The following is a 72,089-nucleotide window of genomic DNA, read 5'->3' on the forward strand; positions in this document are numbered from 1 at the left end:
GGAGGAGAGCTCGTCTCACACGTCCTCACACTCCCGCCGCCGTGACCACGCCCCCCCAAAACATCTGGAGGGCCTAGACCATGGGTTTTCAAACTGCGGCCCTCCAGATGTTGTGAAACTACAAATCCCAGCATGCCTTGCCACAGTTTTAACACTCCCTTATAGCAAAACTGTGGCAAGGCATGCTGGGATTTGTAGTTTCACAGCATCTGGAGGGCCGCAGTTTGAAGACCCATGGCCTAGACGAACATGATTGCATGACAAGATTGAATCAGGCCTCTGCAGCATATCCCTAAAGGGTGGTAACAACCCATTGGAAGAGGTAGAGATATATTTTTTCTCTTTTCATTGATGGCAGCTGCCACAGAGACACCGAGATGGGAAAATTGTGCACTGGCTCTACCGTGATAGATGGAGAAGGTATAGTAGAGGCTGGGCCCCTTGGACCATCTCACTCAGCAACAGTAGCCTGATTAGTGGCACTGACCAAGGTGTGTGAGCTGGCTGACGGAAAAGCAGTCAATATTTATACTGACTCTAAGTACATTTGTTGGGGTAATGCAAAAGATTTGGGGCCCTATGGTGCCTCAGAGATTTTGTGACAGTAGTTGGCACTCCAGTAATGCAAGCGTTGTATGTTCAAGGACTCCTGTTATCAAGTGTAAAGCCCACACCTTTGATAAGGATCCAGTGTCACTTGGTAATAGCCGTACTGGCGGGGCAGCTGGGTGACCCACTCGCTCTGCGAATAATGTTTTTGTTCCCCTGTAAATGTCTGTGTGTGTTCAAATAGAGGTGCAAGGTTTCTGTCCCCTGCAGGAGAAAGCAGTCTGAAAGCTGAAGGGATGTGGACAGAAATGTAAAGATGGACAAGGAAAACCAGTGACTCCCAGAGCATGCCACACTGTCATGGCAGAGAGAGCCTATGGCCTGACTCACCTTGGCAGGGAAGGTATGTGTAAACTGGTCAAAACTTACTGGCATGCCCCAGAGTTCACTCCACAGGCAGGTAAGACGGCAATGTCATGCCTTACTTGGCTGAGGAAAGGCCGTTCCCACAGAGCCATATCCACATCCCTCCTCCAGCGGGATCCTTTGCAGGTAATACAAGTTGACTTTGTACAGTTCACTCTAGAAGAAGGCCTGAGGCATTGCCTATAGTGCTGTATAGTATCAGAACCACTCTCAGAACTCCACTTAACCTGTCTCCATTCGAAATATTGCTCGGAAGACATCCACATTATGATGGCTAAAGTGAAATAAGGAAGTGACTGTTCAATATCTTATAAAAAGGAATCAACAATTGAGAATGCAGCAGAGGAAGTTGACAGTGTTCAAATCTGAATTGCCTGTAAAGGACTGACATTGTCTTGAGACAGGGGACGTTTGTGATGCTCTGAAATTTGTTATGCCCAAGTTGTTTGATAGATCGGTGAGAAGGACCAAACCAAGTACTATTGATCAGCACCATGTCAGTAAACGTTGCAGAGAAGGAAGCTTGGATTCATTTGTCACATTGTAAAAATAAAAAGTATAATAATCCAGAAGCTGTTGATGCTAGAAGCGACGAAAAAGAAGTATCGCTAGAAGCACTGTTCCGGGAAGACTGAGAGACAACTAAAACCGAGATATCTAATGAAGGAAAAGACAAAGGAAAGGCTACCCTGACTATCCCCTGGCCAGACGAAGAAAGAAGCAACAGGCAGAAGATGGAAACCTTACTTCGTTCTTGTTTTCCCCATCTCTTTTCTCCCCAAGGTGTTGCGTGGTTACCAAAGGGTGGATAAGGAAAGGCGGAGTTCTGATAGTAGGTTGGCGGATCATAATCAAGCCATGTTAGGATCCCTGAGTAGTCCTGATACTTTGCTCGACTCTAGAGTTTGTAAGGAGTCTTAAGAAATTTAGGGCGAAGGTAAGGTGATGGGTTGTCATCTGATGAATATTGTATTTGCAGGAGGTGTAGCCCTGATATGGAGGAAACTTGTATCCACACATGTCAACATAACTTGACAGCTGATGTAGAGCAACATCCTTTGGGCGAGTATCACTCGCTCGTAGGAAGAGTTTTAAATCAGAATGTTGGGTATGTTCACAAGTACGCCAGAAATGTAGTAGTAGGGTTCTAATCCCATACCCTCTATCTCTGGCGGAGATACATAATCTAAGCAAAGGAAGATCCTTGCATAAGGAATATGTATGCACCAGGTCTCCTGCACTTAGATTGCAACCATATCAGGTAGAAAAATCCCTTATATGTTGGAACTTTTTAATTCAAAGGTACAAGGGATATGGGAAGTGACATGGTATAATCAGACGATAACCTACTCGCAGCATCCAGATGGAGAGCCAATAGACCAAGAAAATATTGTTAGAGACCCGCACAAGCGAAAGGCAGTATAAACTTATCTTTACTGTAAAACAAAAGAAGGTTATGGCTGGTAGAGTACCTACGGAATACTGTGCCAAAGTTCTGCAGCCAGACACATGTACTAGTCAGGTTGGGAAGGAGGGAATGGGAATGTTCATGTGGATATTGTATAACAAGGTTATGAAATTCTCTGTACCTCACTTCCTTACAGATGATGTTTATATTATTTGTAACAGGCGAGCATCTAAAGGTACTCTGTAACTCATATTGGATGGTGTTATTTAGGTGTGATGACACTTACACATGACTCCATGGTAAAGATCTTCAAATGTACACTTCATACAATTGCATAGAAGAGATCTGAGTATCAGAAAGAAACCTCTGGCCTCAGATCTAGTCCATGAGACCTTCAGGTGTCAAATTCCCCTCGCATTAGATATCACTCATACTGCCAGGAGAATAATTAACTTCAAATACTAACAAGTATTGACAGACTTAATGGATAACATAATGGAGACATATGATGACACATTCCGATACACCGGAAAAGAGCTGCAAGCCTATAAAAGAATTTATTCTGCACAGGAGGTTATGAACAGATTAGAAAAGAGATCTCCTGGTAGAGCCCAATGCGTTGGTTTAATAATGGTCCCAGGAGATCATAGACAACTTAGAGAAACTGTTGCTCTGTATCAGTGGTGTCATCATATTATTCAGCGTGTTATTTAAATGTATACGGTGGGTAACCCGGGATAGAAAGAAACACATTGAAATGATGAGTATAGGGACAAGTGGTCCCACGGAAGACTCAGGTTACAATAGAGACCATTATTCAATAGTGGATACCATACCTAGGAATGTATGTCTGCTTTGTTCTCTTACTCTAATTATTATATATCTCCTTCCTTTAATTTTTTTCCTATTTCTTTTCATTTTTATCTTAGTAGTGTAATAGTGTCTCTATGACTCCTCCTTTCTTTCTTCTTAGATACACCCTCTCTGGAAAATGTAAATAAATGTAAACACCCCTGTTTTTATTTTGGTCCCAAAATTTGTACATTATTCCCCTTGTCACCCTGAGTAAATTGTTAGGTAAATGTGCTCCCCATTTATCCATAATCTCGGATTGGACATAGCGCACTATGGTTTATTCCCCTTTAATGTTTAATTATGTAACTCAACTAGAGTTATGAATTATTTGTATGTGTCTCCAGATATCGGGAAATGTGACCGGTTTATTTGACTGTCAAAGGGTGGACTGTGGAAGTCGAAATTGCAGCTCTACGCCATTAAGGTATTACGACCGCCCTCTGCGCAATTTCATTACTCCATTTGCGTCTTATTAGCTTAAACATAACTACCAGGATCGGACGTGAAACATTAATGGTTAATTCTTAAAGATATGTTCCTTTTTGTCTTTCTCTGTTTGCGTGAAACTCTCTGAATAAACTACAAAGTTGTTTTGATTTAACCTGTTACAATTACCGTCAACAGTCGCAAAGGTCAGTATAGTGAAACAATCACTATATATGACCTTACAGATACCTAGTCTGTGTTATATGATGAATCATTGTGCTTGTAAGAAACAAAGGCTATAATTCCAATTGAGACCGGTTCTCAGTTGCACCTAAACCTCAAGGACAAAGAATCAAGCATGGTCTGACGAGATTCCCATGGGCAGGAAGACGTCCCTGTGAAGCTGAGAGCCAATGAAGAGTTGCCCAAGCCCCTTTCTTGTACCCAATGATCATCCAATCTGACCCCACACCCCTTTGCTTTAAAAGCCTAAGCACGGGATCCAAGAGTCACATGTGATCTAGCCAGAACACATATCCCAAGTGCTTGGGGGATTCTTATCCGGTCGTGGTCACTGCTTCCCCTTTGACGGTAATTGCTGTTCCTTATATGTGCCCGTTATTGTGTGTATTAGTGGTACCTGCATTTATATTTATTGTAGTAATGTCTCTATTCCATGTTTAAGCTGTACTGTACTATTCTATAGTTTATATATATATGTATTGTGTGTTACTCTGTACCCCCCCTTGCGTCTACTACGGACATCAATAATAATACTACACAGGGTCAGATCCGTGATCTCTTCTTAATCGAATGTGTATGGGTATTATTTCTTTATAATCAAACGAGCGTCTTGAATGCATTATCAGCTATAATCTTAATCAATGTGCAATACGCTTAATTGAATTGGTGAGCTGATCGTGTACTTAAGGTTATAAAGTGATAATCAATGCATAAACTTTCATTGAGAGACTAAGTCGCAGATGCGTCTGTATAGCACGATTAATAAGCTGTGCGGCTGCATTGATCAGGCACTGACGAAGCTCGCCCATAGCGAAACAGCTGTCTGCTCAGTTTTCTGCAAGATTGCACTCGGCGCCGGCTGTCTCTGACGCCGTTACACTGCGCCATCTGGTTTCACATCCAGAGAGCTCACGGAGGACACAGAGCTCTCCGACAACAGGTAAGCAGTGATAGCCACGCTTATCATTTAAACACACTGAGGTTTATTACTATTTAGTGGGAATTTATCCTACTTAACTGACTTGTCTATTACTATTTCCTATCAAGCTGTTTAGAGCAAAATTAAGTCTGAGTTTTTCTATAAAGGGGTATACTCAGTTAGATTGTCTTGGGAGTCACTAAAATCCCCTTTCTCCACTTAAGCTTGCAGTAATAGAAGGAGGTATTTGCTGTACTCTCAAATACAAAATACAGCATTATTATAACCTGTAATTATTATTATTATCTACATCTTCTCTGCACTAACTCTATTTTAGAGATACTCTCATCACCTCGTGCAAGAATTGGTAAGACCCTGCTCTGACAACTATTCAACAGGGCACCATATGCTTGCACAAAACTGACAGCAGATATCCCTTTTGTTACATAACGCAATCTTTTGGTGAGTACCGCTCACTCCGCTCCAATGTATGGACAATGGGGAGCAGCAGCGTACTAACCCACTAGATTTAAACCGTCTCTGTGATACACCCTACTCTAGCACTCTCTAAATCTATTTCTATCTAACAGCACTCTCATCTCTACCTAAAGGATTTCGGCTAGACCCTGCACTGATTTAATCATCAACAGGGCACCTTATCCCGGGGAAAGAGACAGCAGATGCTATACTTTTTGTAAATTCCCCACTCCATGTATACAGGCTATCAACACAACCCACTCACTGTCTCGATTTGTGACTAGGACTAGTTGGTCGACACAGTAGCAGTGTTTGTGTTGTCACTGCCTGAGGAGTCTTTATCTTTCCCTTATCTTCAACAAGGCATATCCACACTACATTTAGTGGCTACCACTGCGTTTCCTGTATGTTTGCACATGTCAGAAATTTATATTCATCAAATATCTGACGTCAATTTAATATTTTGTCTTTCAAATTGTATATGGCAGTACATACTATACAATTTATTGGATGTGACCAGATTTAATTATACATTTATCCATTTCGCTATCAGTGTCTAATAAATAAGTGCACCTAACTTTTTATTTGTGGATTTACACCACAATTTGTACCAGCCACATATTGCTGGAAGAACTCCATTGAGTTTATTTAGTGGTTGTTATCACTTTTTTATGTTCTATGTAGTCTGTCAATGTCTATGTCAATTAATAGCCTTTTAAATCTCAATCATTAAAAGTTATTTTTTAAAATTTACAACCATTACAAATCAAAGTTTTTTCTAATTTTGACAAGCGTGCCCCCAAACAAAGGAGAGTACTTTTTCTCTTGCATTGATCAGGGGATCAGGTAATATGTACAGGGCATAAGGATCATGTACCCTTTCTCCAGCTCATACTTGCCTACATTTGAAAACTAGTTTCAGGGAGATTATAGTTGGTAGTAGAATGTTGCAGTGCTCCATTGAGGGGGTATGCCATGCTTCACCCAAAGGGAGTGTCCAGTTCCATATATGGAGAGATTGTGAAAAGAGATTGTGAAAGTAGCACCTAAAAGCATTTGGGTGTATTGCTACATCTGAGAGGAATCTTTTAAAATGACTTATATCCAAATGTAGATGATCCCCAAAGCAGTTAGTTAGAGCTACTGTACTTGCTAAAGTGCTGGGAAATTGTGCTGATGATTCAATGTAAATGTATCTGTCTCTCATTCCTTTTTACCCCAAAAATGTAACAGTGTAATGTGGGCTAGATAAAATGAGGGAGATTGCTAGACTAATGAGGGAGAGAGGGAGATTGCTGATATTTCAGGGACTCTCCTGCAGGATGCAGGAGGGTAGGCATCTATGCTCCAGCTACAGTGAACAGAAGCTAACCAAATGAGGACAGGACATACCATACCACAAAAATATGTTACAACCTTGAATAGAAGTAAAATTAAGGAAGAAATAATCCCCACAGAAATAAAGTGTAAACAGAGAAAGACAGACTGGTAAATAAACTAATCTGCTAAGAATGTGGTTTTACAGATAGGAGGAAACCCAGTACAGTTTTTGTTTGTTATGTTTGTACAAGCTGCTTATGGAAACTGTGTGAGCTTTGGCGTCAAATAAGGCAAGTTGTAATAATTACCAGTTATTTATCACCACTTATTTATATAATACACATCCTTGTATGCCTCCTGGTCCTTGTTAAAACTCCTGATATAATTGGACGTTTCCATCATGTCCCCCCTTTCCCTTCTCATCTCCAAAGCATACATGTTAAGATCTTTTAGCCTTTCTGAGTAAGTTTTATGATGTATGACAAGCACCAGTGGTCGTGCAGTGTCGTAACTAGAAATTTTGCTCTCCCCACCAAAACCATTTCATCTGCCCCCCTGCCCCCCTTTTGATTGTAAAATAAATCATTTGCACGTACCTCTATGGCGCATATTTCAAAAAGAGTGTTTGAGCTCACTGCAAGGGCTTGGCCTCGCAACACCCTGTAATGCTCATTCGACAATATGCCACACACCGTAATGCCCCTTACACATTATACCCCACCATGTAATGCTCATTACACATTATGCCACACACCAAGAGAGTCTAGTTTAAGAATCCCCCTAGTATAGAAGAAAAAAACTCAGACCCGGGACTTCAGCAAATTTCAAATGTATTAAAGTAAGTACAACTTTGGGGGTCAGATATGCCCCGTTATCAGGATAGCACTTTGCTATAAAGATGTTGAGGTATGTCTGACCCTGAAACATTTTTGCCAAGGCGCACAGCTTTTTACTTCATCAAAGGGAGTGACAATCTATACACACACACACACAGTACTCGAAGTGGAAATTTTGAAGTGAAGTGTGCCTAGGGGGCGTGGTCACTCACAAGGGGGTGTAGTGTACTGCACCATATGACCTTTATACACATTATGCACAATAGTATGACCCCTTATACTATCAATTACTAGTGCCCCTTACACATGCCACACAGAATGAGCCAAAAATCACAATATGTTACATGGAGTGAGCCAAAATTTCCACGGAACAAAACAAAATTCGCATTATGCCGCACAGTATGAGCCAAAATGACATTATGCCACACAGTGTGAGCCAAAAATCTCACTATGCCACACGGTATGAGTCATAAATCACATTATATACCACATGGCATGAGCCAAAATTCACATAATGCCACACGGAATGAGACAAAATTCCCACTTAATGAGACAAAAATCGAGTCAGAGTGGGACAGAGAGAGGGATGGCAGGGACATAGGGACAAAGAGAGTGATAACGGGGACAAAGAGAGTGAAAGCAGGGACATAGGAACAGCAGGGAGAGTGTGACAGCAGGGGCAGATGCGGTGTGAAGTAGTCTCTGGGTGTCAGCGGCTCTGGTCAGCGGCAACAGCGGTGACTCTGTACAGCGGCAGCAGTGGTGAGGAGGAGGCTCTGGCTGTAAGGCCCTCTGCGTACAGTCCATCTATGGCCGCTGTCATTTCAAATATCCCTGCGGACCGGCAGCCAATCAGGAGCCGCTGCATTGTTACTCCCACTTCGAGCATTGATTGTAATTTAATCTTCACAATTAAAGAAGTCTGGATCTGATTATGGACATTTAAACAATTGCATATGTAAAAGCAGCAGGGTGCCAGACTGGTAGGGGAGGGGTGATTAGGACAGCTGCAGGGTGTGGGTGTCTGAAGGGGGGGAAATGCATCAGCTGACAGATGCTTGATGAGGCAGGGAGGGGCACAGCACCAGCCTGACTAGTCGGGTGGGGAGAGTAATACTGGTCTGGGTGCCTAAGTGGGTATGGGGAGGGTGCCTGAGCGGGTATGGGAAGGGGGGGACACAGTCACTGGGTCAGGGTGCCAGAAGGGAGGGGGGGAGGTGCGGAGCGCAGAGCAGGTAACTTGCCTTTTCTGTGCCTGAGCATTGAAGACGCCGGGTGCCTGCGCGGGGCGAGGGGGATCATGCCTCGAAGGTAGGAGAGCTGGGGAGGAGGAGGCCTGCTGCTGGGTGCCTAAGCAAGGGGGCTAGTTCCCATCTGGTCAGTGTGCCTGATGGTGGGAACTAGCTGCTACTACCTGGCTGGTGCCTGACTGCAGTGCACAGCGGTCGGGTGCCTCAGCATGGAAGACTAATACAGCCGCCGGGTCCGGGTGTCTGAAGGGCGGGCGGGGGTGTGCGGAGAGAACTTGCCTGCTGTGTGGCTGAGCAGGGCAGCTGCAGGGGGGGAGAGCACATTAGCACTCGGGAGGGAGAAGGGACATGTTGCACTCACGGTGTCCCCCTGGCCCCTTCTTCCACATGCCTCTGTGTAACCCTATGGCCCCTTCCTCCACATGCCTCTCTGTGTAACTCCCTGGCCTGTTCCTCCACATGCCTCTCTGTGTAACTCCCTGGCCCCTTCCTCCACATGCCTCACTGTGTCCCCCTGGCCAGTTACTCCACATGCCTCTGTGTAACCCCCTGGCCCCCTTCCTCCAGTAGCTGCTACTACCTGGCTGGTGCCTGACTGCAGGGCACAGCGGTCGGGTGCCTCAGCATGGAAGGGGAGGACTAATACAGCCGCTGGGTCCAGGTGTCTAAAGGGCGGGCGGGGCTGTGCGGAGAGAACTTGCCTGCTGTGTGGCTGAGCAGAGAAGCTGCAGGGGGAGAGCACATTAGCAGGGGCGGATTTAGGGAGGAGGGCGCCCCTAGGCACAACAATAATGTTTACTAAGTAGGACAGTTTATAGGGGCAGTATCTGCATGTCCTATCCATTTACACCCTATTTAAGATGGAATATAGTACAGTACAGTGGATATTTTGCAGTTATTGGTACATTTTGGGCTGACAGTACTATCACAGGCATCCAAGTGCCGCCCCCAAACATGTGCCGCCCCTAGGCCGGTGCCTCACGTGCCTAATGGGAAATTCGGCTCTGCACATTAGCACTCCTCTCCAGCGTCCGGTCTTACACGCTGCACTCGGGAGGGAGAAGGGACATGCTGCACTCACTGTGTCCCCCTGGCCCCTTCCTCCACATGTCTCTCTGTGTCCCCCTGGTCCCTTCCTCCACATGCCTCTGTGTGTCCCCCTGGCCCCTTCCTCCACATGTCTCTCTGTGTCCCCCTGGCCCCTTCCTCCACATGTCTTTCTGTGTCCCCCTGGTCCCTTCCTCCACATGCCTCTGTGTAACCCCCTGGCCCCTTCCTCCACATGCCTCACAATGTCCCCCTGGCCCCTTCCTCCACATGCCTCTGTGTAACCCCCTGGCCCCTTCCTCCACATGCCTCTCTGTGTAACCCCCTGGCCCCTTCCTCCACATGCCTCTCTGTGTAACCCCCTGGCCCCTTCCTCCACATGCCTCACAATGTCCCCCTGGCCCCTTCCTCCACATGCCTCTGTGTAACCCCCTGGCCCCTTCCTCCACATGCCTCTCTGTGTAACCCCCTGGCCCCTTCCTCCACATGCCTCTCTGTGTAACCCCCTGGCCCCTTCCTCCACATGCCTCTCTGTGTCCCCCTGGCCCCTTCCTCCACATGCCTCTTTGTGACCCCCTGGCCCCTTCCTCCACATGCCTCTCTGTGTAACCCCCTGGCCCCTTCCTCCACATGCCTCTCTGTGTCCCCCTGGCCCCTTCCTCCACATGCCTCTTTGTGTCCCCCTGGCCCCTTCCTCCACATGCCTCTGTGTAACCCCCTGGCTCCTTCCTCCACATGCCTCTCTGTGTCTCCCTGGCCCCTTCCTACACATGCCTCTGAGTAACCCCCTGGCCACTTCCTCCACATGCCTCTCTGTGTCCCCCTGGCCACTTCCTCCGCATGCCTCTCTGTGTAACCCCCTGGCCCCTTCCTCCACATGCCTCTCTGTGTAACCCCCTGGCCCCTTCCTCCACATGCCTCACTGTGTCTCCCTGACCCCTTCCTCTACATGCCTCTGTGTAACCCCCTGGCCCCTTCCTCCACATGCCTCTCTGTGTAACCCCCTGGCCCCTTCCTCCACATGCCTCTCTGTGTAACCCCCTGGCCCCTTCCTCCACATGCCTCTCTGTGTGTCCCCCTGGCCCCTTCCTCCACATGCCTCTCTGTGTAACCCCCTGGCCCCTTCCTCCGAATGCCTCTGTGTAACCCCCTGGCCCCTTCCTCCACATGCCTCTCTGTGTCCCCCTGACCCCTTCCTCCACATGCCTCTCTGTGTCCCCCTTGCCCCTTCCTCCACATGCCTCTCTGTATAACCCCCTGGCCCCGTCCTCCACATGCCTCACTGTGTCCCCCTGGCCCCTTCCTCCACATGCCTCCATCACACAGGAAATGTACAGAGCAGCAGCCAAATCCCCAACAGGGGGCAATGATCAAACAAGACAGGTATAGGGCAGTATATCAGTTTACCTGATCTCCTGAGATTTCCTGCATGCACTGCCATTGTATGACCCTGGAGAGCAGCATGGTGCTGCTTGGTGAGTACTAGCTCCTCAGCCAAACTTCACACGCTCCTCTGCTCCCACACATGATGGCATGCAGCATGGATGTGGGATGTACCACTGGGTAGTCAGCACGGAGGGGTGGCCCGGATAGTTTGCATATGTGCTGTACGATGCCCCTGGTGCCAGGTGCCTGCTGCAGATAATGATGTCATGTCTGTAATACCCTGCACGGAGAGGCACGGCTGTGTGCTCCGAGTGACTCACATGGAATAAAAGCGGCTCCCCCTCTCTGAATGGTACAGTCTGAGTGCTGAGTCTCTGGCATCATGGTGGCGCTGCGCCCCCCTGCAGGGGTTTCTGCGCCAGGCCAGTTGCTCAGGACATCGGGGCTCAGGTACCGCTGTGTGAGAACTCCCCGCAGACTCTGCAGGCTTTGTGACTGCCCTGGCCGCAGGTCTATTCGATGGACCTGGGGAAAGGCTTGGACATTGGGCCCCTAGGTTATGGGGCCCTTGGGCAACTGCCCATCCAGCCCATGCGTTAAGACGGCCATGGCTAACCCTCCTCTGATTCTCCCCATTCTGTCCTTCCTAAATAAATTGTATCCTGGTATAGCTACAGTATGTCCCAGTCATGATTCACATTGCACCTTATCACTTGAACAGCCACCGTATCAGTAACATCCCTTGTCAGTATAACAATTAGCTCTGGAATTTTGTCTGCTAAGCTCCTAGCATTTGCACATATAGCTGTAAGAATTGTGTTTGTACAGCTATTATTTTTAGACAAGTTCAGACAGTACCAAAAAAAAACAAAATGTCAAGTCTACAGTTGAAGTTACCTGTTTGGTCATGTTGTTTTGTTTTTTTCAGTTCAGAAATGACTTTGGGATCGATCCTATTAACCCCAAAAAGTGACAGTTGGCATTCGGGTGCCGGTTTCATGCTGAAAATGGCACCCGAATTAACCCTAACTCGCACCCTTCGCAGGACCAACTTCACTGAAATTTGCTCGCACTCCTATAAAGGTGCGAGCCCACCGTAAAGCGTGCAGGGTGTCGTGATGATTCACACTTGGCGAATCATCCACACCCTTTGGGTTTGATAGGATTCACCCCTTTGTCCTTTTACAACATGGCTTCACCTCACTAAATCTAAATATATATTAGGTGTGTTTAAGACAGGCCAGTGCCTTAACAAGACATTTTGGTGCAGTATGTAAGAAAAGGAATTGCTGTCCCCCCATACTAAAAACATGGACAGTGTGAGCAGAAGGAGCGTGCCTGAAATTTAGGGGCATGGCTTCCTGGTGTCATGTGTGGCCACCTATACTGTAAGTACTAATACAAATTACACCACACAGTAGTATCTGTTATTCACATTACTCCATACTTACCTACCCTCCCGCATTCAGCAGGAGGCTCCCGATTTCTGCATGTGCCTCCCGCTGCCCCGCAATCCCCCTCCTTCCTCCTGGTTTTTGGTAATCCTCCAGTGAATTTTGGACTGCGCATGTGCACGTCCGTAACTGGCGGGGGGCTGGGCCTGTACCAGGGAGTGTAAGTACCATGAGTACTGCGGGTACTGAGGGAATGGGGTCTGTGTATAATGTGTGTAATTGATATAGTGTGTGTGTGTACTCACTGGTTGTAATATGGGGGGGGTCTCTGTATAATGTACTTTTGTGTTGTGTGCAATGTGCTGTGTGTATTGAGTATAATATGGGAGGGGGTCTGTGTATAATGTACTAATGTGCTGTGTGTAATATGGGGCTGTGTATAATGTACTATGTTGTGTGTGTGAGTGTGTGTGTGTGTGTGTGTGTGTGTGAATGTACTGGGTGCAATATGGGGGGTTGTATATTGTATCGTTGTGTGCTGTGTGTGTACTGGGTATTATAATGTACTATGGCAGTGGTTCCCAAACTTTTTCAGTCCAAGGCACCCTTTGGATCTCCATGACTTTTTCAAGGCACCCTTAAGCTAAAATAATTACCAAATTGTCCCTTTTTTAAAATAGTTAGGTCAAAATAATGCTATGTATGCAGTGCATACCTGGTCACCTGGACCCATTTAAAAACAAAAAACAACAACAAAAAAACAGCCCAGACATTCTATCAAGTTCATGCACCAAGAGCCCGATTCAGACCTGCTTGCTAAGCTGCAAGTGTTAAGAGCCCAGCAAGCAGGTTAACGCCGCCCCGCTGAGCTCAAACCCCCCACCCCTGTGCACAGCTGCGAAAGTGTTTGCAGACATGCGCACGGGGGAAAATCACTCACCATCGAATGATTTTCCACATGCTCACAAGCACAGAGTAAGTCTAGATTTACTCAGAGCTGCTAAAGCAGTGGGAAGAAGGAAGCTGGTGATGGCAGAGGCCCTCCCTCCCAACGGCTGGGGATCACCTGCATTTTCTGGGGAAATCCCAGGGTGTCAATCAATTCGCTGGCTGTCTTCGTACAGACAGCTCAGGCATTCACACAGCGTCTTGTGCGCATGTGCGGTTGTCTGATAATCGCTCATGCTGCAAATTTTCAGCACACTGAACAGGTCTGAATTTGGCCCCAAGATCACCCAGTTACAAGCTGCAAATGCCAGATCGCTCCTGGAATGGACCTGTGTCCTAATCCCGGGAGCGACCCCGGCATTTGTGGTATGAATGAGATATTATACCTCTTTCACACCACACAAATAACCCGGGACCTGGGTCACTGTGCTGTGTGAAAGGGCCTTTTGAAAAACACCAGGCAATCCGTCATGGGTAAAAAAAAGGGTTATACCCGGGTCGGACCCGGGTGGCTGTGCAGTGTGAATGCGTAACTCAGATCGAGCTACCCTGTTTACTTCTATGGAGGAAGCAGCAGCGTCTCCTTAGTGCTGCCTCCTCCCCCGCCTGACACGCTGCTGCGCCCCCTGGACGACATCAGCGACACGGCAATAACCTGGGTCGCTGTGAGTCCCATTCGTACTCCAGGGAGCTGCGGCGCACAGTTTGGGAACCACTGGCCTAGGGGCATTCAAAGCCTTGGGCCTGTCTAACTTAATAGCATTTTTATGTGGGGTAACTGGGAGACATGGGACCAAGACACACTGGTGGGAATTACAAATCCTCAGACTCAGGTGGTGGAAGCCTACACCCAGTAATCTCTGATAGCCTGTTCATGTAGCTTGAACCAGGGAAGGAGGAGAGCAGTGTGAACACTGGAGAAGGGAGTGTGGGCATTTGGTGCTTTGTCTCCTCTTCCCCTGCACACTCCAGCAGCAGAGGTAGCACCGATGCCTACACTTTCCTAATGGACAGAGACTGGGGTCACTAACAGCATGTCTGTTTGCCCAGTACCGTCATCCAGGTAACAAGTAGTGGCAGAAGGGGGCAGCTCACCTGCAGTTCTGATGACATGCAGAACTGCAGACTTCAGAAATATGTGTGTGCTCGCACCCCAGCCCCCTCCATCTGCGCACCCGCCTGACAAGTCCCGCCTGACAAGTCACAAGTGATGTCTAATCTGGTACACATTCCCATCATGCGGATGATGGAACTTGTCACCAGTAATTAAGAATTTGCATGTAGTGCAGGAACACTTGTAACAACCCCATCGTTTCTGTAAGAAGTTTTTGGAAGGTGGTACACCTTTCCCGGCAATGTCAGATTGAACTAACATGTCCCTCAGGTTTTTTGGCCTGGAGAAACATGGCATCAATTTAGTTTGCTCCAGACCTAGGGAAGGGTCAGATTGAATGATCCGCCAGTTTGCTTTTGCTGATCTATTAATTTTATCTGTATGTACATTATATTGACAGACCCAAGGTATATTTTGCATTTTGGTGTCGTCCTTCTTATTGCTCATCAATAATTGTTCCCATGTCTTAGACAGGGCTTTGGCTTCGGTATTCAGAAGGTCACGCCAGTAATAGCCACGCTCGATGAAACGGGCAATCAAATCATCGATTTGTTGAGTTGCTTTTATTATATTACTGTTAATACGAAGTATCCTCAGCATCTGGGAATATGGCAGACTTAATTTAAATTTTGTTGGGTGGAAGCTGCGGTTATGCAGGAAGGTATTCCGGTCAGTGTCCTTAGAGAACACAGTTGTCTCAATGCCTCCTATGCCAATCGATATTCTTACATCCAAGAAATCTATAAATTGTTGGTGCATCTGAAAAGTAAACTTAACCGGACTAGTGCTGTTATTATGAGTCTCCATGAGGCTTTCAAATTGCTCTCTTGTGCCACTCCAGAAAATCAGTAAATCGTCAATATAACGTGTGAAAAATTTGATATTATCTGAAATATTACTGTCTGAAAAAAAGAGATCCTCCTCTACCCCAAACATGAAGATGTTTGCATATGTGGGTGCTACTGATGACACCATAGCACACCTCGAGATTGGAGGAAGAATTCATCATCAAAAAGAAAAAAAAATTGTCAAAATTAATTCTAATAAATGTAAAATTATATTGATGGATTCTGTGTCAAAGCCACTAGATGAGATCAGTAATCTGCGCACTGCTGATAAGCCCTCTACATGAGGGATTATTGTGTAGAGGCTTGATACATCGGCGGTAATTAGCCATAAATCACTTGGTAGATTGGTGAGATTTTGTAATTTCAAAAGCAGTGATGTGGTGTCCAATAAAAAGTTCGGATGGGTTTGGATTAGCGGCTGAAGTATGGAATCCAGAAAAACAGAGGATGGTTGGAAGAGGGATCCACGGGCTGATATTATTGGCCTACCTGGAGGTGGTAGGCCCTTGTGGACCTTTGGTAAAAGGTATATATCAATGGTACCAGAGGGAACTGTGGGATTAACACATCAAAGATTTCATCACTAATAACAGATGCATCTCTAGCCAGAATCAGGGTTTCTCTGAGTTCTTTAGTGAAACTAGGTGTTGGATCACCCTTTAGCTTCACATACACCCCAGGTTCGGCGAGTTGCCTTTGAAATTCTTTTCTGTAATCAGGGAGGTATTCTTACAGAGAGCAGTCAGAGCTTTACGTTCTGCTAGCGATAAATTATGATGGTATTCCACATTTGTTTCTTTAATCTCCTTGGTTTCGTTGTCAATCAACCTCATGTATGTTTTGATACTGGCGTTGTTTGATAAGGGATCGAAATACGATGGAGATTTAAATTGTTTTAACTTCTCTGGTGTCTGTGGTTTTGGTAAATTGGTCTCAACTTTATTATTGAAATATTCGGTACTCTTTACTTATCACGGCGCCCACGATTCTGATAGGGAACAATGTTAAAAGTCTCAATTGACCCGTTTTTACTGTTCAATGCCTCAATGGTCCCGATTTTTCCATAGGAAACAATGTTAAATGGGCCACAGAGCCCAAATAGGCACCCTGAAGTGTGAAATGGCCCCCACAATTGTTAACGCCACCCCACGATCAACGTGAACCCGAAGCGTGGCAAGCGCAGCGATTCTGCGAGGGGCGGCGGTACGCGTCCTCCGACCTTTTCATACCCCCACTATCCACGTTGGCGTGGAGTTGAGAATAGAATAGTGTGGCGAGCGCAGCGAGCCACCGAGCCCGAAGCGTGGCGAGCGGACGAGGATACCTGTGAAGCCCGCGAAGGGACGCGTTTACCTGTGAAGGTATCCGCGTCCTCTCGCGGGGCTCGCTGCGCTCTCCACGCTTCGGGCTCGCTGCGCTCGCCACACTATTCTATTCTCAACTCCGCGCCGACGTGGATAGTGGGGGTATGAAAAGGTCGGAGGACGCGTACCGCCACCCCTCGCGGGCTCGCTGCGCTCGCCACGCTTCGGGTTCACGTTGATCGTGGGGTGGCGTTAACAATTGTGGGGGCCATTTCACACTTCAGGGTGCCTATTTGGCCTCTGTGGCCCATTTAACATTGTTTCCTATGGAAAAATCGGGTCCATTGAGGCATTGAACAGGAAAATCGGGTCAATTGAGACATTTAACATTGTTCCCTATGGGAAATCGCGGGCATCGCGTCGGTCGCATCGCACCCGTTTGGGCGCCGTGATAAGTAAAGAGTACCAAATATTCTTTTAATTTTAGCTTCCGCTGTAACTGATTTTTCTCCACCTGCCAGCGTAAGTCATAAAATGCATGTGTCGGTATAAACGACAGACGTTTAAACAACAAAGACTTTCTCTTTCAATGGTCCTGGTGACACAGCTCAACATTGGGATGTAGGAGGGTCCGTAGGAGCCAGGCACCTATCCTAAAGCTTTTGGAGGTTAGGCTCCTCCCTTCTGCATCCCAGACTCCTCAGTTTGTGTTAGGTGCCCACTGGAGTGGGTGCTATTCTAAAGGGCTGCCGGAGCAGGCGAAGGATTAGAGTTAGTTAGGAGTTTTTTATTTTATTAAATTTTACACTAGCTAGGTAGGCACAGTGTGAGGATTCTCACTGAATCCTCACACTGACAGCGCAGCAGGAGCTGACAGAAGCGCGTCCTGTCAGCTCGCTGTGCACAGGGGAGACGCTGTCTGGTCTCCCTGTGCAGCGCTTACAGCTTCTATTAAGAAGCTGCCTGGGCTCCAGAGTGCTCTGAAACCGGCTTCACGCTAGGTGGGGATCATGGGGGACAGCAGTGTGTTACAGGCATGTTCCAAATGGTCCCCAGCAGAGGGGGAGACAATGGAACTTGGAGATCCTGCAGTGGGAGCGGCTGTCTGGGGGTGGTTGGCGCCAAAAGCCACGGACCCCGCAGCAGCAGGGACTTGGTCTCTTCCCTCACTCTGTTTTGGCGCCATTCCGAGTGTTTGGATTTCCTGGGCATCGTTTTCGCCACTGTGAAAGCTTCAGACAGATAAGTGACTGTAGTACATTGGCTCTGTATAAAACGCCTGTACATTGTGCGCTGTGACTGTGTTACTTTTACATCATGTCTGAGCAACAGTCTGTGGCTTTGGGGGAGGGAGCCCTTAATGCATTGAGCGCTTGCAGTGTTTGTACACGGAATTTTGTCCCTGAGCAGATGGCCAGGGGGGGCTTGTGTATTGCTTGCGCTGCTGTGAGACCCATGGGGAGTGAACCCCAGAGGGTAGAGCAATCAGAACCTGCGTGGGCCAGTGCCCTGGGCAGGTCGGTTAATGCCTTAGTGCAATTGCTGGACAGACAGAGTGATGTGTTGGTAGCTTCCCTGAGACCTATGTCATCATCTCAGCAGTCCTCTGGCTCCTTGCCTCTGACCCAGGCAGATACTGGCTTCATACAGGTCATGCAGGATACTGCTAAGGGGATCAGCAGGTTTAATGATTTGTTAGACAGATTTGATGGTGATACTGTGGGGACCCCTTAAAGGACTTATTCAGTGCCATTGCTTGTTACTGATGAGGAGGGAGAGTACACAGACATCCCCTAGGATCAGGGTGATGATTCTGAAGAGTCCTCAGCCTCAGGGGTGGAGGACTTGATTACTGCTGTTAAGCAGGCTTTGAATTTGTCTGTGGAGGATAAAACTCCTGCAATGGGTGTTTTTAAACGGCAGCGTAAGGAGACTGTTACTTTCCCTGCGGATGAAGGTTTACAGGATCTATTGGAAGGGGCTTGGAAAATGCCCGATAAAAGGCTGCAGATGCCTAAGAGATTCTTAAGTCTATACCCCATGCCTGAGGCTCATGCAGACCTCTGGGAAAAAGTTTCGGTGGTGGATGCTTCTGTGGCTCGGCTTTCTAAAGCCACGGTGCTACCTGTCCAGGGGGGGGGCAGCATTTAAGGACCCCGTAGAAAAAAAGCTGGAAGGTAACCTCAAGGCAATATTAAGATTATTAAGCAGGCCACGGGAGGCAAAAGTACCTTCCTGCCGGCTCCTGCAGCAAAACAGGCCTCAAGGTTTTCTGCTTTTAGGCCGTCCTTTCGGCCCTCCCCTAGAGGGGGTGCGTCCTTTTGTGGACGGTGCTACCTGTCCAGGGGGGGGGCTGCATTTAAGGACCCCGTAGAAAAAATGCTGGAAGGTGACCTCAAGGCAATATTTGAGGGGGTAGGCTTCACTGTACGCCCGCTTATAGCATCAGCCTGGGTCTCTAAGGCCATGACCTGTGTACAATTTTCATGCTGATCCATGTGTGTTGCTGCTTGCTGAGAAGCTTAAAGCAGCTGTGGAGTATGTGCTTGAGGCTGAGGAGGAAGCTCTCAAAATGGCTTCCAGGGTTTCCACAGTGTCCGTCAATGCCAGGAGAGTGCTGTGGCTTAAAGCCTGGGAAGCGGATAATGAATCTAAAAAGGACTTAGAGGCTTTAGCTTTTAAAGGAAAGCTGTTGTTTGGTTCAGAGCTGGAAGAGATTATTAAGCAGGCCACGGGAGGCAAAAGTACCTTCCTGCCAGCTCCTACAGCAAAACAGGCCTCAAGGTTTTCTGCTTTTAGGCCGTCCTTTCGGCCCTCCCCTAGAGGGGGTGCGTCCTTTTGTGGACAGTCCTTTAGGGGAAAATTTCAGTCCTCCAGGGGCAAGGCCCCTAAGTCAAAGTTTGGTTCCTTTAATAAGAAACCAAGCACCAAAGGTGAGGACAAGCCCTCAGCATGACTACCCGGGAATTATCCCGACGGTGGTCAGAGTGGGGGGGCGTCTGAGATGGTTCAGGGACACTTGGGCATTGTTGGGCCGGGATCCTTGGGTGTTGGATATTATATCCCAGGGTTACAGAATTCCCTTCAAAGGTCTTCCTCCGAGAAAATTCATTCCTACACCACTACTAAAGTCTCGGCTCCTGGCTGCTCTTTTGGGGGAGGCTCAATCTCTCTTAGAGAAGGGTTTGGTGATCCCGGTCCCTCGAGCGGAGTGGAAAAAAAAAGTCTTTCAGACCAATCTTAAATCTAAAGTCTTTGAATCTCCATCTGTGGGTAGACCATTTCAAGATGGAATCTCTACGGTCTGTGCTGCTAAGCTTGGACCAGGGAGAATTTTTGGCATCCATGGATGTTCAGGACGCATATCTCCACGTCCCTATTCATCCGGAGCATCAGGCTCTCTTGAGGTTTGCGATAGGAGACCTGCATTTGCAATTTCAGGCGTTGCCCTTCGGTCTGGCCACAGCGCCAAGGGTATTCACCAAAATTATGTCTGTAATGGCGGCTGCTCTCCGCCTGAAAGGGATCACGGTGATTCCGCATTTAGACGACCTGCTGTTCAAAGCAGAGTCGGCGGAGAAGTTGCAGAGTCACTTGGCAGAGGCCATCAGTTTTTTGCAGACTAACGGATGGCTTTTAGACTTACAAAAGTCTCAGCTTGTGCCATCACAGAGAATCCAGTTAATGGGGGTTGTCCTGGATACCCATCTACATCGGGTATTTCTGCCAGAAACAAAGGCCAGGGACATAGCCACCTTGGTGCGGGAGATCCTGGGTCCATCGGTTTGGAGGTGTCTCAAACTGTTGGGGAAAATGGTGGCGGCTTTCGAGACGCTACAGTTTGCCAGGTTCCACTCTCGAGTGTTTTAGTGGGACATTCTGATGTCTTGGTCAGGAAATACTCACACCATGAAGTCAGAGCACATAGTGTTGTCTCCAGAGACACGGTCTTCTCTGCAATGGTGGATGCAGGTGGATTCCCTTCAGTGGGGTCGGTCTCTGCAGTCCTGGGACTGGCTGGTAGTGACTACCGACGCCAGTCTCAGGGGCTGGGGGGCGGTGGATTTGGACCTACGCCTTCAGGGCTTATGGACCTTGGAGGAGTCTGCCTTTCCGATCAACATCCTGGAACTGCGGGCTGTGTGGAAAGAGATCTCTGGCAGGAGAAAGATTACAGGGCCTTCATTTGAGGATTCAGACCGACAACGCCACGGCTGTGGCATACCTGAATCACCAGGGAGGCACACGCAGCAAGCTGGCCATGTGGTAGGTTGCCCGGATTTTCTTGTGGGTGGAGCTGAATGTTCCAGCGTTGTCAGCGATATTCATCCCATGGGTGGAGAATATCGAGGCCGATTTCCTAAGCAGGGAGGAGCTGCTGGAAGGGGAATGGAGCCTGAACCCACAGGTATTTCTTCAGCTTACATTGAAGTGGGGAACTCCGGATGTGGACCTGATGGCATCAAGGTTCAATCATCAGGTGCCCAGGTTCTATGCCAGGACGAGAGATCCACGAGCCAAAGCAGTGGATGCAATGACTATCCCCTGGGAGGGGAATCTGCTTTATGTCTTCCCGCCGTTTCCAATGCTGGCGAGGGTATTGAAAAGAGTCCAGTCCCAAGGAATTCCGGTAATTCTAGTGGCCACGGATTGTCCAAGGAAGTCCTGGTACTCGAGGCTTCAGAGATTGTCTGTGGACTCGTGGCGTCTACCACTGAGGTCAGACCTGTTAAGCCAAGGGCCGTTCTTACACCTGGATTCAGCTCGGCTAAATTTGACAGCTTGGCTATTGAGACCACCATCTTGAAGAATAAGGGGTTCTCGGAGGCTGTGATTAACACCATGGTTAAAGCTAGGAAGTCAGTGTCTTCGGCTAACTATTATAGGGTCTGGAAGAAAGGCAGAAGTCGCACACATCGCGATTTCAACTTTCTAAATTGCTGGAGTTTTTGCAGGATGGCTTCTCGTCTGGGTTAAGCCTTCAGTCACTCAAGGTACAGATATCGGCCTTGTCGATTTATTTCCAGAAAAGGATAGCTTTGCTACCGGAGGTACAAACTTTCCTGCAAGGGGGTTCACGATTGAAACCCCCCTACAAGCAACCAGTGGCTCCATGGGATTTATTGCTGGTACTGGAGTGTCATCAAAAGGCGCCTTTTGAGCCACTGAGGTCGGCTGACCTTAAGTTTCTTACATGGAAGCTTGTATTTTTGTTGGCTGTTGTGTCAGCAAAGAGAGTATCAGAGTTGAGAGCGTTGTCATGCAAGTCTACTTTTCTTATTTTTCATGATGACAGGGCTGTTCTTCGAACATTACCCCAATTTTTGCCAAAAGTAGTGTCTGCTTTTCATCTAAATCAGGAGATAGTTCTGCCTGTGTTTCAACCCCCCAGAGGGTTCAAGAAAAAGGGACAAATTGAGGAATTTGGATGTTGTGCGCGCCTTGCGCATTTATGTGAACAGGGTGAAGGGTGTCAGGAAGACTGACACTTTGCTAGTCTTGTATGATGTGCACAAGATTGGTTGGCCTGCCTCTAAGCAGACCATTGCTAGGTGGTTGCGTTCTGTTATTGCCTTTGCATATACTAAGGTTGGTAGGCCTGTGCCGGCCAGGATTAATGCACATACCACCAGGTCAGTCGCCACCTCTTGGGCGGTTCGACATGGGGCCACAGCTGAACAGGTTTGCAGGGCCGCCACTTGGTCATCTGTTCACACTTTTGCCAAATTCTATAGGTTCCATGAGTTCGCGTCGGAGGACGCATCATTCGGGCGAGCAGTGATGAGAGCTGCAGACCTGAGCGTACCCACCCACAGGACCGGCTCTGGAACGTCCCAATGTTGAGCTGTGTCACCAGGACCATTGAAAGAGAAAAAGGGATTTTTGTAAGAACTTACCGTTCGAATACCTTTCTGCGTTTGTACTGAGTTAATGTATTCCAGTGGCTTTGAAAGATTGAACTGAGGAGTCTGGAATGCAGAAGGGAGGAGGCTACCCTCCAAAAGCTTTAGGATAGGTGCCTGGCTCCTACGGACCCTCCTACATCCCAATGTTGAGCTGTGTCACCAGGACCATATCAGAGAAAGGAATTTGTACGGTAAGTTCTTACAAAAATCCCTTTTTTCTGGTGCTGACAGTTCGTGGCTGGACAAGTTGAATATCAATTCTTCTTGCTTGAGATTGGTGGTTTTTTTGTATTGCCTTTGACGCCTCCACTGGCCACCCCTTCTGGTTGATCGTTTTTTGGGGGACCGCAGGTACGAGTTACCATACTCAGAGGCGCTGATGGACCTCTGCGGCGTCTTCTTCTCTTATCGCCATCACTTGCTGAACTGTTGTCCCCGGCAGATGTGTCTGTGTCCACCGCTGTTCTGGGGTACCTCTGTCGGCGAAAGAAAGGGCGTCTATTTTCTCCTTCTTGCCAGAGAGCCATCTATAGACCTGATGATTGTCATAGTCTTTATTGACCTTTACAAGTTTTTCCTTTTTAAATTTTATTAGGTCATTTTTATAGATAGCCAATTGGTTGTTCAATTTCTCCAACCAATCCATACTGGAGTCAGATGTTAGAATGGGCATGTTAGTTTTCTAAAAAGCGTCAATTTTTGCTTTCGTACTTATAACCTCCTTATTAGAGAAGTCTATAACTAACAGCATCAGATCGGAGGAGCATTTATTCAATATAGATACCCATTTGCAGCAAAAATTAGGGTCAAACCGACCAATCGTTGGGCAGTTACGGATGCGGAAGCCCGGTGGTATTTTCTTTGATTTGAAATAATCACTTACCGTGATGGCGTGGAATTCAAAATCAATTTCCCGTTTTTTTAGTCTCATTAAATCATTGTATAGTGATTCTGGCGAGTGGGCCTCTTCCATATCCACGAATTGACCTTTATGCAGGATGTTTTCTGTTTCTGATTCAGAATAACTGAAGAATTCTCGCACAGGGATTAATAGTGGATTGAACTGTTCATGCTCAGCAGATTGTGAAGCCGCCATAATTCCACTTATATCCGCAACCTGTCACTGCAGTCTTGTATGTATAAGTCACCCGTGTGCAACACACCACAGTGACTCAGACAGGTGAAAAAACAAAGAAGAAGAGGTATTCACCTGAGCAGTCCAAAAATAATAATCTAAATGAAGTGCAGGTGCCTTGCTCCGGTCCAGACCAACAGGCTGTTCCAATAATGCAACAATGGTATAGCTGGCACTCTTCTAATAGAGAAAACTTGGCCCCGGTTCCTACGAATCCCAGCAGCACTAGGGATCAAGTATAACAATCATATGCAGTGGCACTCGGGTCTCCAACAATAATGACACAAGTCAGGAATGGTCTAACGACGTTTCATTTCTCAACCTGAAGAAATTTCCGTTGAGAAATGAAACGTCTAAAAAAACAGGAAATTGATTTTGAATTCCACGCCATCACGGTAAGTGATTATTTCAAATCAAAGAAAATACCACCGGGCTTCCGCATCCGTAACTGCCCAACGATTGGTTGGTTTGACCCTAATTTTTGCTGCAAATGGGTATCTATATTGAATAAATGCTCCTCCGATCTGATGCTGTTAGTTATAGACTTCTCTAATAAGGAGGTTATAAGTACGAAAGCAAAAATTTACGCTTTTGAGAAAACTAACATGCCCAGTCTAACATCTGACTCCAGTATGGATTGGTTGGAGAAATTGAACAACCAATTGGCTATCTATAAAAAAGACCTAATAAAATTTAAAAAGGAAAAACTTGTAAAGGTCAATAAAGACTATGACAATCATCAGGTCTATAGATGGCTCTCTGGCAAGAAGGAGAAAATAGACGCCCTTTCTTTCGCCGACAGAGGTACCCCAGAACAGCGGTGGACACAGACACATCTGCCGGGGACAACAGTTCAGCAAGTGATGGCGATAAGAGAAGACGCCGCAGAGGTCCATCAGCGCCTCTGAGTATGGTAACTCGTACCCGCGGTCCCCCAAAAAAGATCAACCAGAAGGGGTGGCCAGTGGAGGCGTCAAAGGCAATACAAAAAAAACACCAATCTCAAGCTAGAAGAATTGATATTCAACTTGTCCAGCCACGAACTGTCAGCACCAGAAAAGTCTTTGTTGTCTAAAGGTCTGTTGTTTATACCGACACATGCATTTGATGACTTACGCTGGCAGGTGGAGAAAAATCAGTTACAGTGGAAGCTAAAATTAAAAGAATATTTTAATAATAAAGTTGAGACCAATTTACCAAAACCACAGATACCAAAAAAGTTAAAACAATTTAAATCTCCATCGTATTTCGATCCCTTATCAAACAACGCCAGTATCAAAACATACATGAGGTTGATCGACAAAGAAACCAAGGAGATTAAATAAACAAATGTGGAATACCATCATAATTTATCGCTAGCAGAACATAAAGCTCTGACTGCTCTCTGTCAGAATACCTCCCTGATTATCCACCCGGCGGACAAGGGAGGAGCCATTGTGCTACAAAATATCACAGATTACAGAAAAGAAATTCAAAGGCAACTCGCCGAACCTGGGGTGTATGTGAAGCTAAAGGGTGATCCAACACCTAGTTTCACTAAAGAACTCAGAGAAACCCTGTTTCTGGCTAGAGATGCATCTGTTATTTGTGATGAAATTTTTGATGTGTTAATCCCACAGTTCCTTCTGGTACCATTGATATATACTTTACCAAAGGTCCACAAGGGCCTACCACCTCCAGGTAGGCCAATAATATCAGCCCGTGGATCCCTCTTCCAACCATCCTCTGTTTTTCTGGATTCCATACTTCAGCCGCTAATCCAAACCCATCCAAACTTTTTATTGGACACCACATCACTGCTTTTGAAATTACAAAATCTCACCAATCTACCAAGTGATTTATGGCTAATTACCGCCGATGTATCAAGCCTCTACCCAATAATCCCTCATGTAGAGGGCTTATCAGCAGTGTGCAGATTACTGATCTCATCCAGTGGCTTTGACACAGAATCCATCAATATCATTTTACATTTACTAGAATTAATTTTGACAATTTTTTTTTTTCTTTTTGATGATGAATTCTTCCTCCAATTTCGAGGTTGTGCTATGGGGTCATCAGTAGCACCCACATATGCAAACATCTTCATGTTTGGGGTAGAGGAGGACCTCTTTTTTTCAGACAGTAATATTTCAGATAATATCAAATTTTTCACACGTTATATTGACGATTTACTGATTTTCTGGAGTGGCACAAGAGAGCAATTTGAAAGCCTCATGGAGACTCATAATAACAGCACTAGTCCAGTTAAGTTTACTTTTCAGATGCACCAACAATTTATAGATTTCTTGGATGTAAGAATAGCGATTGGCATAGGAGGCATTGAGACAACTGTGTTCTCTAAGGACACTGACCGGAATACCTTCCTGCATAACCGCAGCTTCCACCCAACAAAATTTAAATTAAGTCTGCCATATTCCCAGATGCTGAGGATACTTCGTATTAACAGTAATATAATAACAGCAACACAACAAATCGATGATTTGATTGCCCGTTTCATCGAGCGTGGCTATTACTGGCGTGACCTTCTGAATACCAAAGCCAAAGCCCTGTCTAAGACACGGGAACAATTATTGATGAGCAATAAGAAGGACTACACCAAATGCAAGCTATACCTTGGGTCTGTCAATATAATGTACATACAGATAAAATTAATAGATCAGCAAAAGCAAACTGGCGGATCATTCAATCTGACCCTTCCCTAGGTCTGGAGCAAACTAAATTGATGCCATGTTTCTCCAGGCCAAAAAACCTGAGGGACATGTTAGTTAAATCCGACATTGCTGGGAAAGGTGTACCACCTTCCAAAAACTTCTTACAGAAACGATGGGGTTGTTACAAGTGTTCCTGCACTACATGCAAATTCTTAATTACTGGTGACAAGTTCCATCATCCGCATGATGGGAATGTGTACCAGATTAGACATCACTTAACTTGTGAGAGCAGTAATGTGGTATATCAAATTATCTGTCCTTGTGGTCTTACCTACATAGGTAAGACCACAAGAAAATGTAAAGAGCGCATGGCGGGACGCCGCTCAGCCATTAAGGCAGCTCTTATTTCGGGTAACAGAGAACAACCAGTTGCCCGTCATTTTGTCCAGGCAAGACACAACTTAACTAGCCTGAGATATCGCATGATTGACCACATTGAGCGATCTATTTGAGGTGGTGATAGGAATGCGGCCCTTTTGAGATGTGAAGCACGATGGATTCATCGATGGAACGTGCTCCATCCAAAAGGATTAAATGATATGGTTCCATTATCATGTTTTTCATAATGACATAAATATTAGTATAGGTGTTTTTAACTGTTTAAAATTGTCATTTAAAATTGTGCTTGGGATCCAGCAGCATCGATGTGACACATTGTGTATCCTCATTGATGCAGCATATACATGTATATGCCTGAAACAGCGATTGATTAATATGCTAATTGTAGATGTCTTTATTGATACATTATTAAGCAGGATTAATTGCATTAATCTGTATAACTGTAATTTATGTGTATTTGTATTTATGTATTTATTTGTGTCTCCATGGTTACAGGTAAACAGCACGCCAGGCGCAGGATCCAATAAACATCAAGGAGCGGATGCCTAGCGTGGTGACGTCATTGGACGGCGCAGAGAACATGGTGAGGTCATGTGATCAACACCACTACACAGCGCATAGTGCGTGGTGACGTCAGAGACCGTCGACGCACGCTACCGGACGGACGGGGTGACGCCCCTGGATGACGCTGCCCTGTGACTACCGGAGGGGTATAAGGTGAGCAATTCTATGCTTGTTTGTTTGTAACCTAAAGAAATTGAGAAATGAAACGTCGTTAGACCATTCCTGACTTGTGTCATGATTGTTGGAGACCCGAGTGCCACTGCATATGATTGTTATACTTGATCCCTAGCGCTGCTGGGATTCGTAGGCACCAGGGCCAAGTTTTCTCTATTAGAAGAGTGCCAGCTATACCATTGTTGTGTATATATATATATATATATATATATATGGGAAAAAATGGAGGAGGCGCACATCATCTGACATCCTCTATCACTCCATTTCTCTCTTCCCTCTCTCTCTTTCATCCCATCTATCTCATCTCCCGCAATGTTACGCTTATTACATAATCTAATCAATCATCGCATATATTTGTGATCCCTTTACTGAATAATAAATACCGTTCTTCAGACATTGTATACATAAATACATACACTGCCTACATACATACAGTACAGTACTTCTCCCATACATGCACAACCACACACTGCATCCATTCATACATGCATATATCCACCGCCCCCCCAGCCTGGGCACACTGTGACAACTATCACTGCGGCACCACAAAAAAAAGAAGACCATCTTACCGCTGACCAGCATGGTGCCACAGGGGGGTGGTGGGTGTGATTACTGCTCCCGCCGCTGCAGACTCCTTCTTCTAGCTCCCGTTGCCTCAGGCACCAAGAGGTTGCTGCACAGCCGCTGATTTGGAAGCACTGCTTCCTGATGCTGCTGCCGGCAGGGGGTTACAGCAGGCCGTCATTACTGCAGAGCCGATGTGTGGTTACTGTGAAGCCGCTGCTGGCGGAGAAGCATTGCTTCGTCCCTGATGCTGCTGCAAGCGCTATCGGTGGTGATGGCCAGGACGCTTCTGCCTGATTGCTGGGGTGCTTGCCCCCACCCCTGGAAACCACTGAAATGGCTTTAAAAAGTGGCAGCCACCAAGAAATATAGTTAATTTAAATGTTCTACTGAAAAAGAGGCACCTTCCAGGAGCCGGCGCCATAGGCCTCTGGCTGTGTACTGAGCACAGGTACAATTAATCAGCCTTCCAGGCACAGATATCATATGACTAATTATAATGTGTTTTTAATAGTAAATTATTGCAACTGCACAGTATATGTAATTCTGCCTACCTAGCTGTCACATCTCTGCACTGTTCTTAGCAGATGTCCCCCTTTCTGTCTCTAGAGCCTAGTACAGGCCAGAAATCAAAAGATATTGCTCCGAAGGGCCCTATTTTTTTTTTTAAAAGTATGTATACTTAATATCATAAAAAATGTTTGATCCTGTGCATCATTAATGAGCCGTCAAATTTGACAATAAAACCAATGACCTGTATGCAGGGCCGCCGGTAGTAATGTTGGGGGCAGAGTCTGTCCTTCAGCCCGGGCCCCCAGTGGCACCTCCCCCTCGCGCGCGCCGGCACCCCACCTCCCCCCACCCCAATTACTATTACTTACCAGCGGTGGTGCAACATCTCCCAGGTTCAAGCAGCGGCAGGAGGCAGCGCAGCATCTTCTCCCTCCTTCATGTCGAGACTCGGAGCACTCACTGCACAGTGCAGCCTGCAGAGTGCCGAGCCCCTCTTTATCCTAGGCTCGGTGCTCTACAGGCTGCACTGTGCATTGTGCGTGCCTGGCCGCTGGCGCCAGGTGGGGGATGCATTGTGCGGGGGGGGGGGGGGTGGTTCCGTGCCACTGTGGGCAGCTGCCCGGGTACCAGCAATGTCACTGTACAACATCATTTATTGATATCATTCAGTGTGTATAGACATTTCTCACTTAACGACCGGGTTCCAGTCCTACGACGGTATTCCTTAACCATTTTCTGTTTATATAACTGTAGAATTCTTTAGGAATAGATTTGCTATCTGCGGCTATTTTACATTCAGTCTCTAATTTAGCCATCTTGATTGTATTTTTACATTTCTTATTGCATTCTTTATATGCAGCAAATTATTTGGGTGTCCCATGTTGTTTAAACGTTTTGAATGCCCCCCCCCCCCTTTTTTTTTTTTAGCTATTTCAAATTTGACTTTGCTGTTAATGAAATTTAAGGACCTAGTTGCTCCAATATAATTATCTTTGTTAACATCTAATTAAATGTGATCATATTGTGATCACTGTTTCCCAATGTCTCCCTTATGATTTTGTTAGTAACAATGGGCCTTATTCTGGTCGGTGCGGCCGGATCCGATTATGCGGCCAGGACCGTGTGTGCGAAACCCCGCCTTCCATACGGATCGCCAACTCCGTCCGTACGCGGTAAGAAGCTGGCCGAACGGACCGCACGTGTATTTTACACGGAATACGCCTCCTCCATCTAAGGGAACCTCCCTCATCATTCGAACCAGCTCCCGCAACCTCAGACCACACGGACATTTCTCCGTGCAAAAGCAGGGATCTGGGCGGGCAACTGACATCCGGCGATGTCATATGTCCGCCCCCTACACGTGCGTCACGGCCGCATTACCATACGTACGCCCAGCGTTTGCATGGGAACGCCCATGAAACGCGGGGCGTATGCATATGGTAATGAGCCCAAATAGCCCTTCACGCCCCTCTCCACCCCCTGTTCAGAGTGTTCACATATCATGCGGGATTTGGCCGTACGCCCCGCTCGCACATGCGCAGAGACGCCTCTGCACATGCGCAGACACAAAACATCGGCGGCACGAACGCACGCGGATATTACCGCACCAACCAGAATAAGGGCCAATGTCCCCGTTGTCAAGAGATCCAGGGTATTGTTATTTCTGGTTGGACTTTCAATAAATTGATACAAATAGTGGTAATTTAGGGCATCCAATAAAACATGTCCCATAGTGGTACTAGTTTACCTATCCTTCCAATTTATTTCTGGTTATATAAAGTCACCCATAATATCAATGTCCCCTAAGCTGGCTTCTTTTCCTTCCTGTACCAAGAGGTCTTTTTCCTTCTCCTTATTTATGTTGGGTGGTTTTATAACATGTTCCTAATATAAGTTTTTTAGCCCCTTTAATATTACCTGTGATTTCTACCCATACAGATTCTACCGACTCCATTGTGCTCTCATTTATGTCTTCCCTTATGTATGGTTTTAAGGATGGCTTAACCCCTTCAGTGGTGTTTCTTTTTTTTAGGGAGCGCTCCCCACTGGGTGAGTTTTTTCTGGGGAGCACTCCCTAAAAACACCACACCGCTGTCTCCCCGGGTCCAGTCAATCAGCTGCTGCCCGGCGCCCCATCCCTACATGCGACAACCGGCTGATCATAAGCCGGCGCCGCAGGCTGTAATGCAACAGCCGGGGGCGGGGTGAGCGGGGGTGTGGCGCAGCGGAGGAGAGGGAGCCAGGCAGTGCTGAAGCTGCCTGAGTTCAGTGCTGAACTCAGCAGCACTGCCCGGTGCTAATCACTGGCAATCCCGAGAATTTTCCGGGCATGCCATCCTGGGCATTAAGGCATATCCCAGAAAATTCTCGGGATTACCAGTGAAGGGGTTAACATATAAACAAACCCCAACTCCTAGCATTCAGATAAAGGGCCAGATTCTCTAATCTTCAAAAGTGATAAAATGGAGAGTGATAAACTGCCAGCCAATCAGCTCCTACCTGCCATGTCACAGGCTGTGTTTGAAAAATGTCAGGCAGGAGCTGATTGGCTGGCTTTATCACATTCCATTTTATCACTTTTGAAGCTTAGAGAATCTGGCCCAAAGGCATTTCAGATCTTGTTTTTCCTTTGCCCTTGTCATGTTACCTGTTACAGTTGCAGAAGGTTCCTGAAATTATAAATCTGTATCATGGACAATATTTGTACTTGGCTGTGTGTCTCTCATACGCTTTTTGTATACCTTGTTCCCTTTTTCCTCCTTTCCCTTTGCTTCCTCCACAATGTAGCTGTCTTTGCCCTCTATTCTACACTAATTTATTGGTTTAAGGTTTCTTACTATACCCTCCCCCCACCGGCCTAGTTTAAAATCTCCTCAAGCCTTCCCATCATTCTACCCCCGAGCACCCCTGCCCCCTGGCTTCCTTGTTCAGGTGCAATCCGTCACAGCAAAAGAGATGGCGCCTGACCAAGAAGTCCGCCCAGATTTCAAGGAACTCAAATCTCTCCCTCCTGCACCAGTCTTTGAGCCACACGTTAACCTCAATAATCTCCCTCTGTCTCCCTGGGCTAGATTGTGGCACAGTCAATATTTCTGAAGTTATTAGCTTAGATGTCCTTGCCTTAGACAACATAACCCTTTTTTAAATGTATCCAATGAGTCTGCCATTACAACTTTCTCTGGCAAAGTAGTCCATAACTTAACAGTTGTTACTGTAATGAAACCCTTTCTTTGCTTTGTGAAACTTCATCTCCTGTAACCTTAATGGGTGACCACGTGACTTACATACAGACCTCATGGTAAGAGGATCTCCTGATAGTTATCTGTATTGACCCTTTAGATATTTATATATATATATATATATATATATATATATATATATATATATATATATAGTAATCATATATTTTCTAACATAAAGATATCTAGCTTGACTAACCTTTCCTCATGACCCAATGACTCCAGACCCTTTTTTTAATTTAGTTGCTCTTCTCTGAACCTTTTGAAGTTACAAGATGTCTTATTTATGGAGTGGTGCCCAGAACTTTACTGCATATTCCATATGAGGACGTACCAATTATTTATACAGTGGCAAGATGGTCACGATGTTCCTCTAAACTGCATTCTCAAACACAGGCAAGGGGTGGTATGTCCCACCTCCTGCATTTGCATTGCTTAAGTATCACATATGATAAGCTTCTGCGAGCAGCTTATCTTATGCAATCCAAGCTGAATCAGGCCCATTGTATTAAACGCCTGTTTATACAAACCATTGAAAACAATCTGATTTCCTTGAAATACATACCCATTGCCTGTCACAGTGTTTCTCTTTCCTATAAATGAGTCTGCACGGTTAGGAAGAGCTGCTGTAAGCAGCCAGCCCAGTAAAGAAACACTCCAGGCATTTCATAATCTGTAACACATCATAATGCATGCTTGTGCAATAGAAATATTCTAGTCAACCACTTCTGCATTACAATATTACTGAGATTCGCCCAGTTCATTAACTTCTATATTTGGAAAATCAGTCAAATATATGCACATAATCAGTAAGGGATACATGGGTCAACAGTCATTAGGTCGACATGCATTTAGGTTGACATGCAGGAAGGTCAATATGAGTCTAGGTCAACAGGGTCATTAGGTCGTCATGGGTTAGGTCGACAGTCAAAAGGTCGACATTTTGACATTTTTTTGAGCCATGTGCCGACAGGTGGTATTTCATGCCCTACCATCCACTAGGGCGTGGTGGAAGAATACTGTGTCGACATTCGGTACAAAAAAAGTAAAACCCCACATGTCGACCTTTTGACTGTCGACATACCCCCATGTCAACCTAATGATCCTGTCGACCTAGACTCATGTCGACCTAATAGTGTCGACCTAATGACTATCGACCAACATTCTGGTTACCTAATCATCCATACTCATCAGTATTATTATATTTTATTTGTAACATTTCCTAAGTGAAGCTTCTATGTTCTATATTGAACTATACCTATATTTTTAGCAGTTCTAGCTGAGTAACTTAAGCAGTTACAAAATGATTGCTTGGTAAACACAACCACTATCCTAGTATTTCAGGATATGTTTTTCCTAAATTAATCATACGCAATCATAAGTATGAACTCATTAAAACCCCAAAGACAGTAAAATCATCATAATAAAAGTCATATTTATTGTGTGACAAGGATAACATCGACAGGCTTCCGGAAAGTGGATCCCTCTCTGGCCCCCCGGAAGGGTCGGCAAGCCTCCTGACTTCTGCTGGACCACCACATTCCCCATTGGCATCGCACCAGCCTGCTGGTTAAATCCCTGCATTTGCGGGAGTACTCACTGGGGTAAAACTATGCAAATTAGGTCATTTTTAGCCCTTCCCGTAATGTACACCTGTGAATTGCGGCATGTCTGAGGAATTGCATAATATTGGCTTTGCCCCCCCCCCACAGTGATCAAGGAAGTGCAGCAATATGCCTCAAGTGGCTGGGGATTATTGATATAGTGCCCAGTCTCTATGCTTTATCAGGGTGGGTTTTTGGGTACTCAAACCCCCCCTCCCCCCTACACGCATGCACTACTGTACACAGTCACCTCATATACCCCTGGCACAGGCTCCTCACCCCGTGTAGGAGCACGGTACAAGGTATATAGAGGGGAACATATGGACAACCAGCATTAGGGATGCCAGCATTCAGAATAATGACGCCAGTAACCCAAAGGAGGTAATCCTGACAGGGGTCAGGTAAGTATAGTTACCCTAACCTGCCCCCACTGCATCCCAATCCTAACTCTACCCGCTAGTGCCTAACCCCAGTACCCCACTGCCTAACCCTAACAACCTAACTCTAATTTCCCTTTCAATATGCCTAACTCTAACCCTCCCCACAGCCTAACCCTAACCTACCCCCCCCCCCCCAGCAGCCTAACCCTAAGTCCCCGTTAGTGCCTAAACTGACCATATTTTTGTAACCATCACCAGGCTCCGACAGCCATTAGGTTAATGCCACAGCCAGGGGACATTTTTTATATAAGGTTGTGCACCAATAGCATAACACTGTGACTGTACAGCCCTGGCCGGGGTACCTGGTGGAGTTGGGACCCCACCAATAAAGAAGTCCCCCCCCTCCAGGCCACCCAAGGCCATGGTTGAATCCCGGGTATATAAACAACACAAGAAAAAAGACAAAAAATAACAGCGCCAGAGATATGCAATGAAGTTTTTTTTACTTATTTAGATGAAACAATACAAATATACACAAATCACTGGTCGGTATAATCTTAAAAACATGTAATAATTTCATAAAATCATAGAATTGCACATAATCATTTTAAATCCCCCCATACACGCTCCGTTTTGCCGGTCCGTTTTATACTTTTAAAGTACCCCTCGTATCGGATTGCATGCCTTGTGCATGCTTTGTGCATGCACTGCGATCCGATACGATGTGTACCTAGTACAAAAAGTATGTGCAGCACGTACTTTTTGTACCGTACTATGTGATGCACGGGAGCGCGAATTCATTGTACAGAATGGATGCCGGTGAACGGCTCCGTGTATGGGCAGCTTCAGACTGATGTTACTATCTTTATGAGGTCATGTTCAAGCTTTTTGTATAGCAAGAAAGCAGATTTCTGTTAGTTCTCTTTGAATTTTTGTTAGTAAGTCCAGGTTTAGAGCTGTAACTTAATTAGTAATGCATGAAGTGATTTAAATATGTAACCAGTCAATTAGCGGTCTCACAGCTATTTATGGTTAAATATAGTTAGTTTAGAAATCAACAAGATCAATGGTTAGTGTTTTAGATTATCTTGCAATTAATCAGCAGTCAAATAATAGTTGAAATGCAGTGCGGTGATATTCAGGGGCAGATTTATTAAGCTTGGTGAAGTGATAAACTGTCTGGTTTTTATCACCGGCCAATCAGCTCCTACCTGTGAAGTTACAGGCTTGTTTTGAAAAATAACAGGTAGGAGCTGATTGGTGAGTGATAAAAACCAGACAGATTATCACTTCACCGAGCTTAATAAATCTACCCCTCAGTGAGCTCCTGTGACCTCTAACACGTCAACCGCACTTTGGCCATACCTCGTAACTTTCATTGGTGGTCATGCAAGACCTTCGTGTGCATCACAGCCATGTGCCTGAAATTTCAAGAGTATGTATGCATGTATCATGAATTATTCTTCAAATGCAAACACACACATACACACCAACACACTATGTACAGCTTTACATTACCCTTCACTTTCAAGCACTTGTATGCAATAAACCCATCTATATACTGTATATACCTTTTGCAACTTACATAAATATACAACACTATTTATACCTATACTGTAAAATGATACAAAAACACACAGACCACTTCTAATACTGCTTTCACATTGCAGAAATGGGTAATGACACGGTATTCTTAAATGGGACTTTAAAACGGGTCTGAGCCTTGAGACCTTTCACATTGCAGGTGAAAACCGTTGTAAAAATCATTTAATACCATTCAAACATTCAACCCGTTTAACCCCCAAGGGACACGTTTCAAGCCATTGAAATAGAGCTGTTCAAACTGCCAAAAAAACGGCTTTAAAACTTGTAGCACTCTGCTTTTTAACCGTGTTGAAATACCGGTTAACTTTAACCGGTAAATCCACTCTGGCACTTTCACATTGCAGCCTTAAACGTTTTAAAATGGAAAAAAAACGGCAATATACCGTTTTAAAAGTGCGATGTGAAAGGGGTATAACTTTCATATAAACATTTATTGAACTACAAAACAAATAATAAATCATTTATAGCAGCAGGTCACAGAGGTCCTGCACATCCCCTGCCAGGAGGAGCAGGTACTGGCACATCCTTTGGAGGGCCCCTCGCACACCCTCGACTTCTTCCCTCTGGTCATCTGTGGGCATGTTAAAGGGGGTTCAACATTAAAGTATTAAACATTAAAGTATGCTATTCAGGTTGCATTGCACATTGTGATACCTACATTCAATCCTAACTACCTACAGTATGATAAATCATACATATCCACAATTAAATAGCCAATAGTGTTTCAAAATCAAATAAATACTATGATGGTGACACACACAGTGGCTTACACTACACAATATGTTACTTATAACATTGCCAATGTATGTTTCAAAAGCACAACAACACTTGAGCCTCACTCACACTTGTCCTGCCTTAATACTCACCAATGTACTAGAAAGCAACATCCACTAGAACTTGTCACATTTTGCCATACATATAAACCTGCAAGTCACTGCTCAATGCTAAACTGCAGGATACATAGATAGATAGATAGATAGATAGATAGATAGATAGATTACATACATACCACATGAAAAGGCTGGGCTAGTCCCTCTACCCCTTACTCCATGAATCATTGTCACATTGCCAGATAGGTGAAGGTGCACCACTAATCCTCTCCCATGCACCAAACATTTTCTAAGTAAAATCCATCCTAATTGGTTTAAAAAATACATGGCAACAACACGGGCCCACTGGCTAGAGGGGGGCCCAGGGGCACTGCCCACTTGTGACTTCATTATAAATCAGGCCTGCCCATACTCTATTTATGTATTATTTGTTCTTGTATAGAAAGACCCTTCATAAATAATCAATAATCACCTACATGAGCCTCCAGATTCTACATTTGCAGCAGGGCCCTATAACCCCAAAGTGTGTCTGTTGCTAACCACTTGGTTTTACTAGTCTTTACTATAGTAAATCAAAATGTAATCAGCTGTGCAAAATAACAAACTGTACCTAAATAAGTAAGTAATGAGGCATTACATCTACGTACCACTGCCTGCCAGCTCCACACCCATTTCAGCCTCCACGTTGCTGGGTGGTGGGTAGTTGGGTAGGGGTGGGTCATCATGACCAGGGTAGATGGGTGGGGAAGGAAGGGAGAATGAGGAGGTTGGTGAGTGGCTATGGGGAGGGCTGTGTGTAGGGGGAGTGGAGTGGAAGTGTTCCGCCTCCTGGCAGACCTCCTCCTCTACCTTCACTTGGCCCGCCTCCTCCTCCTCCACCTCAACCTGGCCCTCCTCCTCCACCTCCTCCTGGGCCTCCTCACGGGCATGTCTGGCTCTCTCCCGCGCTGTGGAAAAAATTGACAAAATGGATGAGTGTCATTTTACAGTCAAATTTCTATTACAATTACATATTATATCCCCATTACTGCATGTGAAAGAGGAAGTATCACACATATATATTGTATATGCAGGGGCGGATCCAGGATAAAATGACAGGGGGGGCACCATGATAAAAGAGGGTTTAGGTGGGGGAGGGGCGGTGTTAGTGGTGCCAGTGTACATGCTAAGAGAGCGGCAGAGAGAGGGTGGGAATGGGATTAAAAATAGGCCCAAAATTCACATAATGCCACACGGATTGTGACAAAATTCACATAATGCCACACGGATTGAGCCAAAATTCACATAATGCCACACGGATTGAGCCAAAATTCACATAATGCCACACGGATTGAGCCAGAATTCACATGCCACACAGATTAAGCCAAAATTCACAATACGTTTCATAAACAGGAACATTGTCCACCAAAGGCGCGCATTAAACATTTACACCATAATGTCCATTACACGTTAAGTTACACGCCATTATGTCCATTATGTATTATGTCAAACACCATAATGCCTATTAAAAATTATGCTACATAAGTGCTGCTTATCTACATGCTCATTGCCAAGGGTTCCACGCTCATTGCCAGAGGTTCCATGCTCGTTGCCATGTGGGATTACATGCTCATTGCCAAGGGGAATACATGCTCGCGGTAAATGGGGGACAGCCGCCAGGCAGAAGTGATAGCCACTGACAGTGGCAGAGCCTGGCTGTATTCAGAGCACTGCAGGTCCGGCTATTTTAAATAATACCCCTTTCACACCAGAAAATGCATTCCCAGGTTGGCCCCTTTTACACCAGCCTAGTCCCTGCATTTTCTGGTGTGAGGGGGAGAGAAAACCACCCCCCCCCCCCCCTTTAACCAGTTATCTTATTTAACCGGCTATATCTTCGGAACCAACTGATCCATTTACATGAGACAAGTATCATATTGAACAACTTTTGAGTGGGCTTTGAATGATTTTGGTCCAGTGAAACTGGAACGTTTGGTTCCAGAGTAATCTGCCCTCAAAGAACAAGGGGATGCGGTCAATTTGCCGGCGGTCGGGATCCCGGCGTTCAGAATCCCGACACTGGAATCCCGACCGCCGAAATCCCGAAACTTTCTCCCTCCGTGGGTGTCCATGACACCCATAGAGGGAGAATAAAATAGCGTGCCGAGCGTAGCGAGGCACCGGGCCCGCTGCTTGGCGAGCGCAGAAAGCCCGCAAGGGGGGGGGGGGGGCGATTCACGTCCCCCCCATGTCGGGATTTCAGCGGTCGGGATTCAGACCGCCGGAATTACGTATCGGATCCAGAACAAGAACAGCCATGAAATTACATTTCAAAAATAAAAAAATTAGTTTACACGTAATATCTCTGGAACCGATTGACGATATGGACCAGCCTGGTATCATATTGAAGGCCCAGCGATTTGGAATTGAATGAGATCAACCACAAGCTTCTGTGATGCCAGGGGGGAACTGGCAGCCGTCGGAACCGGGTGGGGGTCGGAATTGACGGGTCCCATATTATCCTATGGGGAAAAAACGTTACAGCTTTGCCAGGCGATATCTCTGGTTCCCGGGAGGCTAGAGACACGGGGCTGGGCTCGTTAGAAAGCCCTGGTCCTCAGCTACAAAATGACAAGGGGGCACGTGCCCGGGTGCCCCCCCCCTGAATCCGCCACTGTGTATATGCCATTTCTCAATCATCAACACCCACTTTACCTCATGTTAATAAATTTGTTACTATTGTGAAAATGAAAGTATTCACTGTTAATCATGTATGAATAGCGAAAAAACTTACACCGTTCAATACGGCGCCTCAAACGCTGGAGGAGCTCTGGCTGGCGCCTCCGCAGGTCGGACCATCGCCTCTCCAGCTGGGCGACGGTCCTCCGCACGTGTGTGCGGGCGAGTATCCTGTGCCGGGCAGCAACGTACGCCCCAGCCTCTGCTCCATTACGGCAATTAGGGCCAGCAGCTCCGCGGTGGAGAAAGGTGCTGCCCGTCCGTAAGAAGCCATTTTAGCTATGGCGCATGATAAATACTCATGTCCTGTGATTGGTTGTGAAGTGTACTATTTGGTATAAACTTTATTATTCATATTGACATGAACATTGTGCATGCGCCCAACAATCGGCGAAAACATCGCCTCGCCAAGCAACCCTTGCCATAGGTTGGCATCACTGACCTTGTCTTCGCCACACATACAAAGCAGACAGGGTGAAAGAAGTAGGAGATCCAAAATACTCAACAACCATGGGTGAAAACAACAGGTTAAATAGTGTGCCACAATATACAGTTGCACATATATCTGTACAAGGTACTAAATTAGACAGCCTTATTGGTCTGAAAGTAATACACCACTAACATACAAAATAGTGCTATAGCTTTTCCCATTAATAGGCCATGGTGCCATTTATACACTTACCTTATACCGGCCCACACTATAGATGTGGTTTTAAATGTACCTAGCAGCAAGCCAGTATTTATAGGCCTATCACATGTGATTGGGATGCAATCAGTGATTACTAATGCATGAGTTGTGGACTGGATTAACATATGGAATGGGTTAGTGTCATTTGTTGTACATACCAAACAAGTGCACAGTACAAAAGAACATTCATAGATCTAATTTATGTCTGGCTAAAGGTGCAGTTGTTCATTGAGATTAAAATCTGGCATTGAGTTTAAAATCAGACTTAGAATGAACGCCTGGTTTTGTACATTTGATTTTCCGCTGGTATGGGCGTGGCCTATGCGCAGCACAAACACCACGGTGTACGTCGCCGTACAGTACGCTGCCGCACAGAATGCAGGGTGGGGCTGATGTACGCCTATTACATCAATGTGTATATATAGGTGTGCACAAAATACAACTTTGTGCTGCAAACATGTCTGGTTCACAATCAGAGGGAGAACAGGAGCATCAGCGCCTCCTAGCTCGGCTGGACTCTATCACCTCCAATGTGGCCCTCACCAGAGACCAAAAGAGAGTTAGTGACCCTAGGGCCACTCTGTAGCGCTAGTCGTGCTAGATCTGTATTTACAGAAAGAATTTAAAGGACAATTTTCTCCACAATACTATCGGCAAAAGAAAACAATGTATAGAAATATTCTCAGTTAGCTGTGCAGGGGTATCGCTGCTTCTTACACAGGGAGTGCTGATCCCTTTTGAAGAGACAATGTAAAGGTTAAGTGGCAGACACCAAGAGGTATCTGTCACTTTAAGAAGCGCGGTCCTGCTCAGTAATTAAATGTCCATACGTTTGTAATGAAAAAGTATAAATCTATTTATTATTATAATATAATATATTTGTAATCCACATATACTCGCGCTGAACAGGAACACTGCACATATACAACCAGCGGTGGGTATGGGCTCAAAAACGCGTTTCTCCGCCTGTCACTGGAGTCGGCGGCTTCCTCAGACTGAGGAAGCCGCCGACTCCAGTGACAGGCGGAGAAACGCGTTTTTGAGCCCATACCCACCGCTGGTCGTATATGTGCAGTGTTCCTGTTCAGCGCGAGTATATGTGGATTACAAATACCTTTAACCACCTAGCTGGCTGGTCCAGCAAGAAAGGTCCCCATTGCAGTAATTCCGGATTAATCTCTTAATTCGGATGGAGAGACTGACCTGAGGGTTAAATACCACTACTATCAGCGCATTGCCTTGGAACTAAATGTACAGGACTGGTAACTATACTTAAAATTCTAAAATTGCCTCTAGATATATTCTGCATAAAGCCTCATTCATCCAGTGACTGAACCAATCGGCCAATCCCAGCTATTATCCAGCTTTTATACTATATGTTGTATGTTGTATGTCTTTGTCTATTTGTTTTGTGTGATTGCAATTCATGAATTGTGTTTTGGGGGAAAATAATATTATTATTATTATATATTATATTGTTTTAATAAATTGATTTATACTTTTTCATTACAAACGTATGGACATTTAATTACTGAGCAGGACCGCGCTTCTTAAAGTGACAGATACCTCTTGGTGTCTGCCACTTAACCTTTACATTCACCAGAGACCAGCCATTGGGAGGTGAGCAGGCAGCTGGCCCATCTACAGCTGGCCAATCTACATCTGCCCAACCTACAGCTGGGCCATCTTCTGCCTCAGCAGAATCATTGGGAACACAGCAGGTGGCTTCACAAGAGAGTAGCCTGGCCAGCACTTCAAGTACAACGACTGGTAGCCGTGGCCGTGGGCGTGGCCGAAAGAGGCCAACAGAGGAACCAAGCACTTGAAGCGCAGGAGCTTGCCATACTGGTACCCCGTACACGGGATTGGATAGAGTTGACACAGGACAGGTTGACACACACAAGGAGATGGAAGATTTGGGAGGACATAACTGTGGAGATTAATGCGGTAGCTCCACAAGTTCGTGAGACGGAGCACGTGAAAAAGAGGCAAGTTCAAGTGTGTTACATTTGAGCAGAACAAGACCATTAATGTTTTTATTAGATATTAGATGGATTTGGTAAATGTAATAATATTTAAACTTTGGTTGCAGGTGGCATGACTTCAAAACCAACCTCAAGAAGAAAATGACCGCACGTTGGACCCACAGCCACACCTCTGGGGCTGGCCTCATGCCAGGCCGCCTGAAGCTCACCCCCCTGGAGGAGTTGGCTCTGCCATGCATTGCTATTGAGGAGGTCCGGGGGGTGAGCAACATGGATAGTCAGGCCCCAGTGGAAGTGTTTGTGGCTGATTTAGAAGGTAATTTGTTTGCATGGCATAAGTAGTTTGTACTAATTTTATAGGAATGTGTTGTAATTGTAAGTTTCTCTTTCAGCATCATCTCCAACGTGCGGTAGTGATACTCTTGAGGAGGCAGAGGAGTCAGTGCCACCTGCCACACGTGCCAGCCATGTGCAGCAGCAGCAGCCAATGGCCACACAGGATTTGGACAGGTGGGTGCAGATACTTGGGCAGATTTGCCAGCAGGGAGACTTAGCATCAGAGTGGCTGCGTAGGACCGAGGAGGTCATGCAGGGTATTGCCAGCACCCAGCAGACCATCGCTGCCACCCAGCAGTCCATAACTGGCAGCCTGCAGGTGTTGGCAGAGCAAGCCCAGCGCCAAAATGACCTCCTCCTCCGCCATAACGAGCTTGTGGCGGAGCTACTTACCACCAATAGGGCCCTATTGTCAGCCGTTTCTGGTGCATTCCCTACACCAGCACTCCCTGCTGGCAAAAGGGGAATACCATCCCCCCCTTCCACAGCATCTGCTCCACCTGCCCCACCATTCCAACGTGGCCGTGGAGCTGCTGCACGTGGCAAGGACCCTATCAGGGCCAAACGGTCCCGAAAATGAACTCCACCCTTATGTCTTCCCTGTCACACGTAGCAGCGACGGAGCGCGGCGGGTACAGTACTCACCCGTCCGCGCCCACCGCCGGCTAGCGTGTGCAGGTTCCGGTCTGCGGTGTGCGGGTAGCGGCAGCTCTGGGTAGGGATGGCAGCAGGGGAGCGTCGGGTAGCGGTGTCTTTGCAGATAGTGGTGCTGGGAGGCCGGTGTCGCCATCTTGGTTGAGGGCAGGAGACAGATTGGCCCAGAGTGGAGGTTCCCTCCTCATCCTGCGCTGACAGCCAATGGCAGCCGTCCCCTGGGGATATAAGGGATCTGCCTAGGCTGTTCAGTGTCAGTGCAATGAGTCTTTGGAGTCATTCACAACTCCTAGCTGATTCCCGGATCCTGGCTCTTTCTCTCCTGACTCTGGTGCCTTGCTCCCTGCATCTTGCTACAAGGAAGTTTTCTCCTGACACCAATGCTGCAAGTCCTACCTAGTGCTTGTTCCTGCTTGTGTCCCGGAATTACCCTGCACAGCATTCCGCTGCCCTCCTTCATACAACTCATTCATTCCATCATCTTTCAGTCATCCGGATCCATTTCTTCTGTCATCAAATCAACCTCTTTCCGGATCTTCCTCTATGTACTCTGGCTAACCAAGTACACGTTTCCAGATTTACCTGCTCGTTATTAATATTGTGCTGGACTCTATTTAATTTATCCCAACTGTCACTTAAAGAAGTATTTGAGTGAAGTTTATCATTTATGAAATCTGTTATTAAACCTGCACGTTTCAATCCTACTCCTCCTGGTCCGTCTCCGGCTTCTGTGCACCACACGACTCCATCCAGCCCTTTAGCCGTGACAGTTTGCACTGACCCGATGGAATCGGGTGAAGCACAGGCCTCCATGACGGATGTTCTTCAAGGCATCATGGCTCGCTTGGAACAGGTAGAGGCTACCCAGCGTCAAGTGGCTCAATTTCTCCAGACCTTGTCACCACCTCAGGCGGCTCCCCCAGTTTCGGCAGCACCAACCTCCGGAGCTTCGACCTCTGCTGCTCCTCCTGGGCCAGCTGCTCCTCACCATCTACAGCTATCAACCCCCAGTAAATATGACGGGTCCCCGAGGGGGTGTCGAGGATTCCTGAATCAATGTGACGTCCATTTTACCCTCCAGCCTTCCAATTTCCCCTCTCCCAAGACTCGGGTGGCTTACATCGTGTCCCTACTGGCGGGTCCAGCCCTGGAGTGGGTGTCCCCCCTTTGGGAGCGTGCGGATCCCATCCTCAACAACTATGAAGAATTTGTGGCCTCCTTCCGTCGCATCTTCGACGAGCCTGGCAGAGTGTCCTCCGCAGCCACGGAGATCCTAAGGATTCGTCAGGGCAGTCGCCCAGTGGGACAATATGTCGTACAATTTCAAACCCTGGCTTCCGAACTCAGATGGAACGAAGAGGCTCTCGTTTCTGCCTTCTGGAACGGCCTAGCCGGGCGCATCAAGGACGAGTTAGCAACTCGCGATTCTCCTTCCACCCTGGCTGAACTCATTTCATTATGTAACAAGGTCGATCTGCGACTCCAAGAACGCCAACTTGAGAGGAATCGCTCTGATCGCCTTCGCCCTCGATTCCCTTCCAATGTCGCACCAGCTTCCAAACCAACCCCGCCTCCTGTGGTGTCAACAGATGAGCCCATGCAAATCAACCGCTCCCGTCTTTCTCTCGAAGAGAAGTCCCGAAGACGGTGAGAGAATCTGTGCATGTACTGTGGTTCCTCAGCTCACTTATTGGCTTCCTGCCCGCTGCGGCCGGGAAACGACCGCTCCTAATCTCCCCGAGGGAGGTCCGATTAGGAGTCTTGCTTCCATCTCCCTCTTCTGATTCCACCATTCCGGTTACCCTTGTGTGTCCCCAAGGGAGAAAAAGAGTTCAGGCCCTATTGGACTCTGGAGCAGCGGGAAACTTCCTTTCTTCCTCATTTGTCACCCAACATGCCCTGCCTGTACAACCCCTGGATCACTCGCTGGTCCTCACTGCAGTGGATGGGAGTCGAATTCGTAGTGAACAAATCACCCATCAGACCACCCCGGTGACACTGCTCATAGGAGCTCTACATCAAGAGACCCTCGAATTCTTCATTCTTCCACAGTCCTCACACCAAATGGTCCTGGGCCTTCCCTGGCTCTCCAAACATAACCCACACATCGATTGGACCAATATGGAGGTCAAGGCCTGGGGAACAGATTGCCAGTCTACTTGCATTCCTCAGATCCTTCCGGTCTACCAGACCCATCCACAAAGTGAGGGTAACTGTCCTTCATCCTCTTCAGTTCCACCCTTGTCGATACCCGCACCATATCGTTCATTTACAGATGTCTTCAGTAAAGGTGGTGCCGACACCCTGCCTCCTCACCGTCCTTGGGACTGCCCGATAGAGCTGGTGGCCGAGAAATTCCCTCCTCGTGGCCGCATCTATCCCCTGTCGCTACCCGAGACTGAGGCCATGTCCTCGTACATTCAAGAGAACTTAAACAAAGGTTTCATTCGACCATCTACTTCTCCGGCCGGGGCCGGGTTTTTCTTTGTGAAAAAGAAGGATGGCGGTCTTTGGCCATGTATCGACTATAGGGGCCTGAACGACATCACCATTAAAAACCGCTATCCCTTACCCCTTATCGCAGAACTATTCGACAAGATCAGAGGGGCAGTAATCTTTACTAAATTGGACCTGCGAGGGGCCTACAATTTGATCCGGATCCGTCCAGGTGACGAGTGGAAGATGGCTTTTAATACGCGCAACGGTCACTATGAATACCTGGTGATGCCCTTCGGCCTTTGTAACGCCCCCGCCGTTTTCCAACAGTTTGTAAATGATATCTTTCGGGACTTGCTGTACCACTCCATCGTAGTCTATCTAGACGATATACTCATCTTCTCTCCAAATCTTCAACTTCACAGACAGACAGTGTCCGAAGTCCTACGACGTCTTCGCCAAAATCAACTGTTCTGCAAGTTGGAGAAGTGCGTTTTTGAGGTCACGTCCATTCCATTCTTGGGTCACATTCTCTCCGCCACTGGGATAGAGATGGACCCAGAGAAGGTGAGAGCCATCCAAGACTGGGCAGCCCCCACAACACTCAAAGGAATTCAGAGATTCCTAGGGTTCTCAAACTATTACCGGCGATTTATCCGGAACTTCTCTACTATCGCTGCTCCCCTCACTGCTCTCACTTGCAAGGGAGCTGATCCAAGCCGATGGTCGCCAGAAGCATCCTCTGCCTTCCAGCAGTTAAAGAGAGCATTCATGACAGCACCAATCCTCCTCCAACCAGACCTCGACAAGCCCTTCATTCTCGAGGTGGACGCATCCTCGGAAGGGATCGGGGCCATCTTGTCACAAAAAGGTGAGGATCAAGAATTACACCCTTGTGCCTTCCTCTCCAAAAAATTCCTCCCGGCAGAGAGGAATTACCCCATCGGGGAACAGGAGTTGCTTGCAGTCAAAACTGCGTTAGAGGAGTGGCTCTACCTTCTGGAGGGGGCGCGGCATAAGATCACCGTGTATTCAGACCACAAAAATCTGTCCTTTCTCAAACAAGCTCAGTGCCTTACTGCCCGCCAAGCCCGTTGGGCCATGTTCTTTGAACGCTTTGATTTCCAAATTAAATTCCGACCTGGAACCACGAATACTAAGGTGGACGCTCTATCCCGCTCCTTTGAGACGACCTCTGACCTAGAGACACCTCCTCGTCCAATCCTCGATCCGGTGGTCCTCGCCCAAGTAACCGTACAGCCATCTCCTCCTCCAGGTAAAACGTTCGTTCCCCCCGAACTCCGCAAGAAAATATTGTCATGGGCACACTCTTCCCGCTTCGCAGGGCACGCAGGAGCACAAAAGACCTTGATGTTCCTGTCACGTTCTTATTGGTGGCCAACCATCCGCCACGATGTAACCAACTTCGTCGCCTCTTGTGTAAAATGTGCTCAGCATAAGGTGCTAAGAACAACTCCCGCTGGTCCTCTCCGCCCTCTAACCATTCCCACAGAACCATGGACCCATCTGTCAATGGACTTCATTTGCGAACTACCTCCCTCAAAAGGTCATACTGCAATCTGGGTAGTGGTTGACCGATTCTCTAAAATGGTCCATTTCGTCCCACTAAAAGGTCTCCCCTCTGCTCCAGTACTGGCTCAGCTATTTATCTCAACCATTTTTAAACTTCACGGACTGCCCAAAGAGATTGTATCCGACCGCGGAGTACAGTTCGTTGCAAAGTTCTGGAGAGCTCTCTGTGCCGCGGTACAGGTCAAACTCAAGTTTTCCACTGCCTTTCATCCCCAGACCAACGGCCAGACAGAACGGGTGAATCAAGACTTGGAGGCCTTTATCCGACTGTTTGTCTCGTCTTCCCAAGATGACTGGGTGGATCTTCTCCCGTGGGCAGAATATATGCATAACAACTCCTATCACTCTTCCTCCGGAACCACCCCCTTCTTTACAGTATTCGGCAAACATCCACGATCTCCAGATTTCTCAGAATTATCCTCTTCCGAAGTTCCTGCAGCAAACACTTCATTACAACGCTTTGCTAAAATCTGGTCGGATGTCCACACCGCTCTCCTTAAATCTTCCGATCCGATACAAGAGGATGGCAGACAGGAAAAGAAGGGCAGCGCCCAGATTGAAAGTCGGAGACCGGGTATGGCTGTCTACCCGCCATATACGCCTCCGTCTGCCCTCTATGAAGCTGGCTCCCTGGTTCATTGGACCATACCCTATCACCCAAGTCATTAATCCGGTCGCTTATAGACTTCAACTTCCTCCTTCCCTAAGGATTTCCAATTCCTTCCATGTGTCCCTCCTCAAGCCTTTAAGGTTGAACTCTTATCAAAAGAAGATTCCCAAACAGCCCAAGATTAACTCTGAAAGTGGGGCTGAATTCGAGGTAAGACGTATTATAGACTCTCGTTGCCGCAATTCTCGTACCCAGTATCTGGTGGAATGGGTTGGGTTTGGTCCCGAAGAGAACTCTTGGGTGGATTCCATTGATTTGCACGCTCCGAAACTGATAAAGCAATTTCTCCAGAGAAATCCTCACAAGGCCCATAGGCGCCCTGGGGTCACCCTGAAAAGGGGGGGTACTGTCACACGTAGCCGCGACGGAGCGCGGCGGGTACAGTACTCACCCGTCCGCGCCCGCCACCGGCTAGCGTGTGCAGGCTCCGGTCTGCGGTGTGCGGGTAGCGGCAGCTCTGGGTAGGGATGGCAGCAGGGGAGCGTCGGGTAGCGGTGTCTTTGCAGATAGTGGTGCTGGGAGGCCGGCGTCGCCATCTTGGTTGAGGGCAGGAGACAGATTGGCCCAGAGTGGAGGTTCCCTCCTCATCCTGCGCTGACAGCCAATGGCAGCCGTCCCCTGGGGATATAAGGGATCTGCCTAGGCTGTTCAGTGTCAGTGCAATGAGTCTTTGGAGTCATTCACAACTCCTAGCTGATTCCCGGATCCTGGCTCTTTCTCTCCTGACTCTGGTGCCTTGCTCCCTGCATCTTGCTACAAGGAAGTTTTCTCCTGACACCAATGCTGCAAGTCCTACCTAGTGCTTGTTCCTGCTTGTGTCCCGGAATTACCCTGCACAGCATTCCGCTGCCCTCCTTCATACAACTCATTCATTCCATCATCTTTCAGTCATCCGGATCCATTTCTTCTGTCATCAAATCAACCTCTTTCCGGATCTTCCACTATGTACTCTGGCTCATCAAGTACACGTTTCCATGTTTACCTGCTCGTTATTAATATTGTGCTGGACTCTATTTAATTTATCCCAACTGTCACTTAAAGAAGTATTTGAGTGAAGTTTATCATTTATGAAATATGTTATTAAACCTGCACGTTTCAATCCTACTCCTCCTGGTCCATCTCCGGCTTCTGTGCACCACACGACTCCATCCAGCCCTTTAGCCGTGACATTTCCAAATCTTTCATTTTGCTGTGTGTGTCAGCTTCATGTGTGCAACCCAATCCCGTGCACAGGGTACCCACATTTGCCCTCGTTTCAAATGTTTTGTTTGGTTCCCCTGTTGTCCTCTTTCTGCTACCATTACTGTCTGCTGTACTTGAAGTGTTGGTGGTATACTTTTCTTGTGAAGCCACCTGATGTGTTCCTAATGATTCTGCTGAGGCTATGTATGAAAAGAATACATTTTTTTTACATTTTTGTTTGTTTTGTACAATACTGTTATGGTCCCTTTATTTTTTGGCATGTGCCACATAACATGCTATTAAAATGTAATGCTTTCCCTAACTGTAATAAATTCTTCATTTGATCCCCAAATGTGTGGTGTTATTGCTGAATGTAAAAGTGACATGTATATTTATATTTGTGATACCAAGTTCTGTCATTGTGTGTAAAAAATGCAGCCGTGCTTTCAGCATATATTTGTGTGTTTAGTAATGGTCCATTTAGGCTGCAATGGTTCCAATTGAAGCAATGAAAAGAGTGTAATTAATGAGTAATGAGTAGAGGAGTGGATTGTATTGTGTTCAGCTGACAGTGGTTCAGGTGCGGCCGTACTAATTGGGCGATCCGAATGCCTAGCACATGATGAGTGGTGTCCACAAAGTGAAACTTGCTTATGAAGACCGCATATTTCCTGGCTGTTGGTTCGTTTGCAGTCGGTGTTCTGTCCGAATGCACGCCTACCAGAATAAGTGCACTCCCTCGTGTACGCCCAGTTTAGCCCATTTTGAAACTACGCCCCTGTGTACTTCCGAATGACGCCCATATTACGCCCATATTTCCAGAGTGAATGCGGTGCACATTTCTGTACGGTATTAGTGAGAACGAGTACGGAGACCGTGCGTGTCACATGCGCATAGCGTTCCCCACGCATGAGCAGACGGCTAAAAAACGCCATCCGAAAGAATTCGGAAATTTATGCATCGACCAGAATAAGGCCCTGTGTGCGGACACTTCTCATGTACTTCTTGTGATAATGAAATGTTGATTTTCAAATGTTGATTTATACCTCTTTTCCACTAACTTAAAAGTCACAAGTATTTGCACGTGAACGCGCACTGACCAGGGATTTTGTCAGTGGAACTAGTGACCAGGGAAACATCCTGAGTATAGTGACCCGGGATTCTTACCCGAAAACCAAGCAGGGTTTTTAGTAGGTTAAACCTGGGTAATGAGCCATGGAAACGGCTCCTACCCAGGTTTTTCAATCGGGGTAGGGGAAGCTGCCATTGCACATGCGCCTTCCACTGCACATCTGTCTGTCGCTGAAAGCTTGCCCCACTGCTGATGCCTGCCCACTGCTGAGCCCGCCGGTGGTCGCCCTTCGTTGACCGCCCCCCCCACCGGTGACTACCTACTGTTGACCCCCTACCGATGCCCGCCCGCCACTGACCTCCTGCCGATGGTGCTCCTCCTGCTGCCCTGCTTTGCTGGCAAAAAGCCGGGATACAGGGCAGTAGAATTGGGGACCATGGAGAGGATCCACCAAAATCCCAGGTGTTTGACCTGGGATTTCGGTGGAAAAACAGTATTATTATGCTCTTTTCAAGGCAGCAGTGTTATAAGTGAGCACCAAATACTGACTACTAATGTTTGAAATCCCTATTATATTTGGCCGTTTTGTTTAAATTCTGCAGGGGCCAATGTATTTGTTTCTGTACTGTGGGTTCCAGTTTGTTTGTATTACTGTGGGCGGGGGGCGGCAATGTATTTATATAATTACTGTGGGAGACAATGTATTTGTATAATTATTGTGGGGGCCAATGTGTTTGGTTACTATCGGGGCCAATGTGTTTGTTTAATTCCTGTGGGTGACTGATGGTGTGCCTTAGCAATTGTAAAGACAAAGGTTAAAAATCATTGCTCTAGACCAGTGGTTCCCAACCTTTTTTCTCTACCGTACCCCTTGATTAGGCTTTTCATTGATGAGTCCCCCTCCTCTCAATTTGAAATATAGACAGAACTTATGAGTGGAGTGGAAGTGAGCGGTATGTGTATCCTTATGCGTATCCTTATATTAAGAAGTAGCGTATACGAATCGTGCCCTTCCATGTCTGGCTGCTGGTTGTGTATTGTCTCCAGGGTTCCCAATTACACCTGTAGACTTAATGCCGCTGCTTCCTCCACCTGTGTCAGTGCAGGGCAGATGATTGCTGAGGGCAGCATGGGAGTGGATTGCTAGTCAGACAAAAGCACAAGGAGATACTGATGACGCTGAAGACAGAACTGTAAGTGACAAAACATGGTTCTTCTCCATGGCAGTGGGTCTTCTGCCATTGAAATACTTTTTTTCATCTTCCACCATTACCAATATTATTTTCAAGTACCCCCAACTGGTATGCAGAGTACCCCAGGGGTACTAGTACCCCAGGTTGGGAACCACTGCTCTAGACAGACATTTAGCAACATTACAATAATAGTTATTAATCAATAAAGCCTTAACAAATCCCAGAACTGCAATATATAACTGTTGCAACAAAAAAAACACACACAAAATGACCTCTATCTGGGTAATGATTCTGCTTCTTCAAGGAAATAGTGATGTGTTTATTGATTTCACTCGCACAATGTTACACATGTTTATGTCACGTGTAGTTAATATATGTCAGGGACAAAAGCAGAATTATGGGTACTTGTGTATTATCACGGCGCCCCCGATTTCCATTGCAGGGCATTGTACAACCACAAAATCGCGTCCCATCGCATTGCATGCCAGATGATCGCATGCGATTATACCCGATTTTTAATTATACAGGCACCCAGACCTGATTTTACATTGTACACCCACCCTGATGGGTAAGGACAATGTTAAATGCCCCCCCCCCCCATTGTTAACGCCACCCCACTATCATCGCCAACCCGAAGAGTGGCGAGCACAGCGAGCCTGCGAGGTTCGGCGGTACGCGTCCTCCGACCTTTTCATACACCCACTATCCACGTCGGCGTGGAGTTGATTTTATATAGTGTGGCGAGTGGACGCGTAATACTTAATGAAGTAATGTGTGTCCGCTCGCCACGCTTCGGGCTCGCCACACTATATAAAATCAACTCCACGCCGACGTGGATAGTGGGGGTATGAAAAGGTCGGAGGATGCGTACCACCGCCCCTCGGGGGCACGCTTCGGTTTGGCGTTGATAGTGGGGGGGGCATTTAACATTGTCATTACCCATCAGGGTGGGGATACAATTAAAAATCTGGTCTGGGTGCTCATTTAACATTGAAATCGCGTTGCATCGCATGCGATGCGACGCAATATTAAAATTGTACACTCATCCTGGGAAAGCCTCAAATCGGGTCCATCGCATACCTTAATTAGTGGTATGCGACGCGACGGGCGCCGTGATAATACACAAGTACCAAATTATGTTTCAGCAAAATGTCGGCCTTGTGTTCATGTTGTCCTTTAAATCCAAAAAATTAAGGGAAGTACCTCACATTCTTTAAACTCAGTGCAAGATTTAAAAACATAAATTACTAGCAGCAGTATGTGCGCCTACACATTTCTATAGATAAATATTCCTTAGGCAACAGGACTGCATTCTTTCATTCTGTGTAGAATGCGTGACATGTCAATCGCTTTTTATTTTACGGTTTTTAAAACATTTCCATGTAGGATGGATAGCGTAATGGTTAGCATTACTGCCTCACAGCACTGAGGTGACGGGTTTGATTCCCACCATTGCCCTAACTGTGCAGAGTTTGTATATTATCCCTGTGCTTGCGTGGGTTTCCTCCGGGTTTACTCCAGTTTCCTCCCACAATCCCAAAATATACTGGTAGGTTAATTGGCTCCCAACAAAATTAACCCTAGAATGTCTGTGTGTGCGTGTACATGTGGTAGAAAAAAATATAGATTGTAAGCTCCACTGGGGCAGGGATGGATGTGAATGTTCAAATATTCTGTGTACATCGCTGCGGAATATGTGTACGCTATATAAGAAACTGTTAATAAATAAATGTACTTGACATGATCAGCAGAGCTGAATCCGGCATCATGCAGCACCATACCTCCCAGCTCTGGGAGACATGAATACTCTTTCAGGTCTAGGAGCGCCACTTGAGAGTCTCCCTGCCATTCCAGGAGAGAAGGCAAGCATGCATTTGATGTATACTGTATTTAAGTAAAGCAGCCCATACACGGTCCGTTTAACGGATCCGTTTGGGACTTAATTAGCACGGATCGGATCGCATCCCTAGTGCATGCACTGCGATCCGATGTGTACCTAGTACAAAAAGTATGTGCAGCACATACTTTTTGTACCGTACTATGTGATGCGCGGGAGCGCGCATTGCATAGTACAGAATGGAGCCGTACACAACGGACCGTGTATGGGCTCCTTAATACATACCTCCCAACATGACCCTGTTGAGGAGGGACACAATGCTCTGGTTCTGCACTTCCCTCTTGATGTATGATTACCATCACCTGTGCTGGAACGCCTTTCTTATAAATTAACTAGGTTCAACACAGGTGACAGCAATCATACATTCAGAGGAGCATTCTGTCCCTCCTGGAGAGGGTCATGTTTGGAGGTATGGTAATAGTCTGCAGCAGCCACAAACATGGGGCAATTTAACTGCTAGATTTAAAAAGAGCCAATCATTTTCAGACAGCACCAGGTTGGTTTATCCAATTAAATTATTGGCTCTTCAAGTCTACCACCTGCATGCAACTCACAAGTTATTACTTTAATCCCATTTTATGGCTTCATTGGAATTGGAAGGAGAACAGAGACTAAAGCCCCGTACACACGGGGAGATATATTGCTCAGCCATATATTGCTAGCGACCAGAGATGGTTGCTGATGAAAAGGAACCTCTGCCGGGGGAGTCGCAGAGGTAATCAGCTGGTAACCATAGATTATAATGGGGCTGAAAATGGGAGCGCACACCAGGCGATTTATTGCCGGGGCACACTCCCATCACTGGCAATATGGTCGCCTGCGACTATATTTCCAGCGATTTCAGCCCCTATCGCCCCCGTGTGTACTCAGCTATACAGCTTCTATATCAATTGCTAAAGCAGCAACGCCACCCTGCACAATGTCTATGTGATCTGTACTTCACATTAATGTTCATCTGCAATCCCATATAATTGTGCATAATTTACATAACTTTGTAATCATTTGCATGGATATCTTGGTACCTGTTATGGTACTATATAGGCAATCAATACTACAATCAGAAATTTTAGGTTTCACTCAGTTTATTTCCCATTGTGAATACTGAGGAAAGCCTGTATAATCTGTACGACCATGACACTAATGGTGGTGTGGTCAAAACATTTTAGAAGATTCACTGCTTCTCTTTGGCGGACAAGCCTGAGTCTGTTGTACCCATCCCAGTTCTTGGCACCACAGATTACCACCTCAGTTATGAAAACAGAAAAATGTTGCTTTAGGATTAAAGTTATAATGCCAACATAGTTAAAATGATTTAAGTACCATTACTACCACATTTGCATTCTTGGGTCAGCATTACGAGGTGGACATTTTAGGTGAGATGTACTAACAGAAAAATGCATTAAAAAACTGTTTTTCAGGGTTTTACTGCATTTCTCAGGTGTACTATACCCCAGATGCTGCCAATGTGGAGAGTAATGCGTGCAAAAGCTGGTGTTACCCTATAGAAGTCTATGGACTTCTTTCCACATTGGTGCTGTCAGAGGAATCTTGTCGTGTCCCTCCTAGAATACTCCACGTCCTTTTGTGCATGCGCAGAAGAACTTTGGGTCATAAACCTGGCGCCATCGCCATCTTTCTTATCAGGAAAGCTGCCCGTTGCGTTAATAATTACATCTGTTAGTATATATCAGGATTGCCTACTTTCTGGCTCTGCAGGAGAGGAAAGCCAGCTCCAGGAGGCAGTGCAGTAGGGCCGCTGGTGTGACAAAAAGGGGGCAGAGCAATGAGGTTAATGCGTTGTCTGGGGCATGGCCAGCACAATCGTTTCATCATGGTCATGCTCTGCTCCCCGCTGTACAATGCTGAAGGGGACTGATGGCAATATTAAGGACTTGCCCCACTTTCTGGGAAGCTGGGAGGCAGACCCAGTTTTCGGGAGCCTCCCGACCATTCCAGGAATGTATGCGATTATCATTGACGCAGTAAGTAGCGGATGTACCACACAAGGGCCCTTATTGCATCTGATTGCAGTACAAATTTGTTCTCAAAATGCGCTAAACCATGTGCACTGCAGGTGGGGCAGATGTAACATGAATGAAGAGAGTCATAATATATATATAAATATATAAAAAAGAGACATGAAATCATTATTATAAACAGAACCCGGCAAAGCAGGTGATATTATGTTCAAGAATGCCATATGGTGACCAGTATTTCCAAACAAATAAGAAAAAGGCATCTTGGGGGTGGGGAACAGAGACAAAAGTTATACACTGTGTAATATACAAATACATTTGCAGTTTATTTCATTTAATTCATTCCATGCGCTATGCTAAAACCAGTGGAATTGCTATAAGTGCTGCACATCATGTATGTAAAAATGTAATTTGTTGAACATTTATTTGTTTTAAAATCTAGGGAAAATATTTCTCAAAAAGCATGAATGAGAAAATAATTAGCTGTAATGTACAAGTAAGCACTGTGACTGGGATCGTGACACACACACACACACACACACACACACACACACACACACACACACACACACACACACACACACACACACACACGCTTTCTAGGAAGGCGCAAGTTTCGGTTTCCTTCCATGGGAGTGAGTTTGAAAATCTCATATTCCGGGAAGTCGCAGTTACTCCACAGCACCGGTAGGGGAGCTGCTGAGCATGACCTGCACATGAACCACTGACTGTGCGTTCTTTGCATTCCCATCCCCACACATATTATGCTTCTGCAAGTCTGTCGTACCCACCCGGCATACAGTAGAGCGGGTGGCATTCAGCAGGGCAGTGACTCGTCTAGCACCGTCCATTTATCGCTACGCTGTAGAGGGCATGTAAAATGTGTGGCCGGCTAGTAGTACTAGGATATACAGTATTGCCCTGTGTGTAGCAGCAGAGAGATCGTGGCTCCTCCAGCTGTCCTGACGCTCTCGACTGTTGCTGGGAGTTGTAGTTCCATGAAAGCCCCTATGCCGCTACAGGACAGCAGATTACAGCTGCGTGGGTGGTTTACAATAAATCACGAGCTGTTGTTTCTTTGGTAGTGGCTTTATTGACAGCCTGGCTCTGTTCCAGCACGCTGTGACTAGTAGGGAGGATCCCGATCCAGCACACAGCGCCGCCTGCTGGTATTTCCTGCATTCCTGACTGAGCTGGCCGGGGAAAATCCGACCTCCTCATACGCTACTGAAAAGTCCCAGCAAAAACTCCCTGCTCTCCGCCATGTGTTACATACACGGAGTGGCCGAGGTGCTTCCCAGCCTATTATCCTGTTTGCTATGTAGGCCACTGCCCTGAAATTCCCCAGGCATTGCATAATGCAATATCCTATATATAGCCTATCATGCCGTGACCAGGGATGCTCCAGTGACTGGGGGTTTCCCGTGATTATGGCTGTGTTATTCTCAAAGATCGGCTGGTCATGTTTATATTATATAGCTGAGACCTACTCCCTACTGACCAGCTCCATGAGGGAGACAATGCTCTGTTCCTGCACTTCCCTGGTAATGTATGATTGCCATCACCTGTGGTGAGCTAGGTAATTGATAAGAAAGGTGTTGGCAATCAGACATTACCAGGGATCACCCAGGAACAGAGCATTTTCTCCCTGAAGGTGAGGGTCAGGTAGGCAACCATGAGCTGAGCTGAGATGAGATGATCTGTGAGGGCACTGGGCAGCGGAGCAAGGTAATGGACGTTTAATGCTGGTTTAACCCTGTGAGTGCCGGTCCTTGGGACAATAAATATATATATATATTGTGTCAGAATTAGGGATGGGACATCGAAAGAAAACATCGATCAAATGATGTTTTTCAACATTGGTTGCAAAACATCATTTAGACCTAAACATTGGTACTGTGAACCCGATGTTAACCGATGTTTCGATATTTTTTAAATAAACTGGTTACCAAAGCATATAATACACTAATAAGCTTCTGAAATGATAAATAATCCCTCTATTAAATTTATCTTGTTGGAGGCTTACAGTTATACACACACAATGGATATGTGATTCATGTTTTGTGGTAAATCAAATTTGTTACTGAAGGAAAAAAACATGATGCATTAACTATCAAAACTTTATTGCAACAACTCACAATCTGCTATTTGTACCTAGATTTTAACTGTAGCAACAGGCTAATAACTTATGTTGATCATAGAAAATAACAAAAAAAACTGTACACACAGTGCAACATAGAACATACTACATAGAACAATCACATAGTACATTGAAAAAAACCTCTTTGTAGCAAAATAGGAATCTACTATTGAGGTACATAAATTATGGGCCTCACAATACAGGTGGATAAATCAAAATAAAAACTAGGAGGGGAATAACAGAACTTGGGGAAGAGGAGACTCCAGTCCAGCATACTTTCAAACTGGCCCCCAAATTTTCCCAAAAGCTGCAGTCAGCCATCATAGTAACCAGTGAGTCACTAACAGCACCAGTTGCAGTGAGGCAGGGGTGGGGCTGTCCTGTGTGCTGCTGCTGAATGGCTGGCCAGACTGTCTTTCACTGTCAGCTACCAACCACAGCAGCAGCACACAGCCACACACACACACACACACATATGAAAGCCCAGCCAGCAGTGATACTGTCATGTTTGTTAATGGTTTTTTTTATCAGTCTCTTAAGTTTTTAATGAATATAAATCAAGAAGAGAGTGAGCTGGCTGCAAACACAAAAGAAAAAACATTGGAAGATGAGAAAAACATCGGGGGGTAGAAATCTTGCGATGGTGATGAAACATTGGATCCTCAACATTGCAGGGTTAAACATCGAACATTGGAACCATAAATCCGATGTTACCGATGAAACATCATATGATTACCCATCCCTAGTCAGAATAGTTTCTTAATGGCTGACATACAGTTAAACACATACTAGCTATCAAACATAAAGACAAATAGTTGCTAAACATACATACAAATAAATAGCTGCCATACACATAAAGATATAGCTACAAAACACACAAATAAATAGCTACCAAACATGCAAATAAATAAATAGCTACCAATTAAATTAGTCACATAAAAAAGCTGCCAAACATACAAATACACAATAGCTGCCAATAATACAAACAGAGCACCAAACACACCATGAACAAAAGCTAGACAGACACGGGTAATGATATCAGTGATGCCACTCTTTCCATAAGCCTTAAGTTTCGGTTTCCTATCATGGGAGTGAGAAATGAGAATAGGATCAGGTCGTGCCTGCATTATTTGGCACAAGAACACCTGGACATATCACTGTCACTATTCCCACAGGTAGTCTGTTTAGTCAATATTGTATTTGAAACTAATGTAAAAGGGATGACAATGTCCAAGATTCTTGCAGAAAATATATAAAATATATAGACTGTCAGTGTCACCCACACACACGTAGCAGTGAGCAGAAGCCAAGGAGGAACAGAGGGATTATGGGCGCCCTCTGCTGTAAATTGGAAGAATAACTTATTTTTCATGGTTATTTAGACGTAAAAAAAAATAGATGAATAATACACCCTTTTCACCAGCCCTGCAGATCCATTTTTTTTTGCATGGAAGAGCGCAAAATCCTGGGTCGGCAGGTGGTGCAAAGACCCGGGTCATCAACCTGGCAAGCGCTCAGTGTAGAACACAAATTGTAAATGGGTGCGACCCAGGATCTATTCACTGCAAAGGAGAGCATCTCCCAGCGCCAGCCCAGGACCTGCCCCCGGTGATGTAACTCTCCTGGCATTATGCCCGGTCGGTTTAAACCAGTAGCAAGCTGAGTCGGAGTCCAAAGTTCCGGGTGCGACCCGGCTTTGCTGGTGTAAATGTGGTATCAAGAACTAATCTGTCAGAGCTGCCTGTAGTTAATGCAATATAAAAAGTAATTTGTCTTTCTGGAAAGGCAATACCCCTACGTCTGCTCCTCTTATATTGGCAGAGAACATTATTCTCTCCAGCAACCTGCCTGCTGTAAATGAACAGCCAAGACTTCCAGAGGTCTGTATACATGCATACCTGGCATTGCCCTGTCCTGTATTGTATTGTACATAATTGTGACAAATGAGCATGCAGTGCCAACCTAAATAAGTGCTTTCATGTACCTTGTTGCAGCTGATGTTTTTTTAATGTCTGCAGTGTGAGGGTAGCTATCAAATATTAGTATTGATTGGTATTAATTGTATATCGTCTAACATGCAGGGCCGGATTAACAATGGGCCTAATGGAGCTGCAGGTCCATTTTGTAGATGAGGACCGTGGCTTTCCAACTAGCCCCATCATCGCTATCATCGCATCGCTAGCCCCCAGGAACCTGAGATCCAGCTGGAACATTTTCCCCATAGGCCAATTCGGACCCCCCCCCCTTGGTTTCTATGAAGAGGTTAACAAAAACCTTGATAATGGAAACGTTGTAGATGTGATTTTCCTAGATTTTGCTAAAGCCTTCGACACAGTACCACACAAGAGGTTGATAAATAAAATGACACCTTGACAAAGCTGGCGTGAGTCCAGGGAAACGCGTTGGTGGTGCTGATCTTGGCTATTCTGATTCAGAGAGAACGTGTGACCAAATACCTGCTTATTCTTCTGACCATGGGTCCATCTCCGGCTTATTACCTGTCAATTTGGATACAAAGTGCCAAGAGGTTGCAGGTAGGCCAACAAAAGCCACTCCCTCGGTGGGCGCACAGGAGATCAATTGCCGAATTACAACGACTTTTGGACCTTTGCTTTGTGGACAATGCAGGACATAATTCCACCTTCAATTGGGGCATACCCACTCACGTGAGATCTGATCATCTAGCCATTAACCAATTTTAAACTTTTTAAATGTACACAATGACACGTGTTATAATTTTAGTGTTACTAACCGAGTGTCCAACACAATCCAGAGCCAGATCTAATAAAAAAATAGGCATCCCCTTTCTACTACAGACCCTGGGTCTAATAGATACCCGGTGAGCCCTTAATCCCACATCCAGAGAATACACCTGCATTTCAGCGGCGCATTCCACTTTCTCTAGAATTGATTATAAATGTGTCTACAGGCCTCTTCCCCCAGATCACTGAATCAGAAATACACCCCATTCTTCTTTCAGATCATGCGTTAATACATGTCTCTCTCCAAATATCTATCATGAATCTGAAAAGCTTATCCCGATATTAGTCTCAGTTTCTAATCATTTGTTATCCAACAATACCATCCCTCCACATTTTAATTCGGCAATAATAAAGGTACTTCCCAAACCTGGCAGAGACCTTTCAAAACTTGGATCATACCAACCCATATCCCTCCTAAACTGTGATTACAAAATTCTAACGAAAATACTAGCAGAAAGACTGAACCCAATATTGCCCCATATCATACACCCGGACCAGACAGGTGTTACTAACCGAGTGTCCAACACTTATGTATTTTAAACAATAAATTGTTATATTTTTTTTATCACATTCATTCACTCATCCATTTGAGCGCTGCTAAAATCTTGTGTGTTTTTTGTTTAATATCCATTGTGGGACCTGACCCTCCCACCTTAGCAGCTGCTCTTTCTTAATTAATTAAACAACTCTAATCAAGCGCTCCTAGGGGACAGCAATTATTGCTGAACCCTCAACACATTCCTGATAAATAAAATGGAGGACATGGGATTGGGGCAAATATCTGTAGATGGGTAGGGAACTGGCTGTGTAATAGAGAACAAAGAGTGGTCGTGAACAGTGCCGTATCAAATACGATACCAGTACTAAGTGGAGTGCCACAGGGCCCATTGGTTCTTGGGCCCATTTTGTTTAACATTTTTATCCATCTTTGCGGATGATACAAAACTGAGCAGAGTTATTAAATCATCAGAAGAGGTCACCATGCTTCAAAATGATCTTGACAATCTAGAGGAGTGGGCAACCTTGGGAGACATAACCAGTGTGCTAGTTATAACCTAAGCGGGGATGAATTGGGTAAATCCGTACTCGAAAAGGATCTAGGAGTCCAAATAGACAACAAACTGGGGTGTAGTGCTCAATTTAATATAGCAACAAGAAAGGCCAACAAAATTCTAGCATGTATTAAAAGGGGTATGGAAACTAGGGACTCAAAAGTAATTATGCCTCTGTACAAATCATTGGTTAGACCGCACCTCAAATACGCAGTGCAGTTCTGGGCCCCGCACTATAAAAAGAACATCATAGAATTAGAAAAAATCCAAAGAAGAGCAACATAGCTTCTTAGGGGAATGGAGAATTTAAGCTATGAGGAAAGATTAAACAATTTGGGACTATTTACACTAGAGAAAAGATGTTTAAGGGGGGGATATGCTCAACATGTATAAATACATTAGGGGCCCAATATAAGGAACTGTCAAACACCCTTTTTTCTACTAGAAAGGAATCTAGGACGCGAGGGCACAAGTTTAGATTAGAAGAAAAAAGATTTTGTTCATTTACAAGAAAAAATTTCTTTACAGTCAGAGCAGTCAAACTTTGGAACTCTCTTCCTTGAGAAGTGGTGTCGGCAGACACTATGGGGGAAATTTACTAAAGGAACTTTCTCAGCTCCTGATTGGCCGCTAGGAATCATTCTGAGAAGAGGCGCGGAAGATGAAACATCTCTGCGCCTCTTCAGTCCGTGAGCGGGTACCAGCCAGGAGCAGCGCGTCTGCCGGAGAAGATGCCGAGGTCGTCGCCGGGGACCAGGTGAGTAGGATTTCCTTCCTTAGGTACCCTTTTGGACTACTTCGGATCCTGGACCCTGGAGACATCAGCCCAGGACCCCGGACCAGCCCCGGAACCAGGACCAAGGCCCCGGAACCGGACTCTTCTGCCCTGGAGCCCCGGACCCAGGATCCAGGGACCGACCTACGGGCTCAAGGTAGGTAAGTATCAGTATGTGTGTGTTATGTATGTATTATACTTCTATTTTTCAGGGTGTCAGTGTATTTTATTTAACTATTTTTTGTACTGTAGAACTACAAGTACCAGCGGGTCCTTTAATGCCCCGCATGCTGGGACTTGTGGTTCTCCAAGTTCCAGCATGCGGGGTAGGCTTGCTGGGACTCATAGTTCTACAGTAGAAAACAATAGTTTATATTCTTTTTTTTACACTTTGCATCAGCCCGATGCCCACCGCCCAGGGGCATCGGGGACAGCCCCGGACTTTCAGCATGGGCTGGTAAGTCCTGGAGGGGGGGACCCCTTCATTGGGGGGTCCCCACTTCCCCAGGACCCCTGCCCATGCTGACCAGCCACGGGATAATGCTTTGGCCGCGGGACCTTATATAATAAGTGTCCCCTGGCTGTGGCATTACCCTGCTGGCTGGTTGGGTCTGGTGTTGGTTCTTAAAATACGGGGGACCCCTAGTCATTTTGTCCCCCGTATTTTGGGAACCAGCGCTGGACCTTGAGCCTGGTGCTGGTTTCATTAAATCAAGGGAACCCCTATTTGTTTGTCCCTCTGATTTTATGATACCAGCACCGGCTTTTTGAGCCCGGGGCTGGTTATGCTTAGGAGGGGGACCGCACGCCGTTTTTTTTTCTTTTTTTTTTTCAACACAGCGCACTGTACTGAAAATGTGCCGATTTTCATAACTGAAAATCGCACATTTTCAGTACTTAAAAATCGCCCGAAATCGCACCATATCGCACTTTTCGCCCTGGATGTAAAATGCCACCAATCACATTATTGCAATCACATCTCTCTAACAAAGGATTCCTACATCTGCTTATGACACTGAAAACTCATATATGTTACAATATTTAAACATGTTTGTTCACAATCAATTTTATCATGTTTGGTTGACTCGCACATCTTTAACATACCTGTACCAAGACATGACTGGTTTTTTAGGGAGGACACATATGCATTCCTACACAAATGTCCCTTTTGACCCTTGTTTGCCTACCTCACCCACTCCATGACAAACTCATTGTTCTGGACCTGCTTTTACCTACTAATGTAGGAGTTACCTCACCTGCACAGAAACTGCTTTCTCACCTATTAAGTTGCTCTGCACATGTGCTGACAAACTAATTAGATTGCAAAAGTTGGATATGAACATATGAATGGCCATGGAGAGGGTTAGACGGATTCAGAATTGAATCCCGGCGGTCGGGATCCCGGCGTTCAGAATCCCGACGCCGGAATCCCGACAGCCGAAATGCCGACAAGGGGGGGACGTGGATCGCCCCCCCCCCTTGCGGGCCCGGTGCCTCGCTACGCTCGGCACACTAATTTATTCTCCCTCCAGGGGTGTCGTGGACACCCCAGGAGGGAGAATGTGTCGGCATTTCGGCGGTCGGGATTCTGAACGCCGGGATTTTAACTGCATCCCGGTTAGACATGGGAAACTTCTACAACACGACAATAAATGCACAAAAATACCCTGGTCAGTAAGTACACATAAATGTATTATTTGTTTGACACAAGAAATTACACATACAACTATTGTGTGTTAATTTTAAAAATAAATTTATTTGCAGTTCAGCATCACAGCTTATGTGACAATTTAATATCATAAATAAATATATAATATTGACACAAATAACAGCTTATGTGACAATTTAATATCATAAATAAATATATAATATTGACACAAATAACAATCAGCAAGAACAAGAGGTTGCATATCTCCAAACATGTGTTACCCTGCAAATGCAATGGTGAAAGAAATGTGGACACCAGAATACAAACTGCAACAACCAGGGAGAATATTAAGCATGATACACACCACCAAAAATAAAACCTGCATTTCCTCTACCTCCCCATGGCAGCCATGACCTCATGGGTTCCTCCCCCGTGGGTAGTGATCAGGAAAGGGAAAGAAAGACACATCCCCTATAAGTAGGCACCTCCTCCTGGTCCCAGTGTCTTTTTTTCCCTTTCCGGGTAGTGAGAGGTTGTATGGCTTACCCTGTGAAAAAGCAGACTATCCTTAGCCACCGCTGGTGCGTTCTGGCGGGGGCAATGAGGTGTTTTTTGCCGGCCTCAGAAAGCGCAGGCTTCAGGTGCTGCATGCTGTCCCCTTCGCGGGCAAGCTACAGGCGGTGGCGTCCATGGCGTGACGCAGGAAGGCGGCGCGGGAAGCGTTCAGCCGCGTCACGCTGTACCTGCGTTCATCCCTCGGGAAAGCAGGGGGCGTCATCCAGAGGTGCGGGGCGCATAAGAGTGACGACTTCCGCCGAGGTCAGGGCGGAAGTCAGCACAGGACGCCAGAGGCTGCGTGGAGCAGCTGCGGTGAGCGCTATACCACCAACGATGTATAGTAACTTCCTACTATACCACCAACGGTAATGAGTCTCTGTTTTTTTTTTTCATTTATTATCAGAACGGTTCCTATGTTCAGCAGTGTGGCGTAGGCTGGAGTTTTTTTGCTGGTGGTATAGGGGAATATTCTTGGTGTGACAGGTATGCTGTAGGTCTTGTATGGAGTGTTACTCAAAGGGTCTGTGGATGATCCTCACATAAAGTCTATTGTTTTTGGCTATAGTACCGCACCTCTGATACCATGGAGGAGGGAAAACGGCAGTCTGGGAAAAAGTCAGGGTAAGCCAAGTTTTCATATGTGCCTATGGTGGTACAGGAGTGTTTTATTTTTTTCTTTTCTAAGAAAGGGTGTTTTTTTCTTATTTCTTTCTTAGATCAGAGACAAGCAAGGATAAAGATCCTAAAAGTCAAACCCAAAAAAACACACATACTAAAATGTTGCTTGTGTGATAAGCAGCTGCCGGAAAAACATGTGGGCAGTGTCTGCGAGGCTTGCAGGTTTTCTTTGCAATTCCCTACGGGATGCAGTCAATTTGCTGGCGGTCGGGATCCCAGCGGTCGGAATCCCGACCGCCGAAATCCCGAAACTTTCTCCCTCCATAGGTGTCCACGACACCCATAGAGGGAGAATAAAATAGCGTGCCGAGCGTAGCGAGGCACTGGGCCCGCTGTGTGGCGAGCGCAGCGAGCCCGCAAGGGGGGGGGGGGGGGGGCGCTCCACGTCCCCCCCCATGTCGGCGTTTCGGCGGTCGGGATTCCAGTGTCGGGATTCCGACCACCGGCATTTCATATCGGACCCTTCCATACATCACAAATGTCTAGCCTGGTTGAGATGCTTAGAACAGCACTCTCTGATTCATTTGTCTCAAAAGAGAACTTACAAAAAATGACTGCAAAAAGGAAGCATGCAGTAGTGAGTGATGATTCAGATGACTCCAGGGAGGGGTATGAAAAAGGGCAGACATGTAGTCAAAGTTTGGACTGTGATGAGGACCAGGGACAGGATAAATCAGAGGCGGATTTTAATCCGGACATGGTGGATAATCTGACGCTTATCCACACAGCACCTCATGATGGGGGCATCCTTGAAGCCGGCAGCGGCCATGGCGGTCACCTCTCGGGTAACAAGAGGATGGTGTCAGCGGTTAGAGGCTGATATATTGGATGGAATTAGAAGATCTGATTTGTTGAAAATGATACAAGATATTCAGCTAGCAATAGAATTCATGTGTGAGGTGTCCATGGATTCAATGCGGTTGGCGGCCAGAGCGGCGGCGACTACGGCTGTGGTCAGACGGGCCTTGTGGTTGAAGCCATGGGCAGCCGACGTCCAATCAAAAAACAAGCTGCTGTCTTTGCCATTCCAGGGCAATTATCTGTTCGGGAAACAGTTAGATGAGTTGATTACAAAAATATCAGGGGGAAAATCCGTGTGGTTACCCCAGGATAAGACCACAAGAAAAGGAGCCCAAAATAGATACAATAAGTTTCAGCAACAGGATTATAGAGATGCAAGGGCCTATAGGCCAGGAAGATCTTTCAGAAGAGCAACATGGAATAGCAGGGCAAATTTTCGAGCCCAAAGGGGGAAGGAGGGGAAACCCTCTTTCCAGAAAGATCCCCAATGACGCCAACCCAGTCGTGGTGGGGGCCAAGCTACTGCAGTTCCACCAAGTCTGGCAGCAAACCACCACAGACAGGTGGGTTTTAGACATCACTCAGGCCGGTTACAAGATAGAGTTTGCAAAACGGCCGGGGAGGTGTTTTCTAGAATCCCCAGTTCCCGGAGACAGAGAGGAACGATAAGCGCTGCTAACAAGTTTGGAGTTAATGTTGCAGCAAGAAGTGGTCAAGGTGGTACCAACAGATCAAAGAGATCTAGGGTGGTTTTCCCGGTTCTTTGTGGTCAGAGGCTACAGGGGCTTCCGCACCATCCTAGACCTAAGGAGATTGAACAAATTCATGATCATAAGGCCATTCAAAATGGAAACAATCAGGTCAATTATACCAGACTTAAAGCAAGGCGACTTTATGACATCCATCCATCTGAAAGATGCCTACCTGCACGTACCCATTTATTGGAGTCACCAAAAGTATCTGAGATTCTGTGTTCTAGGGATATGTTACCAGTTTGTAGCGCTTCCATTTGGCCTAGCGACATCTCCAAGGACTTTTTCAAAGGTGCTAGTGGTGATTGTAGCAAAGTTAAGAAAGGAGGGTATAACCCTTTGGCCCTACTTAGACGACATACTGGTGGCGGCAAAATCGCAGGAGCTGGCAAGCAGAGACCGGCAGAGTTATTCAGCTGTTGAAGGAGCACGGTTGGCTAATAAATGTGCAGAAGAGCCATTTGACGCCAGCCCAGCAGATCAAATACTTAGGAGTGGTAATAGACACTCAGAACATGATGGTGAAGCTGACGGCAGTCAGAAAACAAAAATTAATTCAGCAAGTACAAAAGATGTTAAGAAGATCGGTTGTATCATCAAAGGATTGTATGGAAACCTTAGGGTTAATGTCAGCGGCATTCGACGCAGTACAGTGGGCCAGATGGCACACAAGGAGGCTGCAAAACTGCTTCCTGTCACAATGGGACGGGGAAAGCAAAGACCTCACACAGAGAATTGTGTTAACAAAGGGCGCAAAAGCGGATCTGCAGTGGTGGGCGAACGAAAATCGGTTACAAGAAGGCAAATCGTTCGCAATATCAGAACAAGTCACGGTGACCACCGATGCCAGCCAGTCAGGATGGGGAGCAACCTGCGGGCAGAAGGTGGCACAGGGAGTATGGTCAAAAAACTGGCAGAGAGCTCATTCAAATCTGAGAGAGATGAAGGCGGTGTCAGTAGCATGTCGTCATTTTCAGGAGGATCTAGTCGGCAAGGAAGTCGTCGTAAGGTCCGACAACAGTTCGGTAGTATCCTACATCAATCGGCAAGGGGGTACAAAGAGCCGAAGACTCTTGGAAGAAGTAGCAGAACTGTTCAACTGGGCAGAGGGCAAGGTGCCAGCCATTGTAGCGGTTTTTCTTGCAGGAAAGGAAAACCAAATAGCAGACGAACTGAGCAGAAGGAGGTGTTGCCCAGGTGAATGGGAGCTCAACAGCAAGGTGTTCGACAGATGGTGGAGGCCGCAGGTGGACCTGATGGCGACAGCTGTCAACTGAAAAGTGCCGAAATTCTTTGCGAGGTTCAAGGAGCCTCAAGCCGCTCAAATCGATGCCCTAACAGCAACTTGGGATATGTCAAGAGCGTATGTGTTTCCACCAATACCAGTCATTGCCAGACTATTAAGGAAAATCCAGAGAGAAAAGACAGAAGTCATAGCAGTGCTACCATTCTGGCCAAGGAGAGCCATGGTTCAACTAAGTCCTGCAGATGGCGATAGGAGATCCATGGACGCTTCCGGCAAGGCCAGATCTATTGATACAGGGCAGTGTAAGGCAGCCACAGCCTCAGGATTGGAGGCTGACGGCATGGTGGTTGATGTCCACTTCATGAGTGGAAAAAGGTTTTTCAAATAAAGTAATAAGTACACTGCTAAAGGCGAGGAAGGTCTCCACATCAAGGACTTATTATAAAATTTGGAGAAGGTATGCGCACTGGTGTCAGGAGAACCAGGCGACACCGGGTAGAATCCCTTCCATACTAGGGTTTTTGCAGGAAGGCCTGCAGTTGAAACTGGCAGTGAATACATTGAAAGTACAGGTATCAGCGCTGGGGGCCATGCTGGACAGGAATGTGGCAGATGACAAATATGTACGACATTTCTTCCAAGCAGCAAAGAGGATGAGGCCCAGGATACGATCATCATTGGCCCCATGGGACTTGAACTTAGTGTTGGGGGTTTTAACCTGTGAACCCTTTGAACCCTTACAAGAGATTAACTTGAGCCTGTTGACATGGAAGGTTGTGTTTCTCGTGGCCATAACATCGGCGAGGAGGGTCTCCAAACTCCAAGCCTTATGGGCGGAATAACCTTTTCTGAACTTTTACAAGGATAAAGTAGTTTTACGAACTAAAGTTCTTGCCGAAGGTGGTGTCGGAGTTCCACCTTAACCAAGAGATAGTGTTGCCTTCATTGTGCGCAAGCCCAGTAAATGAGAAAGAAGAACGACTAAATAAATTAGACATAGTGAGAGCGTTGAAAGTTTACATAGAAAGAGTCAGAGATTTCCATAAGTCAAAGAATTTATTTGTGCTTACAAGTGGAGAAAACAAAGATCTGATGGCATCAAAAGCCACGATCGCAAGATGGATAAAGCTATGCATTATCAAGGCCTATGAGGTGAAGGGGCAAGAAATCCCAAAAGGTCTCAAAGCGCACTCTACTAGAGCAATGGCCGCGTCGTGGGCAGAGAAAGAATCTGCCTCGGCGGCGGAGCTTTGTAAAGCGGCAGAATGGGCATCCATCCACACGTTTACAAAACACTATCGTATTGATGTCATGTCGTCCGCAGACGCAAAATTCGGTAGAAGAGTGCTCAGTGCAGTAATATAAAAAAAAAAAAGAAAAGTATAAGTTTTTTGTTGTTATTAGTTAAAGGCCCTCCCAAAAAGTGATGTAACTGCTGGGATAGGACCCATGAGGTCATGGCTGCCATGGGGAGGTAGAGAAAATATCAGATATGTACCTGATAATGTGTTTTCCTCTACTCCACCATGGCAGCATATATTCCCGACCCTGTGTATTATGTTGTTGTCTACTAACTCTGTTTATGTTTAAGCTGGAAAAAGCAAAAGACACTGGGACCAGGAGGAGGTGCCTACTTATAGGGGATGTGTCTTTCTTTCCCTTTCCTGATCACTACCCACGGGGGAGGAACCCATGAGGTCATGGCTGCCATGGTGGAGTAGAGGAAAACACATTATCAGGTACAAATCTGATATTTCTAGAGTTAAAAATAAGCACTTTACTGCCCTTTGCATGAAAATGGATAGATGGCCAACTCAGGAAGTGGATACACAGTGCAATTTAAAACTTTGGGATCCAAACACAGAGGAAGTGACCCAGGTGTCATTATTTTGGCCCTTTTTTCCCCTTTTTTTGATGGGGCCTTGGGGACAGGGGCCTTTGGCACTGAAGGCTTGCGCCGTCTTGCCCCAGTGGACAGAGGAGGGTCAGCAGAGGTGGTAGCTTGTGGAGCAGCTTGGGGTGGGCCAGCAGATGGGGGATTGTCCCTTAGAGACCTGGCGGTGGTCAGCAGCTCCGCCAGAATGTCATTCTGGCGGCTGAGTTGTTGGGCAATGCTTTGCATGCCAGCCGCCAGAATGTCATTCTGGCGTTGGAAGGCCTCAAATTGCTGGGTGTTGGTCTCCTTCCAAATGCCAATGAACTCAACCAACTGATGCTGACGTTCTGCAGCCTCCATCCCATGCTGCTCTATCTTCTCCAGCATCTCCAACAACCTGACATCATATGAGGCCACTGGATGGGTCTGGCGTATTGGTGAAGGCTGGACCACTTGCTCCACTTGTGGCTCTGAAGAGGAAGATGCTACCGGTTCATCATGTGCTTCTGCTTCTTCTAGGATCAAAATTGAAAACAATGTCACCATCACATACACAAAAAATCTCTCTTACCACAAACAATGCATTACTGTGACTTACCATCAAAAGCATCAGCAAAGACCTCCGCCGGGAGCTCACTATCCATATTGGATACCCCCCTGACCTCGACCACATCAATGACATCCAATGAGTCCTGCTCCTGGGGGGTGTATTCCAAACTCTCTGGGATAGGCCCCCTCCCGGTGGACATGCTGTGGTTGTACCGGTCAGTCATCTTCCTCTTCAGACCAGTTTTGAAGTCTGACCACCTACAAATACAAAATCAAAATAAATCAACATGAGATATATGTGCACCACTAGTGATCATCATGACTACGTTACATTTCCTAGTGTGGGTTATATTTTGTTATTAATGCATATGTTTCCCACACACACATTAATGTCTCCATTATGAGGCATTTCAGTGTCTCATCTCATTCATGAGGCCACTAAATGCACATACATATCTCACTATGCAGAAATGACAGCAGCCATGGGCAAATTATGCACCTCCACCTGTTGTGAAACTACACATCCCACCATAGCTTGACAATGTTGATAATATGGAGTTATTTCACTATGGGAAGGCATGCTGGGATGTGTAGTTTCTCACCAGCTACATGTGCACAGTTTTGAAATCCTCATTTCAGTAGCATCATCAGGAACTTGTTACTACAACTCATTTTCAACAACACACTTTCTGTTGTCCCATCACATACTGTACTTCACATGAGCAGAACTGTGCCCATAACCTCACATCACACCAATGGTGCATGTTTCATATATAAATGTGGGTTATTAGACATGGTTGTGTTCACATGTGTCATTGAAGTGTAGCACTATCTACAAACACACCTTTCTATTATTCTCTAAACATACATGTAACATATGACATTATCAGGGGGACAAACACACTTGCCTTTTCTTCACTGATGTCAAATCTCTGACCACTGTTGACACCTGGTTCACTTCCTCTGTGATCTTCTCCCAAAGCTTTCTCCTTGCACTGGCACCCGGCTTCCTGGTAGGTAATTCTATCCATTCTCGTGCCCTGGGAACTAAAATTCTCAATTCTGCCTCTAGAAATGCAGGGTTTCTCTTTTTGGTGGTGGTATCCTGCTCAGTACTCGGCCTAGATGGTGCAGGTTGTGTTCTGGTGGCCCCAGTTCTCTCACCATGCAGCTGCCGGGTCTCACATGTTTGGAAAGATGCAACCTCTTGTTCTGCCTGGTTGCTTGGCCCTTGTGGAGCTGGTGGCGTTGTTAGTGAGGGGCCCCCTTGCTCTTGGGCCCTCCTTCTCCGCTCCTGCTCCCTCTGCCTCAAACTTTCAAGCAGGGATTCTGCTCGTGCTCTTTGTAGGGTGTCCTCAGCTGCGGAATCATCTGAGCTAGACATGTTTGCAGCAATTATGTCCAGCATCTGACTGGATATTTATATGGTAATCTCCCACCTTGAACAAGGGGGCGTATATTTTTCACCGTAATGTAGTAGCTAATTTACGCCGATATTTCCTGCCGATTAATTTCCGCCGTTAATTACCACAGAAATTACGCAGGTCTCAATGCACATGAGCATTCACCTGTACAATGCACATACACAAGTTGTTGACCATTGTGTGCTACATGTTAAAATATGTGCACATGTCATTCCAATGATGAGTGTATTCATGTGGTCTCTGTGGGAGTACGTGTATGCTGTGTATGCTTTCTTAAACCAATGTATTAACATACCAACGTTACAATGCTTTCCTTACTTTTTGTTATGAGTAATAACTTGTCATACACCAACATGTTGAATGTGCCTTGTTATCAGCGTATGTATTAGTAGATGGTTGCGTGTATAATTTTTCGCACACTGTATATACAGTACGTCTCTCTCTACATTGAAAGCATAATGTATGTTATGGTGTGCATATCGGAACGGTCCATGAAAGTTTTTATTCGCATACATATTGTTAATGTACGCTTGATTTAATAAAGTTAACAATAAAAAAAACTAGGTTTTAGACCAATCAGCAACCACCAAAAGTTTTATATATGTACCTGCAATTAATAACTGCGCCATTGCCAATATGTCTTCATCAAGGGCTAACCCCTTTTCTAATGAAGAGCTGCTGGCGTTGGTCCAAGTCATGGACCGGCGCCTGGGGCCCAGGGGCCCATATGTCTCAAATAATGAGAAGCGGCGGGCGTATAACGCTGCCCGCCAATTAATCTACGCCCGGACCGGCGTCCGCAGAAGCCTGGGGGAGGTGGAGCGGCGCCGGTCTGACCTGCGGCGGAGGCAGCCAGTGCTGTTATGCTTCATTCGGCGCCATATTGCCCGATGTAAGTATATAATTTTCAAATATGTATGCGTTTTTTTGCAATGATTTCTGTCGTTTTTAAACATGTGCATGAGTATATGGGGGGTATATGTATATCCTCTGATTTTGTGTGTAGCATATGTATTTGTTAGCATGGTAAATGTATTAAATATATCTAAAATGATAATTTTTAATGTTATGAGCATCACTAATGTGAATTTTTCTTTCTCTCTTTTTCATGCAA

The sequence above is a fragment of the Crinia signifera genome, chromosome 4 (genome assembly GCF_055691185.1).
Source record: "Crinia signifera chromosome 4, ASM5569118v1, whole genome shotgun sequence".
NCBI lineage: Eukaryota > Metazoa > Chordata > Amphibia > Anura > Myobatrachidae > Crinia > Crinia signifera.